Raw genomic sequence first — 72,089 nt, forward strand, 5'->3', positions numbered from 1 at the left:
GGTAGTTGCATGTACGACCTCATTGCATTGGTGACAGCATGAATGAGGTTTGTCCAAGCTCAAGACAGATAAACTCCTAATATAGAGCATGAGAGTGGACATGAAATGTCATCCCTGAATGAGGAACTATCAGCAGCTCATGACTGCTAGGGGAGACAGTCTGTTTTCTTCAAGGATAGGAAATAAGAGAGGCTACCTATGCTCCAATAGACAGTACTACAGCAATGTACATGGAGAAAATGATTCGTGGACTCCGAGGGTTTTGAAGCACATCCCATGAAGTTGGAGAGGAGAAACGGTGAGGACAGGAGGCAGACAAGAAAATTTAGAGAATATTATGGTGGTAAGTTTAATCAAAACATACTGTATGCATACCTGAGATTCTTGAATAATATTTTAAAAAGGAGTAGAACATTAAATAAAACCAGACTTAGCTTCTTTGCATTTTCAGAGATGATAGATTTTTTTATAATCCTTCAAAACAAAGAAAGAGATTCCTGAGCTCCTCAGATTTCTCAAGAGTCTACTCTTCTATCACCCACAGAAATTTTAGTATACGGCCATAGTGCTGTGATGAGAAATGGAGACGTTTTAATAACTTGACAATGAGTCAGGCTTCATAATTTTGTCTCTGACAAACCATTTCCTTAACTATCACACTGGCCTAGACTCTCACCTGTGAAACTGAAACTTAAAAGTAAAATCTTGCCTCTACTGTTAACCTGTTCAATAAGTTTCAGTGTTATAGCTCAGTGAGAGTATGTGCTGTATCTGACACTGGTTCAGTTCACATCATGTAAAGATAAAAAGGAGGAAAAAGAAAAGATAAAATGCAGACATTCAGTGGTTAATTTATGATGCTGTTATCTGATACCTTGGGAGGAGGAGAAATGATCTCTATAAAGATTTTTTTTTCAACCATTGAATATGACAATTAAGTTTTATGTTTTCTGGATGTTTTAAACTTTCCAGTTTTGTTATTTTATATAATAAGCATTTCTGAATAATAGACTTATTGATACTATTCATCAACTTGTCATCTAGGAGGTATGCCTCTTCACCTATATACAAAGGATTATCAAGTTAAGGGACATCTATGGGCATGTCTACACAGGACTATCTTAATTATCTTGATTAAGATGAAAAGACCAGCCAACTGGGGGTGGCATAATCCCAATATAAAAAATCTTGGACTTTATATGATTAAAAAATGCTAACTGAGAACTATCATGCATGTATTAATTGCTTTCCTCTGATTTTCTATGTAATGGGGCCAGTTCACTGAGGCTCCTGTGTCTGTGATTTCCCTACCACGATGTTACTTGAACTGTGAGCCAGAGTAAACCATTTCTCCTTCGAGGTTCTTATCTTGGTCAGTATTCTATTGCTACAAAGAGACACCACGGCCACGGTAATTCTTATAAGGAAAAGCATTTAACTGAGGCTTGCTTACAGTTACAGAGGTTTAGCTCACTATGAGCATGACAGGAAGCATGGTGGTACACAGGCAGACATAGTGTTGGAGAAAGAGTAGAGAGTTCTACAACCAGATTCACAGGCTAAAGGAAGAGAAAGAGCCACTGGGAAAGGCTTGGGCTTCTGAAACCTCAAAGCCCAGTGACACACTTCCTCCAGGACAGCCACACTTACTCCAACAAGGACACCCCTCTTAATCCTTTCAAGTAATGTCACTTCCAAATCATTTAAATATATGAACATATGGGATACATTCTTATTCAACCCACCACAGTTCTGTTGTCATAGTATTTTAATCATAGAAATAGGAAAAAAAATTAAGACAGATTCTTCTTTAATGTAATATTCCTATATTTGAGATATTGTTAATTGCCTTTTGTTTTTATTAACTTTTTCTTTTAAAAATGATAATGAATTGAATAGTATTTTCTTTCCTATAACACCCAAGATTATATCTTAATAGAAATCTACACTCAAAAATAAAAAGAGCCACACAGCAGTCAATATGTTTATATATTGCCACTCTCCTTATTTTATCTCTATATTATTTCACCCAAATAGAATCTCATTCTTTCATAGCACCAAAAGGCTAATTATGGCTGCAACCAAAGTTTCACTACCAGAGACTGGAGGAAAAAATATTTTCTTTCTTGTTGACATCCATGTAACTCTTACTTCTTTTTGGCTTTAAAATAGTGCAGATAAGTAAGTATTTCTTTCTGCCAACAATATTCTTTCTCCATGCAGGAATGATGTTTATAAGAATTAAAATGCTTGTCACTCGGCCTTACATGATACACAAGATGAAATAGAAGTGTCCTTGGAAGAACAAATCCAATACACTTCACCAGCTCAAAGCCTGCACACTATTTCTTTATCTAGCAAAGGCAAGTTTGATCTTATCCCAAAAATGTTCCCTCATCCCCAATAAAACCAGCTCTAGTGAGTCTATTTTGCCCAATAGCCCTATAAATATGTTTGTGATTGCTAGCCTTGAACAAGATCAATTATGGTGTCCTAGAAGAACTTGCTCTACAAATGCCAGTTTTTGTTTGTTGGTTTGTTTGTTTGTTTTGTTTTTGTTTTTTATGCTTATTAAAAATTTGTTTTTCTATCAAAACTGAAAAATATGAACATGGGTGACTTCTGAAAAACATATATATGTCAAAATCATAAATTTTAATTAGTTTTGCTGATTAGCAACACAAGTAAAACAACAAAATAGAGGCAAAAGGATAATGTTGTCTGTGTATAAATGCAGACCAAAATAATAAATATATTTAAAAATGTACAGATTTAGTGTTCAGAGTTTTCAGGTTTTAAAACATATATCTCAAAATTTAGAAGCAAATTTAAAAACTGATTTTCTATAAATATCTCTATAAATACTTGATTTACTTTCTTTATACATTCTTTTATGTTAGTATGTTTGATATTGATTCTCCCTCTCATGTGTGTGTGTGTGTGTGTGTGTGTGTGTGTGTGTGTGTGCGCGCGTGCGTGTGTGCATGCGTGCATGTGTGTGTGTATGTGTGTGGTGTGTGTGTGTGCATGCATGTGTGTATGTGTGTGGTGTGTGTGTGTGTGTGTGTGTGTGTGTGTGCATGCGTGTGTATCATTTGTATAGAGGTCAGAAGATGACTTGAGATAGTTGGTTATATACTTCCACTGTATGCTCTGGGATTGAACTCAGGTCATCAGGCTTGGGCGAGTCACTTTACCCACTGAGCCATTTCACAAGCTCACTTTATATTAACACAAAAGGCATGTGATGTGTCAAATAAACAGTCATTTAAAACACATTCAGAAGAGTTGATTTATAGGAATTTAAAATATGTAGCTTCCTTAATTTGCGTTTTCTCCTTCTTTTCATGTTGTGATATTAAGAATATATTGCCTCAAGGAAGGCACCAACAAGTCTTGGAAACCAAGGTAATATTAGAATTTCACTTGGCGGATCAACTTTACGTACTCTGCTGATTTATCATGCATCTGGAATGGTTGGTACATGCTATATCTTGTTTCACACACAGGCTGAAAAATTGCTTAGCTGAAATGGGTCTCCACTTGCTGAAAATACTGGTTTAATTTACACCGTAAAACATAGCCAATTTGGTGGAAGGTGCATCATTTAATTTTCTTGTAAGGAGAATCTTGTGAGAATCGGAATTTACTGGCACCATATATGCAAATTACTCCAGTGATATATGGATTGTTCTTTGGATAGCCGCCTGGCTGGCTGTCCTGAAATCAACACAGCCATCTCCACACTGCTTTCTCCGCTGGTCTTCAGGCTAGACCACTCAATATTAATAGCTGAACATTTCCACAAATCTCTATTTGATTTCCTGCCTCATGAGCCCAGCTGGTTGTTAAAAGTTGAAATAAATCATTTTGCCTAAATTAACAGTGTTCTTGACAATCTATTTTATGATATTTACCCTTGAATCCCACCATGCCTTATAAATTGGAGATGGTTGATTTACTCCGACAGGAGGAGGGAGGAAAGGAAGTAGTGAGCGGATAACTCATGTGCTCCCAGTGAAGTAGTGTTTCTTATCTAAGACACAAGCTGACACCACTGGTCAGATTTTAAGAACAGTTAACTAGTTTTTTTTCAATATTCTTCATGGTGTATCCTTTTCAATGTGCATTGAAGATGATATAAATAAATATTGGAATAACGATGTATCTGTGAGAGACAATAAATTGAAAGAATGGCATTTACAAAGGAACAAAGAGTTATTAGTCCTGAAAGTTCTGTCCTTGACAGATATCAAAGGATGCTGATTAAATAATGATATTAGAGAAAATATCAAATACATACCTGCCATAAAATTATGAGTTTAAAAGAAAGTTGAATGTGTCAAGAAAAATACAATTTTTAACACCCAGTTTTAATCACAAGTGGAGTATTGTGTCTGAGGATAGTCTCAAATCTTTCAGTTTGGGAAAGATTTTTCTCAAGAAGATTGGTGGGTGTCTTCTTTGTATAATGAAGGCAGCATCAGCATCGAACTTTAGAAAAATAGTACAAAAAAGTGAGGTGAGTATAGAAATATTTCTGAGTTGGGATGGAGTGTAACATTAGGGAACAGGGGGAGATTTTGGACACTCACAAGTCTATATGCAGGAGGCATGTCTGTCCCATCAACAATGTTACAGACATAGGAGGCAGATAATTTACCTTTACTAATTTTTTAGGTACAGATAAGCAGGCCATGTGCTTAGTTAGTTGTAATTCAGATGGTACAAGAGCGTCCACTTTACACCACTTTCACTGATACAGATGCAAGATTCCTAAATTTAAATTAACCTTGTGTGAGAAGACTTTGGAAGAAATTGAGCAGGAACTTATGTAGCTCTAATAACAAGACAGAGGACCATGACAATTGACATTCACCAGTTTTTGCAACTCCACCTACTTGAAAGTTTTCCGTGTTTCTAACAAACAGAATAAGGCAAATGTGGTGTTGCTATAAAGATTTCATTATCAAATACTGGCTTTTCTGTTTGTTACTGGTAATGTGGATATCTTGAAAAACACGAGAGACCAAATTTCATTCCACTTGCATCGCTATGAAGATTCTAATGTGAAGGACAGAGAATTATACCCCATGAGTGAGCATGAAGGCAGATGTCCTCCAAACACACAATCACATTAGCTCCTTAAGTGGGACAGCATGCCTCCATATTAACAGGTTGACAAAAGCCTTATGAGAGATCTTGTTTCACAAGCATCCAGCTAAGACAGTTCTGGTTGCCTAGCTATAAACTAAGTTTCAAACGGCCACATTTTCCTCCTCAAAGTTTAGAAAAGGGTGTCATCTATGGAGAAATAGTAAATGCATTCATTTGTTCATCCCTTTAATTTTAATATTCATATGCAGGGATAAGTCAATAACATTAGAAAACTCTTAGTTTCTGAGGTTTAGTTACTAATACATGCTGTGGGATGTCCTGTATGTTGTGAATATATGTTGATATGATTAATTGATAAATAAAACACTGATTGGTCAGTAGCCAGGCAGGAAGTATAGGTGGGACTAGCAGAGAGGAGAATTGGCGTAACAGGAAGGCGGAGGAGAAAAGATGCTGCCAGCCGCCAAGATGAGGAGCAGGATGTAAAGTACCAGTAAGCCACAAGCCTTGTGGCAAAGTATAGATTAATAGAAATAGGTTAATTTAAGATAGAAGAACTAGATCACAAGAAGCCTGCCACAGCCATATAGTTTGTAAACAATATGTCTCTGTGTGTTTACTCGGTTGAGTCTGAGAGGCTGCAGGACTGGCAGGTGAGAGAGATTTGTCCTGATTGTGGGCCAGGCAGGACTGGAGAAAAATTCAGCAACAAATACGTATCATTTATTGTGCTATCAGTTTCCGTAGATTAGTCCTAAGAGACACTGTTAGACTTGGTGCTGTCATCCACATAAACTCCTGAAATGGAAATACTCTATGCACAGTACACATTACACAAAGATAGAGAAGAAGGCAAAAATAACAACATAAAAGACTCTGTGTCATCAATGGAAGACTATTTTACATCTGAAATATAACTAATGACAATAGAGAAATGTTATAAGTGTACATCAAAATCTGAGGACTTGTCATGCAACTAAAGATGTGAACTTTCTCCTCAACTTTGAACACTGTTGATATGTGCACACCACCTTAAATTAGCTACAAAATTATAAAATAAACAAAGCTACTTCATACAGAATTATAAATAAGAGAATCATAAAAGTTACATGTAATCAGAATAAAATAAAAAGTCAAAGCTATCTTAATGAAAATTAACAATGCTGTAAGAATCAGTATCTTATTTACAAGTGTGACATAACAAAATTATAATCAAAAAAGCCTGGTGAAACAACACACCAACTAAAAAAAAAAAAAAAATTAGCCGGTTGTGGTGGCGCAAGCCAGTAGGATTTGCTGAAGGAGGCGGAGGCAGGAAGATCACGAGTTCGAGGCCAGCCTGGTCTACACATTTTTAGCTGGGCGGTGGTGGCACACGCCTTTAATCCCAGCACTTGGGAGGCAGAGCCAGGAGGATCTCTGTGAGTTCCAGGCCAGCCTGGGCTACCAAGTGAGTTCCACGAGAGGCGCAAAGCTACACAGAGAAACCTTGTCTCGAAAAACCATAAAAAAAAAAAAAAAAAAATTAAAATTTAAGAATCATCCACCACTAGAACAGTTTTAAAAATCCCCCAAAGAAATTCAAATTCACAACTCCTAAAATGACATTGTTCCTATTTTTTATAACTTTAAAACACGATACTTTCCTTTGTTATTTATTTAGACCAATATTATGTTTTATCGTGTAATGATTTTTCTCAGAAAACCTGTTAGAAGCTCAACTTTACAAATTAAACTTTTGTCTAACCTGTCATCAAGAGAGACCAGACTAATTTTTGAAGAATTCAGGCTTACTCTTGAATAAAAATAAAACAATAGTTAATTTTATTGTAATTTATGCAGAAATGCCACACACTCTGGCCTGTAAATTCAGGTGAAGTGTTAAAAGAGGGTTTACTGTAAATTCAAAAGAAACCTGTAAGGGCTTGTGAGGATTGATTAATCCAACTCAACAGACATGGATGAACTGAAAACACAGGGAGATGTGTGCAGTAGGGACTGGGGAATGCTATTTCAACATTCTAATACTTCTATCCATTTGGCTGCAATTATAGTATTTTTCTCTCAAAGACAAAATGACTCATAAACAAAGTCATTGCATGGATATCTAGCATTGTATCAATTTTCATGGAGCTAATTTTCATGTCCATAAAATCATCATAACTGAAACGACTTTTTTAGAAATACAAAGCTAAAGCCGGGCGGTGGTGGCGCACGCCTTTAATCTCAGCACTCCGGAGGCAGAGCCAGGTGGATCTCTGTGAGTTCGAGGCCAGCCTGGGCTACCAAGTGAGTTCCAGGAGAGGCACAAAGCTACACAGAGAAACCCTGTCTCGAAAAACCAAAAAAAAAAAAAAAAAAAAAAAAAAAAAGAAATACAAAGCTTCATTTATATAGCTGTAATCCTGATTTTTAGAAATATATAAAACTGATTATTTGGTTAAGATATTTGCTACTAAGTGATACCGATGTCATCTTCAATTCTGTCGTTGGAAATCATGAAGTACATACAGCGTAGCAATTATTATGTGACTCCTACTAAGGCACAACATTAAGAAGAATCAAAAGTCCACTAGGATTTTATAGGCAGCTTCCTCCATTGGTATTTTTATTTCATAAGTCATGGATTTAGAATGTTTGCAAACTTAATTTTACAAACAAAAATAATTTTATCCCCTTTACATCTGCTCTCTAATCACAAGTTTTAGAGTGATAAAGATGTGAGAGCTCATAGTAAACTATGCACCATAAATTTAGCATAAGATTTACCTGGAAAAAAATTGTAAAGAAGGCAATGAGAGTTATTTTTCTTTTGGTGCCCAGCTTCTGTTTTGTTTCTCATAGACATTTTTGGGATATTGCTGTCCACGTAGTTTCCTATGTGTCACTGGATAAATAAGATTATTGTGTTTCAGTGTTTCAGTTTTAGCTATGTTGGAAGATCTATTGATGGAGTATGAGGAAGCAACTAGCCTCCCAAAGTAAACATTCTTTTTTAAATGTTTTTGTTATGTTTTGATATTTCATTTGTATTTTATTCTACTAAAAGGAACGTCTCAATGCTACTCTTCTGTTAAGAAGTTTTCCTAATCATCCACTGAAAGAGGAAGCTTTTCTGATGAGGGTTGAGTGATGGACTGATCAAGGGGTGTAGCAATATGCTATTAAGAGTTGTTTTATCACTCAGTTCATTTAACAGTATAATATATTTTGTGCTAGAGCCCGTGACCTATCTAGTCATAGGCTCTTTGTCTCAATAGCACTATCAGGGATGGGTAGCAGCTCATGGAGTAGGCCGTAAATCAATTCTAACAATTAATTGATTGCTCACAGAACAATTGTGTCAGATCTTCACCAGTATATGTTCCAGGAGGTTAATATTGCAGAGTCCCTAGCTGGGTGAGATTTATGATTACTGTTTTTTTTTTCTCTGATAGCGTTGATAATGCATTACTGAATCATGAATGGTAGGCAGTAGAGTTGAAGTTTCTAGTTGGGTGTCCGCTATATTTCTCCATGTTTGATAGCATAAACATGGTAAATTCAGCTATAACCAAATTAAATTATCGTTTTTATTTACCCAGTAAGAGAGTATCTGACAAGTGACGATACATTGGGGCTTCAGAATGAATGGGGTTGTCATCTATTGCCAACCATTTACAGAAACATTTTCAGTGAAGTGTTATTAGGCTCTTAGGTTGAAATTAAGTTCACCTATGTGAAGAACAGTTGTCTTTGTCCAGGTAAGGACAGATGGTGTAGTTTATTTAGCTTGCTTTCCAGTTTTAAATCATGTTTTAAGTATTCAACAATAAATACTAGATTTCATGTTTCAACACCATTGAAGACCAGAGAAGTTATATGTACCCTAGATTTCCATGGTATTTGTTTCATGCTGTCTTGATAGCATATATGGAAAATGGTGTTAGGATAAAATAAAATTGATTATTAAATGCAGCATTAAACATGATTTAAATACTAGTTTTTTTATATTTTTCATTATTAGTCAAAAGACACATGGGTTTATAACTTCTAACATGAAAATAATTTCATGCCATTATCTTTCAGAAATGTGCTAAAATCCTTACCTAAAAGGTAAGTAAAAATATTTAACCTGGATGAGAGATTTCTTTACAGTGTGTATAAGATAGCTAATTAAATGCAGATTTTTCTCACTTTATTTAAATGTTGAAATTACCACATAGTAAAAAGAAAAGTTATTTTTTGGAGTAGAGTGGTGACAACCCTTTCCTTTTCTTCAGATGGTAATGAGTTATTAAACAGGGACTTTTTCTGTCCCTCCTGTGTAGAACTTCTCCCTCTTCTTGATTATACTTGAGTACTAACTGAATGAACAGTATGGCTGGCTGCCTGTGCTTCCTTCTTGTCAAACCGATTCCATAGCTTTGCTCCTGTTTATGTAGTCTGCTTTTACAGTGTTCACTCTGAGTAAGTTTGTAAACTAAAGTCAAGGTAAAGAATAAACAAGTAGCAGAGAAAACACTTTAATTCATAGTGATAAATGACCACAGAGTCTCCAACAATCTTAACAGAATCAATCTCTCTCCTCTGTGAGCTTGAATAATATTTGAAGAATATTAAATAACTGAATATTAGATCTGGATTTTGGACCCTTTTAAACAAGCCACTGTCTTGGATTTGAGATGATATATGGTTTCCATAACTAATGACTATTTTCTTTTTGGTAAATTTATACCCAGATGAATCTTTACGACCTTACTAATGCATGTAAGGGATGCCTAAGCATTTATCCTCCCCTACACAGAGAGAGAGAGAAAGAGAGAGACAGAGAGAGACAGACAGACAGAGACAGAGACGGACAAAGACAGACAGAGATAGGAATAGAGAGAGAAAGAGGAGGGAGATTTTTGGAAATTGGAATATTATTTTATCTATTTTTAGTTACTAATAAATCTATAGAATGAGAATATGAGAATATGTGCCATGCTCTTTGAAAAAAAAAATGAGAGAGCTAGTTAAATAACTGAAAATCTCCACTTCTTATGCCAACAAAAGCAGTTTTCTTTTAGATTTAAACATTTACACGAAACACAGGATTTTATAAGATTGTGACGTTTTATCGAGGCATTTTGTATTTCTCAGATTAGATTTCTTCCAGAAAATAAGTGCATGCTATATCGGATTCTGAATGTCATGACGCAGCTCAGATGAACACTGCAAGGTGTTACTATACTTTCCCTGAGACAGCCTCTCCTGAAATCTTGCAAGCTGTTCTGTTGGCCTCTACAGAACTTGGCAGGTGTTATGGCTAGCAGTCTGTAGTAGCAAAAGTCATTTCCCTTTGAACAGGTTCCATAAAGCCAAAGGCTGAAATAACTCATGTGATGGAATTTTAGTGGGGAAACTCTTTGTCTTGTTGCCATTATGTTTTGTACTCAGTGGGCCCTTCATCTGTGGGGAATGACCGTGACTCTCTGAGGTCCCTGTTCTACCTGTGACCTCTGATCAGCCAGAGTGGCATTTTTTTTCTCAAAATGAATTTGCTACTGGACAACACATGCAATCTGAACCAGTTTGCATTCTCTAAGGACCTCTCCTAGCTGCTTCAGTAGCCTCCCAAGGTAACAGGAGGCAAGCTGCTAAGTTACTGGATGCTCACTTTCTCCTCTCACTTTTCTCAGGGGCAACCAGAAGGCATTACCTATGGTGACCAAATGCAGTTGTGGAAAGACAACTAGAGGAGACACTAATAGAATACATTGATAATGAGTATTCTCCCTCATGCACAGACAAGGAACAATTTAGTAAAAAAATAAAGACATTTTATTGAATACTGCTCTCCTTTCATTTTATTTTATTTTATTTTTTTAACCACACTTTATGTTAGGTCAGTATGGAAGAAAGAGGTCAGATAGAATCTGATTGGCATAGTTATAATAACATTAGTGAATGTAATGATCATGATTTTTTTTATTTATTTTCTTATGACTGCCAACCACTCTCTCAAAAGTCACAGAAAATTATAATTCTACAAATGGCACACTACTTGGTTTTTATCTAGATTCTTCTGGAAGTACCAAATGAAAACTCCAATGGTGAATGAACTGTTTAATTAAGAAACTTTGAAATCACTTCTTGAAAAACACATGCAAGTTCCTTGAACTTACCAGCGAAGTTTTTTAAAGCATAAATTTGGACTATGTCCCATTTCAATAGCATATAGTCTCAAGTGCATGTGCATACTATTTTGAAACTTCAGAGAAACTATTCCTGAGTTATCAAGGTTGCCCTGAGGTTTATCATCATATCTAGCATGGCAGCAAAGCTCAATTCTAGTAATGAACACATGTGACCTTTATGATGATTCTCATGTGACTGGGAGAAAAGAGAGGATTGGTTTTTGAGGAGTATACAGTGAACTTTTTGCATAATTTGAATGCATGTAAATGCATACACATTGATTTATGTATATGTAGGTAAAATGGAAATATTTATATAGTATTATATATATGTATACAAACACACACACACACACACACACATATATATATATATATATACATATATACATAAAATATTTACTTCTAGTGACTGAAACAAGAAATTTAAATTTGGAGCTGTTCTATCAGGAAGTCATATATAATGAAAAAATTTAAAACTTGAAAATATTCTGCCTTGCTAAACTATAAGTATTGTTTTAATTATAATTTATATGCCACGTGCATAAAAGGTACTTCCACCTTACTTTTGACATTTGAAATACAATCACAGCTAAAAATGTAACTATGTATAATTGAAGAATTTTGTTGGTGGCTGATAGACTATGCAAGGAGTAGATAAAGCTTTTAAAACTCAGTGAAGCTGATCGATATAACTCTCCATCAGATCAGTACTCTGTTTATTAAGATAAATGAACAGAGCTTTGATGATATCATGGACCTGCAGGGAAATTTATAATACATGACACAATTACTGAAGGTAAACAAAGCTGAAACTTGTTGTTGTTTTGCAGACATTGGAGTTGTGTTAACCGACCCAGTGAAAGATGCCTTTGATAACAGAATCTCAGAAATATCAGTGTTTTCAGCTGTGACTTCTACTCTATGTTGGTAACCCGAAACAAGAGATCAGTTTTATAATTTATACAGAATAAAGAACCAATTTGTTTTTATTTTAGATCTGATATTCTTCAAATATTGACAGATTTTAGGAAGTAAATATGAAATATAAATAATGACATTATTGAAGTTAAATCTGCTCTGGGGTAAAATTATTTCTGAGAACAGCATTATAGACTTGAAATGATTCTTGATCCACAACTTAGGAACAAATTCAGAATTAGGCTTGTTATAATCTCATAAAATAATAAGCACTACTAGAGGAACAATTTGGCAAAAGATAGGTAAAGTCCTGTTATTGAAGACTGCTCTCCATCTTTTCATCACACTTTATGATAGGTCAGTGTGGAAGAGAGAGGTCAGATAGAATCTGATTGATGTAGTTATAATAACACTAGTGAATATAACAATCATGATTTATTATGACCTCCAACTACTCTTTCAAAAATCACAGAAAGTTACAATTCTACACATGGAACATTACTTCTTTAGAATAATAAAGTAAAAATCTTATTCTGACCCTCTCCTCTGTAATATCGAAGTCATATTGTGTACATTCATATGTATTTATCACATATATTTATACTAAAGTCCCACCTGGGTTATTTTGGAGTCTAGATCTGACCTATACTTGTAGATGTAATGGTCTTATTAAATAAGAAACACAGAGCCAAATGCAGAGTTAAAAGCCCAAGAGGTCAGAGCAGTAGCTAAGAGCTGAGATTAAAACCCTTTCTTACCCCTCGCTGCTGCTGCCGTCCTTCCCCTCCAAAAGAGACCTACATCCTGTGTATCTGTCTTTTTATTGACTTTCTGTTCTGCCTTCTCATTGGTTGTAAACCCAACCACATGACCTCCTTGTCACTACCTGCCTATACAGACTTCCAGGTCTTCTATGGTTGGTATTGAGATTAAAGACGTGTGTCTCCATGCTTGCTGTATCCTGGAACACACAAAGATCTGTCTGTCACATGATCAGGATTAAAAGTGTGTGCCACCACTGCCCAGTTTCTGCTATGGCTTGCTATTAGCTCTGACCCCCAGGCAACTTCATTAACATACAAATAAAATCACATTTTAGCACAATTAAAATATCACCTTATTTATTCACATTGAAAGAATGTCTGATCTGCTCCTTCTTTGAAATCTTACACTCAGAGAACTGGAAATTATAAATCTATCCTTTCATAGGTCAGATTTTCCCATTCAGCTTAGGCTGCTGCTATGGAGAAAACTCCTGAACTACTGGCTTGAAGAAGATGTGGATAGCAATAAACAAACAAACAAACAAAACAAGCCCATAAATAATGTACCAGTCTATACTTTACTTTGGTTATTTTCAAGATTGTCTGTTTATTTCTAATGTTCATCCATCATTCTCATATATTTACACATATTTACCTTTTAATTTAGTATTTTGAAGGTTTCCTCAGTTTCTTAAATTTATATACTTAAGTTGTTGTCACAAATTGGAAAAAATCAGTTATATTTAGTGAAATATTTTCTCTTTCTACTCCTTTCTGTTATCATAATTGGTTGCATGTTAGATGTTTAGATGTTTTCTTAATCATTCTAAAAATTCAGAGAGTTGTTTATCTTCAAGCTTATTTCTCCTGTTCTTTCATGGTTGATATCTTCAGTTGATTTATCAGAAAATATACTTCCTTAATAGTAGCCTTATTTTATTTTTAGTTACCAGATGTTTAATTTTTCAGATATACAATAATGATTTATTTAATTTTTGTCAGTGTGTGAATTCATTTATTCTACCTTTTGTCATTTGATATGAGTTTCTTCCAGCACCTTCTAGAATGTAGCTACCTTAAAATTCATTGCGTTTTCACTGGAGAATTGTTCATATTTTTGTGGTTCTTCAGTTTGAGTAACTTTAGCTTTGAACCTAGACACTGTGATTTGTAGGTTTTGTTCTGTACCATTATTTAAAACCGCACACATCATATTTGTTTGTTTTAGCATCTGCTTAGTTTAGTTAGACAACTTGTAGCCTGGTGTATCCCATGCATGCTGGACCACTGCTCCTCGGACTAACTCCTGATGCTTCCGTTTTCTTAATAAATACTGATTGGGAACAAATGAGATGGATAAGTCATGAAGTCATTTTGGTCACATTTTTTTTTTTTTATTTTCTCACCACTTATTACATACCTGTGTTCTGAAGGTCTCATTTCCATAATTCCCTCCTGTTCACCTAAACAGAAGGAAGTCCTTTCATCTTATAGTGTCAAATATTATATATCTATCAACGTTATAGATAATTTTGGAATTATTTCCTGTGTGTGCGTTTTTTTTCCTCCTTCCCCTATGTGTGTTTCTTTCAAGAAAAGATCCACCCATGGTGTGTCCCTTAGTCCATCCCAGATGCAACCAATTTGAAAACCAACGTTCACTATCACAGTATCTACTGTCCTCAGTCAGTTAGTGAATCCTGGCTTTGTTCCTCCTTGTCCTCCTCCTTCATACTGACTTTTGTCTATTTTTCTCACGGTTCTCTGAATTACCTTTAAGTTTCTGGGCATCAGTTTCCCAGTGGCCTCTTACCACTTCTTGCAACCACTTATTATTTTTAAGAGACATATATGTATACGTAGATGTGTATATGTGTGTGTAGATATGTATGTAGATGCGCGCGCGTCTGTGTGTGTGTGTGTGTGTGTGTGTGTGTGTGTGTGTATTCAGAAGGAAAAGGAAGGGAGAAATTTTGTAATAAATTTACAATCTTTTTATCTTTATCATCTTTGAAATTTTTAAAAATATAAAGGAAACAAGATAAAATTGAAAATTAAATAAAAATGAAAATTTAGAAAGCAATAGATAATGCTTAATATGCTACTACTAAAAAGCAGTAATTTTATTTGTTCTTTTGAAGCTAATCCATACTGCCAATATTCTAATCAGAAGAAATGTTTATTAGCTTGATTAATGTTGTAATATACTGGTTGAACTTACTCCTTTGGAAAAATTTGGCTGTCATAGGTATTATATCATATCATATCATATCATATCATATCATATCCCATCCAACCATGTTATGTTTCATATCTTTCCTTTTTTGTTTTCTAAACCTTTCTCACTATACATAAAGGTGTGATGTGAGTTTGAAAGATGAAATGGGTAAAGCATGTCATTGTTTTATTTTTTTTCCTTAAGATTTCATGTTGACATCTGTTCTCTTTGCAGTGACTCAAGTGCTTGTGAAACATAATGTTTCCCTAGTTTGTTTGCATAGTTATTAGGTAATGTGTGGGGAGATGCCTATTTATACATCTGACATTTTAGTTACTTTTACCTTTATTCAAGAATAATTATTATGATGGACTTTTATTATTACACACACACACACCACACACATGTATATATATATACTACATTACATATATACATTTCATTATATATATTATATTACATATATGTATTTATGTAATAATAAAAGTGATATATATATATATATGTATGTTACTTTTATCATCTAAAAGCCAATTATAGTTTTAAAAGGCAAATACTTACTATCTACTGAACTGGGAGAATCATCAGAATAAAGGAAAAGGAGCAAAAATAAATCAATAAATCTACAAGTATACTGTTATCAACTGTTATTTCTTTCAATAACACAGGTTTTAATTGGCATAAAGTTTGCTATATATGCAGGGTCATTTATTTGGAGAAAATTAATGATGTATCCTGACATTTTTCTAGTAAAGTGAACAACTGATATTCACAGAGGCTAATTCTGTAACTACAATCTGTTATGACATATTGCATGGAGGGTATGTGAGTCTTTACAATGATGGTAATTTTAGCTTCATGCCTGTATTCACATCTGATATTCATTGCTGACAAACTGCCTTTACTCAAGCTTCAAAACATAAGTGATATTTGTTACTATCTCAGAGCTCTTTCATATTTTACAAATGTTTTTGAGAAATATGCTTAAGAAATAATCACCTATTTCTGAAGGAAAAATACAGGAGCTCTGTAGGCCATAAAACACTTAAAACAGAGATCACACTAAGCTGTGTGTGGTACTACTTAACTTTTGTACTTTATGGAACAAATTTTTTTTCTAACCTCTCAGAGAATACAATTGGATCTACTGATCTTTAAACACTCTCCTTGCTCGATTTCACACTTTGTTCCTGGAGCTTGTCTTAACAACACATACAGCAGTTCATGAATGCTAAGTAAATACATGTTTGCTGTTTGGTTTATGACAGATTACAGTGCTATAGAAAATAACTTTCCTTATGAAGAATGTGTTCTGAATATTTTCTCCATTTCAGAAGGTGTTCACAGTAATAGTTGAGAAGCATAATGAAATCAAAGTCCATTTCCGTGTTCATTCAACACTTAATAATCACAGTTATGATGTGATTTATTATGCAAAGTATTCAACACATACATTTATTTATGCATACATGTTTATTTTATAGAAAAATTTCTATCCTATTTTAATGTATTTGTTTAAAAATTTTAAAAGTATGTGTATGTCTTAGTTAGGGTTTCTGTTGCTGTGAAGAGACACCAGGACCATGGAAACTCTCATAAAGGAAAACATTTAATTGGGGTGGCAAACAGTTTCAGAGGTTTAGTTCATTATCATCATGGCAAGACACGGCAGCATACAGCAGACATGGTGCTGGAGAAGGAGCTGAAAGTTCTACCTCTTGATCTGCTAGCAACAGTAAGTGATGTGTGTTGCTGTGTGTAGCTTAATCATAGGAGACCTCAAAACCCACCCCCACAGTGACACACTTCCTCCAACAAAACCACATCTCCTAATAGTGCCACTCCAATTGGGGGGCATTTTCTTTCAAACCACTACAGTGTATATAACAATTAAATTTGGTAATATATACAATGAAATGCTTTTTTATAACCGCTAAGCAAATAGGTAATTAGAACTCAGATGTTGCTGAGTAATGAAGGCCTTATCCAGCAAAGTCAAGATCCTGGGAAATCTGCTGCTCTGGTGAATCTGCCTTTTATGTCTTTAGACTTCTATAAACTGCTTCTGTAAACTTTCTGCATTCATTATGGTAAGACATTGGAAAGTTCTTTTCTGTTCATGTCGACTTGGAGTCTTGAAGTCCTCCTGTATCTATCTGTCCATATAACTTCAAATATTGGGTCAATATTGTACTATTATTATATGGACTTTTTTTTTATCATCTTGTGCATTTCATCCTTATTCAACACTCATACCTCATAAGCCTGTTATAGCAAGAAATCCATGGAGTCTTTTTAAAAGGGCAAAGAAATTTGTTAAGGGGAAAAATTCACTGTGCAAAACAGAATAGTCACAGGTTCTGGAATGCTGTTCTGGCCAACTGCGTCAGTTCTGTGTCCACAAACACAAGGGAGGGATGACAGTGGGTACATGCATCTCAGGTCTAAAGGTTTACTGAGAGGCCACACCCTAGGGACATGTACTTTGAGGTCATAGGCAGGTAAAGCAGGTACCTGCTGCATCTCTATGGGTGGTGCTTCAAGGGTGAAGGCAGAACAGCTATCTACTATATCTCCCCTTTTTGTCTAAATAAGAAATTTCTAACTTAATATAAAACTATCTATAATAGGAACAATTATCAGATATTTTCCAGGAAAGGAGGAAGGTAATAACTTAAGCAAAAATAGAATTACAACCATTACAAACATCAAACAAGAGACATATACTAAAATCATCAAAAAATCATACAAACATCAAACAAGAGACATATACTAAAATCAGAGATGTTCAGAACATAGGCAAACGGCAAATGACAGAGATTATTCCAAAAGCTGTCCTATCCTCAAGAGTCTGAATCCAGTACTTAATATATTCTAGTTAAGATACAAGAAGATTGTAACTATCTAGTATTCAACTCCATCAAAGACCTGAGAAGAAACATAGTAATACCTGAGAAAATGGAAAATTCAAGCAAGCAATTTCCAAAATTCTTGTAAGGATAGAAAGAGATGTCTGGCAGCCTGGACAATCACCTAAAGTTTCTCAGCACCATTGGGACATCCAATTTGGCTACAAGCCTAGAATATCTGACAGACCATTTTCAGAAGCAGGAAGTTTGAAAGACCATATTATCCTATCTTGGCAGGGTTCAGTAGTCATTTTTCTGTGTGTCCTTCTCATCCAGAAAGGACAGTGTGCATATTGTCAGCAGTCGAGGCAAGGGCAGGTCTTTGCCTAGCAGGCCATTTTGTGCCAAGAAGAAGACAAACTTCTAATCAGAGAGTCTTAGAAGCTCAACATTCTCTCAGAATCAGATCAGTGCTGCCAGGAGCAATTGTGTCTTATGTCAAAAGAATTCTAAGTTATCAAAACATTTAAATGCCATATTATCTAGGTCTATGAAGTGTTTGAAGATTACCCATCCATCTGATATATGTTTCTGTAAATCTAGAAAACCTAACTAACACACTATATAAATAACAAGCATGGATGACTATAAATCTATAAGCCTTATCTACCTATATAACCTAAGGACTAAGGTTTCACATTAACAAGGTAAACAGTCTGTGAATAGATGTACAGTATAAGGACAATGACTTCAAAATTGTGAGAATACATAAAATATCTTAAGTGGAGGTAGAAATGTATAGTACAATATTATAACAATATTCCTAATATGTATCAATATATAAAATATCCTAAATAGAGGCAGAACATACATACAGTAAGACAAACATAATTTTGTGTTTGTATCAGTACACAAAATATTTCAAATAGGAGTAGAATATGTGTACAATATGATGACTGTAGCTTTGAATTTGTATCAATATACAAATTATCTTAAATATTAATATAAAATGGTTTACATTTGCATCAATATAAAAGAATCCATATCAATTCAAATTATCTAAGGCTTATGTTTTACTAAAGTAGTTTACTAGTGTATTCAATAATCTACCTTAATATACTATACCTATCTATTCCCTGCTGTGGGATGTATGGCAAATGTGTTGCTGATTAATCAATAAAACACTGATTGGCCGTTGGCTAGGCAGGAAGTATAGGCGGGGCAAGGAGGAGAATAAAGCTGGGAAGTGGAAGGCTGAGTCGGAGAGACACTGCCAGCCGCCACGATGACAACCAGCATGTGAAGATGCCGGTAAGCCACGAGCCATGTGGCAAGGTATAGATTAATTTATGAAATGGATTAATTTAAGCTGTAAGAACAGTTAGCAAGAAGCCTGCCACGGCCATACAGTTTGTAAGCAATATAAGTCTCTGTGTTTACTTGGTCGGGTCTGAGTGGCTGTGGGACTGGCGGGTGATAGAGATTTGTCCTGACTGTGGGCCAGGCAGGAAAACTCAAGCTACAATTCCCAGTTTTTTTTTTTTCTTGAAGAGAATACCCAGTCTAAATTTTGTTGTTCTACCCTCAGCCCTATAACCATTATCCATAACCCTGAGAAAAATGAAACCTTTGGGAGAGGGAGCATCATTTTTTAGAATTGCTTCCTGCTGTTTAGGGGGTGACAGTATCTCTGTGGGGTCCTGTAAGAAAGCTTAGATAGTTAAATCTCAATAGTACTAGCTGTAGAGTCTGCAGCCAGTCTCAGAATAATGGGTAAGGTTGTCTGAGGTTCTGGCTAGAAGTGTAGTATGATGGACTGCTGTGGATGTTCTGTATGCTGTGAAAGTATTGCTCTGACTGGTTGATAAATAAAATGCTGATTGGCCAGTAGCCAGGCAAGAAGTATAGGCAGGACAAGCAGAGAGGAGAATTCTAAGAAATGGAAGGCTGCAAGAGGAGACGCTGACAGCTGCTGCCCCGTGAGAAGCGAGACATAAAAGTACTGGTAAGCCACAAGCCATGTGGCAACTTATAGATGAATAGAAATGGGTTAATTTAAGATATAAGAACAGATAATAAGAAGCCTGCCATGGCCATGCAGTTTATAAGCAGTATAAGCTTCTGAGTGATTATTTTATAAATGGGCTGCAGGACTGTGGGGACTTGATGGGACCTGAAGAGAAACTCTCCAGCTACAATGGACCATCTCATCTTGGAATTGTCCTGGAGAGTTTTCAATCCAAAGCTGATCATTGAGTAATGCTCTTAGGTACAATGGCATCATTCTGAAATGGGTAGAGTCGTTGTTGTGTGGCCATATCTTCATTTTGGAGATTTCAGAGATCACTATTGGAAAGACTTATTTTCAGTAGAGCATGAGTCTCTTAATCTCAGGGTCATGGTTTTGAGCCCCACACTGGGTGCCAGATGTAGCAAGAAATCCATGGAGGAGTCTTTTTAAAAGGCATAGGAATTTATTAAAGGGAAAAACTTACTGTACAGAACAGAATAATCACAGGTTCTGAGATGTTGTTCTGTCTGTCTGAGTCAGTTCCATATCCAAAACCACGAGGGAGAGAAGAGAGCATATACGTGCATCTCAGGTCTTAAGGGTTCCTGAGAGGTCATGCCCCAGGGGCATGTACTTCAAGGTTATAGACAGGTAGAGCAATTACTTGCTGCATCTCTAGGGACAGTGCTTCAAGGTCAGAGACAGAACAGCCATCCACTACAGCCTGACATTATATTTTTCATTTATGTAAAATATTTCATACATGTGTATGATGTTTCTTGGTCATATTCAACTGGCACTGCCTTCCTCAAGCTACACACAAACTCCCAAACATATCTCCCAGCTTCCTCTGAACTTCATGCCATTTTTAACAATCCATTAAATTCAATTAGTGCTTCTCTTGGACTTATGGGTGTGGTGTCCATTGGGGCATGAGCAACCTTCAAGTGGCCACCCCTCCAAGAAAGAAAAATGACTTTCTATACCTCAGTAGCTATTAGTTACTAAGCTGGAGGTAGTTTATAGGGAGTTTCCCTTGATACCATCTAGCATATTTTACTGATTTAGATTCTGATTTGGATTTCCTTTTAAATTATCCTGTGACTCATATTTTCTTATACACATTATTTTATAATAAAATTTATTCAGAGTTGCTTTTTTCTAGTCCCAATTTCTAATAAAGTTCAAGTCTACAGATAAAGAAAACTGTTTTGGACTAGTTACTTTTTTACTGTTTATTTGCCTGTCCTCAAAAATTAAATACTAATAAAGAATTACTCTGATTTTATGCTTTTAAAATAGTAGTAGTAATTGTTAATTATAATACAATAAATTTTGATGTAGGAGAAGTTAGAGTTTATATAAAAGAATATGAAAATTAGATTGGAGAAACAGGTATATTTTATATTTTGTTTAAACTTCACATAAGGTGTTATGAATAATTGAATAAATTATATTAACAAATGATAATATCATGTTCTGTATAATGAACTCCCAACAGATGGAGACATTCTCTAAAACAACTTCAGATATTATGAATATTTAATGAGACTTTAAAAATCAACAGGTTCCTTATTTACTTACTATGTTATGCTAAGTGTTGTTTTTATTAAATGAATGAGAAATTTCCTGTTGTAAAGATTATGGATAAAACAAAATAAAATATTTTCTTAATATGTAGAGATAAAACAGAACATAATTTTATATTTATATTTGTTATTTTTAAAAATACATTTACTTTGATTTGCTTGAAAATAGATTCAGTATGTGACTAAAATAGGATTCATTAGCATAATATTAATATTTACCAACACACAAAAATATTCTTCCTAAGGGATCATGTTTTATCATGTTGAGAAATCTAACTATGATCATGTTTCAATGTCTATGAATGGATATTGAATTTGTATTGCTGCTGTTTGCTTATTGCTTTGAATTTTGCTGTGTACATTAAGCCACCTACACAAAGCACTCTTCCCTTACCTAAATAGTGAAGAAATTTAAAATACCTCATATTCTGACATCTCAAATCAATCTTAAAATAATTTTATCAGATTTGCAAGTTCTTTGTTTCCTTGTCTCCCTAGACACAGTATTCAGAAGTTTCGAGTAGTTTGCCTTCAATAGAAAGGTCATAAGGTCGTATTTGAAATAACTGAACATAGCATATTTTCTCATAGAACTGTATTACACCTCTTGAGCTATTTTTTCTTAGTTATAAACTTAACATGTAATACTTACAGATTATTTTATTTTTTAATAATTTATTTATTTAATAATTTTATTGCTAAGCGTTTTCTTCCTATAGAAATATTTCTGACTAAATATCTTCCTGCAATTAGGAAGGCTATATAATTTTATTTAGTGAAATCAATTTCACTTGTTTTGTGGTACCATTTTTAAATAATGTAATGGTGTCTGTCAGCAGAGGCATAGGATTCACTTGAGGGTATTCAAATTTTAATTGCTGTTATATATCTGGTATTAATTACTGTTAAATATATTAAATGTGTTAGTTAGCCTTTTGGTATGGTAACAGTTATAGTGGCTATACATGGTGTCTTCCTGAGGAGGAGTTCCATCCTAAAATGGGTTCAAAGTGTGCTCTAAATAAATATGACTTCCATGCATCTGTATCTAAAATGAAAACCATGAGTGTATTTGATCAAATGTACATATTTGCTATATTAAGCCTCCAAATCACCTAAAACAAAAAGAGAAAAAAATTATATTACTCAGAAAGAATCTGATGGTGATTAGGAACTGTGGAGTGTTTCTGTGTATTCTAAGACTTCAAACTATTGATGTGGTCCAACAGTTGTGGAAGAAAGTTAAAGAAAAAAAAGATGATGATAAACTATCTTCATAATAAAAAAGATTGAAATAAAGCGTTCTTTTGGCCATGTAAGAAAAGTAGCAGGTGGTAGCTGAGCTTCAGGAGATTGGGTCACCAGAGTACAAGGCACTGATGGGTGAAGCTCAGACAGGCAAGACCCTGAGGGCTTTAGTTCCAGAATGTCTCTAGCTATTGCTCTGACTTTCTTTACATGTTTACTCCCTCTATTTTTCTCTGGTAACTGGCATGGTATGAATGGGTGTGTGGGGATCCCCAATGCCTTTTATATAATGTGATTATCTCACGGAAATATCCCATTCTACTGGGCATTTTTACCTATGGATTATTATGAAGATGACTTCCCATTAAGCTGTACTGTTTAGCTAAAGTAATGATTTTATACAATAATAGTGTTAATTTAAATAGAATTTTAACAATATAGTAAGTATAATAAGTATGATACAAGTTAGTTTAATTGGAAAATTAATATAGAAAAAGGCAGGGTATAGTGTTGTCTCTGTCCTTGATAAAGCAGGAGCTGCAGAGTATAAAAAAAAAAAATAAGAATAAGAAGTGTCATGCACTTAGGACCTAGGAGTTTCCCTTTAGGAGCCAAATAGACCTTGGCTTAGCTCAATGATTTTTTTCTTTTCTTTTCTTTTTTTTTAAAATTCATTTTGCATACCAATCACAGATTCACCTCTCATTCCTCCTCCTGCTCCTCCCCACACTTCCCCCCACCCTTCATCTCCTCCTCCAACAGGGTAAGTTCTCCCATGGAGGGACAACTAAGCCTAGTACATTCATTTTAGACAGAACCAAGTCCCTCCCCAATTTATCAGGGGTGAGCAAGGTGTGGGAACACAGGTAATGGAATTCAGAAACCTGGTTCATGTACCAGGGATAGATCATGATCACATTGCCAGGGGCCTTTCAAGTAGACCCAACAACACAACTGTCTCCTATATGCAGAGGGTCTAGTCCAGTCCCATGCAGGTTCCACAGCTGTCAATCTAAAGTTTGTGAGTTCCTATGAGCTTCATTCAGTTGTCTCTGTAGATTTCCCCATCATGATCTTGAGTCCTCTTCATCTTATAGTCCTTCTTCCCTCTCATCGACTGAACTCTCAGAGCTCAGCCTGGCACATGGTTGTGGATCTCTGCACCTGCTTCCTTCAGTGCGAGGTGAAGGATCTATGATGCCAGTTAGGGTATTCACCAATTTGATTACCAGGGTAGGTCAATTCAGGCACCTTCAGCACTGTTGCTAGTAGTCTAATCGGGGGTCATCCTAGTAGATTCTAGGTAATTTCCCTAGCACCAGGTTCCTTCCTTATCCCATAATGTCTGTCTCTATCAAGATATCTCTTTCATTGCTCTCCCACTCCATCCCTCCCCCAATTCAACCATCCCATTCCCTCATGTTTTCATCCCCCATCCCCTACTTTCTATTGCCCCCTTTCATTCCCAGTTTACTCATCAGGATTTCCTCTGTTTTCCCTTTCTAAGGTGATCTGTACATTCCTCTTAGAGTCCTCCTTGTTTCCCAGCTTTTGGAAATCAGTATGGTGGTTTCTCAGATAATTGGAAATCAATCTACCTCAAAATCCAATGATACCACTCTTGGACATATACCCAAGGGATGCTCAAGTATACCACAAGGACACTTGCTCAACTATGTTCATAACAGCATTATCCATAATAGCCAGAACCTGGAAACAACCTAGATGCCCCTCAACCAAAGAATGGATAAAAAAAAATATGGAACATATATACAATTGCGTATTACCCAGCTGTAAAAAACAATGATATCATGAAATTTACAGGCAAATGGACGGAACTAGAAAAAATCATCCTGAGTGAGGTAACCCAGACTCAGAAAGACAAACATGGTATGTACTCACTCATAGGTGGATACTATATGTAAAGCAAAAGATAATCAGACTACAACCCTTAGCTCAATGATTAAGGAAAACAATTGAGTCCCAGAAGCTAGCTAGTTCAAGTTCTTTTAATCTTAATGTTAGGAGATGTGTTCATGGTTTTCATTGTGAGCCAGCTATAACAAAAGCTTTAAATTATGACTTGAGGTTAGGTTAAGATGTTTTTGTTAATGGCTTTGAGGTAGAAAATGTTGGGGAACAATTTAAAGTTTTGAAAGGCACACTTTTAATAGTTGAGTGAGAAACTCATTGAGATCAGGGAACAAAAACAATGGCAGCCTGGCTGTTGTTGGCTGATGTACCTTTCTTGGTAGGAACGGTTGATGATCAGAGGTGATGATTAATTCCTTGTACCTATTTCTGCTTTCAGCTTCTTGATATAAACCTTGTTGATGGATGGGTATGCACCCTGAGAACTTATAAGGTATAACTCACTGAATATTTTTCATATATAAATGTTTATATTTGTGATTGTTTTAAGATTTTTTTATAAGATTACCTTTTAAGATAAATAAAAAGTGATTTATCCTTTCTTTGAAACTGCAAAATGCAGCCTGTCAGTTAAAGAACTGGCTGAAAAAAAATCCCTTACTCTGGTGATCTATAACAAGTTGCTTGGGTATGAATGTATATAGATTTTTAAGGTTAACTTGTTTTTTCCCTGTAATTCATAAAATGTTTAATCACATAAGGAAATGAGAAACATGTTTTTTAACAAGTATTCATTGTAATCGATTACTTAAAAAATAGAATGTAACCACATTTTAATTTTTATATTGCTTGAAGAATTTTACTGGAATACATAGGCTATAAAGGAAAAATAAAGATAGAGAGATGATAGAGAGACCTTGAAAGCATGTGTGTCTGTGTTCATCCTTTTTCACCAGCCTCAGAGAATTAAATTTTACTCCATCTGCTAGAAAAGTCACTTGACTGATTAGTCTGTGTAATCTGTTGCTCACCTTCAACTCCTGAGCTGCTGGAGGCTGGTCCTCACAGCAGCAAGACATGGTCTTGGTAACAGTAGTCAGGTAGCATTGCTTCATCCTTGGCAACCTACATGGGAGCCTGCAAGTTACTTTGCTGGAAATCATGACAAAAACCTTTTCCCAGCCTATACAAGAAAGTGAAAATGCATTTGAATACATTACCCACTCCAATTTAATTGTGTCTCTGGTAATTGGCCAAGAGCTAGATCATCGATCACTGTGGAATTCTTCTGTTCCATTAACCAAATATCCAAAGTCTTATATATGTAATGAAGAAATATAAATAATTTATGTTGTTATAATTTCAAATATAAATCATTATCTAATGAGAAGAATCTGGAGGAAATAATAGAGAATAATTTTAAAGATTCAGTGTCCTTGTTCAGGGAATAAGTTCTTCAAAAGAAGCGAAGTTATTTGCTACATTAATTAATTATTTCTCATTAATTCTGTACAGCAGAAGTATAGATAGATTAATTTACAGGAAAAGTTGATACTATGTTCATTTAGCAAAATACTAGAATATTTTCAGGCCTGGGGCCTATGAGAGCTCAGCCACTGGTTCCTGGCTGAATTTTCAATAACAAGTGTGAGTTACATCATGTGGGATGGGTCTTAAACCCCATCAGAATATGGTTATTCTGTAACAACCATGCCAGTATTACACCAAGGACATTTGCTGATAGATTGATTGTCACAGTAGCTGATAGGTTTATAGCTTGGTAAAAGAACATTTTCCTCCAGAGACATCTGCACAGCACCCTCTTTCAATAGCAATATTTTCAAGTATGTCTAGAGCTTTCCATGTGGAAGCCTTGTGCCTTTTCATTAGTTTTGCTTCCATGTGTTTAATTTTTTATGGTATTGTCATTTTAATCATTTAATTTGTTTTTATCATTGTTGATGACATAAAATAATTTCCATTTGAAATGGAAACTTATTTTATTTTTATTCCTCTGGGTGAACCCATGTGTGTGTATGTTCCTAAGAGTGGTGACTGCAGAAGTTAGAAAAAGGTATTGGGTCTCTGAAGACAGAAATACAAGTAGCTCTGAGACACCTTATGTGGGCACTGGAAACTGAACGCAGGCGCTTTGCAATATCAGCAAGCACTTTTTATACCAAGCAACCTCTCTACCCTATAAAGTAGATGTTCTGGTATATTGAAACATAATCAAGTGATCTTGCTGACAAGACTTATAATTGATGTGATTTTCTGTCTACAAAATAATGTTGAATCTCCAAAGCGAGTTCTAGGAAAGGTACAAAGCTACACAGAGAAACCCTGTCTCAAAAAACCAAAAAAATAAAATAAATAAATAAAAAATAACGTTGAATTCAAATGATAGAAGCTTTATTTCTTATTTTTAATTTTTATAGCTTATATTTCATTATACCACTGAAGTATTTAGAGCTGCAGGGAAATTATAAACATCTGGTAATAATTATTAATACTACATTTTCTTTTTCTATTTTGTAATAGCAGTAATGATGATTCTCATTTTTAATATCTTGCCAAAGGGCCTACTTGTATCTATATGATTTTTAATTTGTGTTTAATTTTCATTTCAGTAATGTCTATTATGAAATTTTGTTATATTTATGTTGCGAAGGGTTTGATTTTTGATGTTTTATTTTAACTTTAAGTTACTAATCTAACCCTTATTTACTTCCCTTCTTTATCCTCTGTTTGGACTTTCCTCTTTTCATTATTTTCTTTTATCTGAGAAGAAGCTGTGATGACAAATTCTTTGATGGCATCTAAGATATATATGCGTATATATATATATGTTCCTTGAGTAATAAATAAAATATTAATACATGGTTGCTAAATGGTTTCTGCCACAGCTACTTCCTGATACAGTAAGAAGCTTCTCTGATGAGAGATGAACATACTACTCATCTGATTCAGCTCTTTATCATTTAACAACCTGTGGCTTTTGGGTGGGATTTTTCTACTACACAGGGTACATTTTGTATTTTACATTTTTTTTACCTAATTATAATTTTAAGAATTATGTTTGTTCTTTCAAAAATTTTCCATCTCTAAAGGACACTCTAGAGTTTACATTGTATAACACTTATGGTGAAACTTTTCTAGAGTATAGGAAAATTCTCTGAGCAAGTATCATTTGAGCTTGGGGTTTATGAATAGAAGAAGAATAATCAAAACAAAATAAAACAAGAAAAACAAGCAAAGTCCAGCAGAGTATGAAAAGATCACAGTACCTATACATATTGCTCTTGTGGATCCTTTCAGGTTACAGTGACTTGGATGAGAAGCACTGCCATATTTGTTTTTATGATATGTAGTAATTCTTCACAAACCATATTTGTTTTTATGATATGCAGTAATTCTTCACAAACCCTTTCACCACCTCATCATGAGATGCTGCTATGGGGTCGGCATACTCTCCCCATCCCTATGAACCTGATGAAGTGGATTTGCACCGTTAGAATTAGACCATGAGCAATTTGGGAAGGGCACGCTATTATCTTACCTTTATGTCTACCCTTCATGTTAGCTCAATATGTCTGTCAGGCTCTGGGCTATCGCTCCATCCACTGTCTGCATACCTACCTGTGAAAATTTTCAAGTTTGGGTGAACATTCTCCACCTAGAGTACCCCTCTTCTTTTTCTAACTAGGTCTACTGTCATTTACTTCTTGCACTTCTTTGTTGAATTTTTACTCTGCCCTTGAAATCTACCAAGAAGTTTAGCATAACATTTGATTTTCTATCAAATTGTTTCTGGAAACTACAGGTGAATACAAATCCTGCCACAATTGCCTTGAATGACATTGATAATCTTTTATTTGCTTTCCCTTTTCACACAAAAATGTTTTATATGTAAATATAAATCATTCAAATCTGTCAGACGATCTTTGAGCAAAAAAAAAAAAGGGGGGGTGTCAAAATCCACAATAGGATTCTGCAAGAGCACAATAGGTGTTGCAATCTTTAGGTCCATGCTGAATTAACTTTTTCTTAAGACTTAGCAAATGCAGTCAACAGAGCACCAAACATGCTCTTGTATTTCCATTTCCCTCGGTAGCGACTGTCCTTCCTCCATGGTCTTCCAAACACACACACACACACACACACACACACACACACACACACACACACACACACAAAATAACCCCCCCCCCAAAAAAAGCCAAAAACAATCATTAAAGAATTCCCCTTGTATTGTGTCAGGTATGATTGGTAGTCATAATATGCAGTTCTTCTACTTCCATATCACCCTTACTGATTGAGGATCCGAGAGACTCTTTGCTTCATGATTTAAAAGTCTTTTTCCTATTTAAGCAGTCCTGGGTGGGACTATTTCCTGATCATGATTGTATCCTGTAATGGCTGAGCCTTGGTTACATAGATATCATCCCACAACGAAGGACACACAACTGCTGTCACAGTTTGCTTACAGTCCTTTTCTTAAGTGCCACTTTCAAAAAACTGCAGTATATTCTCTAGTTTATTATACTATTGGGCATATTCTTAAGCTTGCATTAGAGACAGATCAAGGAGGCATGCTACCACATACACTGTATAGAAAACAGCCATCCTATGATTCCCCACAAGAATACTACCTTCAAAAATGGCTTCATGTTTGTGGCATGTCTTATCATGCACCTTGGATACCATGCACACATATCTCTCCAACTCCCACTGTATTCTGTCAATTCCTGTTAGAATGCCCATTCTGTTCTATGACTTTATTGAGACTATATGTAAAAATTTCTGTTCTTCCCAAATCTAGCACTAATGACAGGTCTTATAAGAGTTTGGGTGGCACAAAGACAGGTATATCAGCACAAAGGCTACCTCAGTATTAGTGATGACTTGTGCAGTCCGCACCACTGAGGTGCTACCCAATATGTAAGTAGCTCTTTCAAAGTCTGCTTCTTCCTAACAATACTGTACTGTACTTATAATTTGGAGTAGAGGCCATATGAATCTTCTAAATTTTGTGAGTATCCCTAAACTTATGAGTTTCATGAGCTTGGTGGGGCTTGTAATTTACATTATTATATACCCCAGTCTTATGAGTCTCCATCCTTCCTATCATAAAGAATTTTAACTTTGAAGAAAAAAAAAAAACAGGTTCTTCATTTTCAAAATATTTCCAGCGTGTTAAATGTAAACTATAAATGTAAAGTACAGCAACACACACACACACACACACACACACACACACACACACACACACACACACACACAGAATCCTCATTCATGGTCATGAAAATACAATAGGTAATGCCATTCTGTTATCAGCTCTTCCATGGATATTGTCACCAATTTTGGTTAGTATATTCCTTGCCTCTCTTTTAATGGTGGATCTGTGAAAAATTGCTTTTAAAAACAAACGAAGGTATAGTGTTGAATAAATATTTATGAAATACCAACCTCCACATTTTTCTTCTCAGTTAGTATACAACACAGGGAAATCATTTAGAAACTAAAGACAGAGATCAGGTAGACATTGGCTGTATGTGAGCCTAAGAAGATATGTAAAATATTCATTTTTGTTGCCAAAAGAGAGCAAAAGTTTGGGGAAATTGTGTGGCATCTCACAAGGTAAGAAACATCTTTGAATAGTGGCATGTGTCTGAAAATAAAAGGGTAAAATATGGTAGACATTCTCTACCTACATTTACTGTTTCAGATAAAATGGTATATTTATAACCCAAATATTTTAAAAGTATTTTTATATGTGATATTTTTGTTCAAATAGAGTTGAATAATTTTAGTGACAGTTCGATTTATAGATACATGATCAATAAGCTGATTTATTAATGAAGCCATCACCATTATTATTAATTGAACCTAGATATTAACTTATCATTTATAATTTATCCAGAAAATTTCATAATTTACAATAAATTGACCTTTTTCTTAATAGAAAGGTATTAAATTGTATTTTCATGTGATAATATTATACATATTTCAAATCTTCTTTCATCTAATATTTACACCTTTTTCTTAGATTTCTTTAATTTAGTTAACCCCCTCTAGTAAATTTTCTTTCTTTTCATTAAGCCTTACACATTCTATATATCAGATCTGTAGATCTGATATATAGATCTTATATATCAGATCTGTAGATCTGATATATAAGAGAAAGTAATTTCTGATCTTCGTTATACTGTGGACACTATCCAATACTGCATATATCTAATCAGTATATTTTTAGGAACATAAATTTCAAATTCTTTCATGTTAACTTTTTTATTAAGAAACTTTTTATTAATTTTACATACCAATCACAAGCCCCCTCTTCCTCCTACATTCCTTCCTCCTGCCCCTCCAGCCTCCCCCATAACCTGCACCCCATTCCCTCCTACAAGAAATTAAGGCTTCCCGTGGGGAGTCAGCAGAGCCTGGTACATTCAGTAGAGGCAGGTCCAAGCTTCTCCCTCTGACTCAAGGCTGTATGTGATGTCCCGCCATAGGCAGTGTGCTTCAAAAATCCTGCTCATGCACCTGGAATATATTCTGATCTTACTGCCAGGGGGCCCCTTAGGCAGATCAAGCTACACAACTGTCTCACTTATGCAGAGGGCCTAGTCCAGTTCTGTGGAGGCTCCACAGATGTTGGTCTAAATTTCATGAGTTCCCACTAGTTTGATTTGGTTGTCTCTGTAGGTTTTCCCATCATGATCTTGATGTCCTTGCTCATAGAATCCCTCTTCTCTGTCATTGACTGGACTCCTGGAGCTCGGCTTGGTGTTTGGCTGTGGATCTCTGCATCTGCTTCTATCAGTTACTGGATGAAGGCTCTAGGATGACAGTTAGGGTATCCACTGATCTGATTACTGGGGTAAGCCAGTTCAGGTACCCTCTCCACTATTACTAATAGTCTAAGCTGGGGTCACCCATGGGCATTCCTGGGAACTTCCCTAGCACCCTGTTTCTCTCTATCTCCATGATGTCTCTCTCTACCATGGTATCACATAAGTTTAGGTATGTAGTACATTCATTTTCATTGAATTCCAGGAATCTTTAATTTCTTTTTTTATTTTTATTTATTATTATTTTTTGTTTGTTTCTTTGTTTTCTTTCAAGACAGGGTTTCTCTGTATAGCTTTTGCAACCTGTTCTGGACTCACTTTGTGGACTAGGCTGGCTTCGAACTCACAGAGATCTGCCTGCTTCTGCCTCCCGAGTGCTGGGATTAAAGGCATGTGCCACCACAGCCCAGACTCTTTATTTATTTCTTCCTAAACCCATTGGTGATTCAGTTGATCACCATTATTCAGTTTCCATGCAATTGTAGGCTTTCTGTAATTTTTGTTGTTGAAATCTAACATTAAGCCATGGTGGTCAGATAAAATACAGGAGGTTATTCCATTTTTTTTTTTTTTGTATCTGTTGAGATTTGCTTTGTGACCCAGTATATGGTCGATTTTAGAGAAGATTCCATGGGGTGATGAGATGAAGGTATATTCTTTTTTTTTTTTTTTTGGTTAGGTTAGAATATAGAATGTTCTGTAGATATCTAGTAAGGCCATTTGAGTCATAGCACTTGTTAGATCCCTTATTTCTCTGTTAAGTTTTGATCTGGTAAATCTGTCCATTTGGTGAGAGTGGGGTGTTGAAGTCTCCCACTATTAATGTGTGGGGTTTGATGTGTGATTTAAGTTTTAGTAATGTTTCTTTTATATCTGTGGGTGCCTTTGTATTTGGGGCATAAATGTTCAGAACTGAGACTTCATCTTGTTGGATTTTTTTCTGTGATGAATATGTAGTGTCCTTTCCAAACTCTTTTGATTGATTTTAATTTGAAGTCTATTTTGTTAGCTATTAGGACAGCTAAAACAGCTTGCTTCTTAAGTCCATTTGGTTGGAAAGTCTTTTCCCAGCCTTTTACTCTGAGGTAGTGTCTGTATTTGGAGTTGATGTGTGTTTCTTGTATGTAGCAAAAGGATAGATCCTGATTTTGTATCCATTCTGTTAGCCTGTGTCTTTTTATTGGCGACTTGAGTCCACTGATATAAAGGGATATTAGTGACCAGTGATTGTTAATTCCTATTATCTTTTGATAGTTGTGTGTGTGTATATTTCCATCTTTGGGATTTGCTTCTGTGGAGTTATTTATTGGCTGTGTTTTTATGGGTGCATCTGACTTCCTTAAGTTGGAATTGTCCTTCTAGTGCTTTCTATAGGGCTGAATTTATGGATAGGTATTGTTTAAAGCTGGTTTTGTCTCAGAATGTCTTGTTCACTCCTTCTATTGTGATTGAAAATTTTGCCAGGTATAGTAGTCTGGGTTGGCATCCATGGTCTCTTAGTGTCTGCACTACATCTGTACAGAACCTTCTGCCTTTCAGAGTCTCCATTGAGAAGTTGGTTGTTATTCTGATGGGTGGGCCTTTATAAGTCACTTGGCCTTTTTCCTTATCTGTTCTTAATATTCTTTCTTTATTCTGTATGTTTAATTATTATGTGGTGAGAGGACTTTTTTGGTGTTCTATAAGCTTCTTGTATCTTCATAGGTATTTCATTCTTTAAGTTAGCAAAGTTTTCTTCCATGATTTTGTTGAATATATTTTCTGTGCCTTTGAGTTTGTAATCTTCTCCTTCTTCTTTCCCTATTATTCTTAGGTTTGGCCTTTTCATGGTGTACCAGATTTCCTGGACATTTTGTGTTATGACTTTTTTGGCTTTTTTTTTTTTTTGACTGATGAATCTATTTCTTCTATCATACCCTTTACACCAGAGATTCTTTCTTCCATCTCTTGTATTCTGTTGGTTCTGTAGTTCCTGTTCATTTACTCAGATTATCTGTTTCCAGCATTCCCTTGGTTTCTGTCTTCTTCATTGTTTCTATTTCAATTTTCAGGTCTTAAACTGTTTCCTTCACATGTTTAATTGCTTTTTCATCATTTTCTTGGCTTTCTTTCAGGGATTTATTGATTTCTTCCAATTTTTTTTGTTTGTCTTTTTCTCAACTTCTTTAAGGGATTTTTTTTATTTTTATCTTTAAAGACCTATTATCTTCATAAAGTTATTTTGAAGATCATTTTCTTCTGCTTGTTCTACGTTGTGATATTCAGGTCTCCCTGTTGTATAACCACTAGGTTCTGGTGATGCCACATTTTTCTTTATGTTGTTGCATGTATTTTTGCACTGGCACATACCCATCTCTTCCTTCAATAGGTACAGGATGTCCCTGTGTCTAAGCAAGCTGCTCTTGGTGCAATATGTGCTTGCTGGGTCTGTGTCTCAGGGAGAACACTCTGGGTCTAATCTTAGCTCTTGGTCTAATTGGAGCTGGCAGATTCTGTGTCTCAGAAAGTCACTAGGGTCACAGGGGAATGAGAGAGTTTTGGGTAGGGCATGTGTGGTGGCATTGTGTTCACCAAATTATTATGCACCCTAATTAACTTATCTGGGGTCAGAGACAGAACAGCCACTAGTTACAAAGGCTAGAATATGGTGGCACTCACACCTTTAATCCTAGCACTCCAGAGGTAGAAATCCCTCTGGATCTCTGTGAGTTCAAGGCCACATTGGAAACGGCCAAGCATGGTGACATGCCTTTAATCCCAGAAAGTGAGCCTTTAATCCCAGGGAGTGGTAGTAGAAAGCAGAAAGGAATATAAGGCACGAGGACCAGAAACTTAGAAGCATTTTGGCTGGTTAAGCTTTCAGGCTTCTAGCAGCACAGTTCAACTGAGAGCCATTGGGATGAGGACACAGAAGCTTCCAGTCTGAGGAAAAAAGACCAATTGAGAAGTTGGCCAGGTGAGGTTAGCTGTGGCTTGTTCTGTCTCTCTGACCATCCAGCATTTCACCCCAATACCTGGCCCGGATTTGTTTTTATTAATAAGAACTTTTAAGATTCTTGTTACAGGCATGGGTCTTGTAGATTGCAGAGTCTGATGGGGAGCTTGGATGGGGGAGCCTGCCCACAGGAATCTTCCATGCTGGCCAAAAACTGGTGCAGTCATGGGTAGAGGTTCCCAGATATGCATTATGCCCCAGGGAATAGGTCCTAGAGGCAGGACTCTCTGGGTGGGAGAAGAATCACTCACCTCTTGGTCCAATCAGAGCTGGCAGATTCTATGTTTCAGGAAGGCACTGGGGTAATAGAGGATGGGTAGACTGGGGGTAGGGCATGGGTCTTATATATTGCAGGATCCGATGGGGGTTTTGGTGGGGGAGCTGCCAGCAAGAGTCTTCCCTGCCTGCCAGCAATTGGGGCAATGATGGGTGGGGGCTCACATGTTAATTTTTAAATTATTTGCAACATTTCTTAGAAATGTTGTCATATGAAAGCCAAAGAGCTAGAATATTGCAGATATATGTTTTCACTGAAAACCATGCAAACACTCCCATATAGTGAATGTGATGTCATCTAATTCCCTAAGCAAGGAATGTGGTACAATCTATGGTTCAATATGTTTTCCCAGGAGAAATGTCTAATTTTGTTACTATTTCAGCTATAGTTGTGTGTGGGTTCTACTTATGTTTTGCGAGAACTGATACCATTGAAAAACATCTAAGAGCTGGGCTGTTGTTCTGCTTTGTTTTCCATGGATTTTAGGTCATAAGGTTCTTCTTTGATATTCTATTGAAATCTTTCTAACTGGTTGAGGTTTATAAATATACTACATCTGTGTAAAGCTTCAAAGACATACACAGTGACACAGCCTTGCTAGGTTTAAAAGAAATATAGTGTTAAAGGATACAGAGGGAAAGACAGAGTCCAGGGACTGGCTGAAATGGCTTGAATCACCATGACAAAAAGCTGAAGTGATCTTGCACCATTAAAAATGATCCATACCAGTTGAGTCACCAGGGGCAGAAAGCGATACACTTTTAGTAGTTTGACACATATTTACAAAGGCCTATCCTCATGTCATTTAATTCATTCTTGAAGAACACCATTAGTATGAGGTATGTATGATGTTTACAGTTTACAGTAGCACATGTGCAGATTACTTGGACAGGATAAGCTTTATTTCCACTGGTCTATGTGTTGGAAGCTTGGTCAGTAGTGCACTGTTGTAGAAGTGATAGAAATAGCAGGGTAATTATAAGATGAGGTTCTATTCTTATGGATAGATTAAAGCTGCCTTGCAGGAATGAGTCTAGCCTCCTAGGATTGCACTGGTACTCATGAAAGTGGCTTATAATAAATTCAAGCCACCCACATGCCATTTCTTTCTGAACATGTTTGGCTCCTGGTTTTGATGACTAGTGTGACAAATCAAAGTTGCTTTTACTAGGATGCCAGTGCTATGCTATTCAGACCTTCTTGTCACCATAACCATGATAAGAATAAACCTCTTTCATTATATAGTAGTTCACCCCAGATGTTTTTTTATATCAGCATTAATTGGAATGAGAATTTACATAAAAGCCTGAAAATATAATTCATGTTTTCTTTATCTCATTAATTACAACTGATTTGGTAGTCTCTAGATAAAGACTTTGCAATTGTTCATTAAATACACATCAATGACTTTCTACAAAGGCTAATATATTTAATACTTTATGAATTTATTAAGATTTTCTGCAACAAGTTATCCCAAAGTAAAAACATTGCAAGTGTGCATCAATTTGTTTAGATTAATGATTGATAAGTGCTTACAGATGATGTACTAAAAGTAAGAGCAAATACAAAAGCTGAGTATCAGAATAAAAGGCAAATATCTATATAACATTACAATACAAAAATGAGTGCATGTATATCCATATACTTTCAGAAAAATAGCTAAAGATTGTAGCTAGAGTTTTCCTGCCTGGCCCACAGTCAGGACAAATCTCTCTCACCTGCCAGTCCCACAGCCACTCAGACCCGACCAAGTAAACACAGAGACTTATATTGGTTATCAACTTTATGGCTGTGGCAGGCTTCTTGCTAACTGTTCTTAGAGCTTAAATTAACCCATATCCATTAATCTATACCTTGCCACATGGCTTGTGGCTTACCAGCATCTTCACATGCTGTTTGTCAACGTGGTGGCTGGCAGTGTCTCTCTGACTCAGCCTTCCACTTCCCAGCTTTATTCTCCTCCTTGTCCTGCCTATACTTCCTGCCTGGCCACTGGCCAATCAGTGATTTATTTATTGACCAATCAGCAACACATTTGCCATACAGAACATCCCACAGCAAAAGATCTATTTTTGAATGTACAAATATGTATTATAGGAAATATTTATAACATATATAATTGTGTAATTATAAATTTATTCTTGAAAATTTGAATATGGGTGCTATTAAAAAGCTGCATATTATAAATACAACTAGTACCTGATCTCACTTGTTCCAAGCTCCCTCTAGTTCTTGAGCATATCACTATGAAAGCATCAAACACTCACTTTATTCAATAGTTTTGGTGATTTGAGCAAATGCTGTTTTTAAGAAGAGCAATTATAACAAAAATAATAAGATTACCACAAGCCATGCTTTCCAGAAAATTAAGTAGGCTGCCTGTGAACCTTCTCCACTCTCACTGTTCCCACATGCCCAGTCCTTGAGATAGTTCATAATGCTGCAACAGAACACCAACCGCAGCCTCCCTTCCCTTGTCCCTGTCCATGTCTCCTGTGGATTCCACTGACTTTCCCTCCCAGCTCCCCTCCCCTTATTTATAGCTATGTCCTAGGCCCCAACTCAGGTGGACATTCCCTGCATAGTCACAGGACACACCTGCACATACACACATACACACACACACACACACACACACACTACCAAGACCAACAACAAAATAATATGAATTAACAAACATTGTTCATTAATATCTCTCAATATTAATCAACTGAATTCATCACCAAAAATATTCAGACTAATAGAATGGATGTGAAAGCAGGATCCGTCCTTCTGCTGCATACAAGGAACACACCTCAACATCAAAGTTAGATATTACCTCAGAGTAAAATGTGAGCAGATCCTCCACATGTGAAAGAAAAAAAAAAGACTTCCTAGAAGTTCATGAAAATAAATGCACTACATTCAAAACTCATGGAACACAATGAAAGTGGTGTTAAGAGAAAAATTCATAGCACAAAGTCCCTTCAAAAAGAAATTAGAGAGATCTCACACTAACAACCTAACAGCACACCTGAGATCTCTACAACTAAAAGAGGCAAACACACCCAAGAGGAGTAGATGGCTGGAAATAATCAAACTCAGTGCTGAAATCAATAAAATAGAAACAAAGAGAACAATACAAAGAATTAATGAAATAGGGAGTTGGCTCTTAGGGAAAATCAACAAGATGGACCAAGCTTTATCCAAACTAACTAAAATGCAAGAGTAGAATATCCAAACTAACAAATCAGAAAAGAAAAGGGAGACATAACAATAGACACCAAGAAAATCCAATGAATCAGTAGTTCATACTTTAAAAACGTGTACTCCACAGAATTAGAATAGAAGCAGTCATTAAAACCTCACAAGTTAAAAGAAAAAAAGCTCAGATCCAGAAGAATTTATTGTAGAATTCTCCCAAATTTTCAAAGAAGAGCTTATATCAATACTACTCAAATTAGTCAAAATAGAAACAATGAACATTGCCAAATTCATTTTATGAGGTTAGAGTCACCCTGGTATCCAAACCACAAAAAGTTTCAACAACAACAGAAAAAGAATTACAGACTAATTTCCCTGATGAACATCGATGCAAAAATATTAGCAAACCAAATCCAAAAATGCATCAAAAAGATCATCCAATATGATCAAGTAGGCTTCATTCCAGAGATGCAAGGATGGTTCAACATATAAAAACTGTCACTATAATCTACCATATAAACAAACTGAAATAAAAAACACACATGATCATTTCATTAGATGCTGAAAAAGTCTTTGGTAAAATTCAACAACCCTTCAGGATAACAGTCTTAGAGAGATCAGGGACACAAGTGACATATGTAAACATAAAAGCAATTTACAGCAAGCCAATAGACAAAATCAAATTAAATGGAGAGAAAATAAAAGCAATTCCACTAAAACCAGGAAGAAGTCAAGGTTGTCTACTCTCTCCATACCTATTCAGTATAGTACTTGAAATTCTAACTGGAACAATAAGACAACTAAAAGTAATCGAGGGGATATGAATTGTAAAGGAAGAAGCCAAAGCATTTCTCTTTGCAGATGATATAATAGTATGCATAAGGAACCCCAAAAATTTTTACAAGGGAACTCTTACAGCTGATAAACACCTTCAGCAAAGTGGTTGGATACAAGATTAACTTAAAAAAAATCAATAGCCTTCCTTCATATAAAAGACAAATGGGCCAGGCAGTGGTGGCGCACACCTTTAATCCCAGCACTCAGGAGGCAGAGCCAGGTGGATCTCTCTGAGATCGAGGACAGCCTGGGCTACCAAGTGAGTTCCAGGAAAGGCACAAAGCTACACAGAGAAACCCTGTCTTGGGAAAAAAAAAAAGACAAATGGGCTGAGAAAGAAATCAGGGCAGAGAAACAATACCTTTCACAATACCCACAATTAACATAAAATATCTTGGCCTAACTCTAGCCATGAAAGCGAAAGACCTTTATGACAAAAACTTTAAGACTTTGAAGAAAGAAATGGAAGAAGATATCAGAAGATGGAAATATTTTTCCATACTCATGGATTGGTAAAATTAGTATAGTAAAAATGGTCATCCTTCCAAAAGTAACCTACAGACTCAATGAAATCCCCATAAAAAATTCTAACACATTTCTTTATAGAACTCATCTGACTTTTGACAAAAAAAAGCCAAAATTTTACAGTGGAAAAAAAGAAAACATCTTCACCAAATGATTCTAGCATAACTGGATGTCAGCACATAGAAGATTCAAATAGATCCATATCTATCTACCTGCATAGAACTCAAGTCCAAGTGGATCAAAGACCTAAAAATAAATCTAGATACATTGAACCTCATAGAAGACAAACTGGGGAATAGCTGTGAACACACTGGGACAGAGATAACTTCCTAAACTGAACACCAATAGTTCAAGCACTATGATTGACAATTAATAAATAGGACCCCACACAACTGAAAAGCTTCTGCAAGGCAAAAGACACCATCAATAGAACAAAACGACAGCCTACAGACTGGGAAAAGATTTTCATCAAATCCACATCTGACAGAGGGCTAATGTCCAAAAAATATGTAATGAACTCAAGAAACTAGATATCAGCAAACCTAATAATCCAATTGAAAAATGGGGTGCAGATCTAAACAGAGAATTCTCAACAGAGGAATCTCAAATGGCCAAGAAACAAAGATACATTTAATGTCTTTATTCATAAGGGAAATACAAGTCAACATGACATTGGGATTCCATCTTACATCTGACAGAATGACAAAGATCCAAACAAAGTAACAACTCATTCTGGCGAGGGTGTGGAGCAAAGGGAACCCTCCTCCATTGCTGGTGGGAGCTCAAACTTGTACAGCCACATTTGGAAATCAACATGGCAGTTTCTCAGAAAACTGGGAATCAATCTACCTCAAACCCAGGTATATTACTCCTGGATATACTCAAAGGATACTCCATTCTACCACAAGAATACTTCTCAACTATGTTCATAGAAGCTTTATTCATAATAGCCAGAAATTGGAAATAACCTAGATTTCCCTCAGCCAAAAATGGATAAAGAAAATATGGTACATTTACACTATGTATTATTACTCAGCTGTTAAAATAATAACTTGAAATTCTTAGGCAAATGGATGGAACTAGAAAAAAATTATCCTGAGTAAGGTAACCCATTCCTGAAAGACAAAAATGGTATGTTCTTACTTGTACATGGATATTAGATATAACATAAAGGATAATCATACTATAATTAAACAGACTCAGAGAGGCTTAGTAACAAGGAGGGCTCAAGGAAGGAAGAATGAATCTCCCTGGGAAAGGGAAATAGTATATATTTTTCAGATGGACTGGGGACAGGTAGAAATAGAACAGGAGGTATTACACTGGTGGAAGAAGAGTGGGTACTTGAAGAGACAACTGGAATTGGGAGTATATTTTGGGGGTGACACAGAACCATAGTGCAGTTGAAACTCCCTGGAATCTAATAAGGTGACCCTACCTAACACTGCTACTATGAATCAGCTAGCCATATCCTATAACCAGGTAAGACTTCCAGTGGAGGGATTGGGACTCCAACCTAGCCTCAAAATCTTTGACCTACAAATTTGTCTTGCCTACATGATGTGCTGTGGTAAAAGTGGTGCAGAAATTGGGAGAGTGGCCAACCAGTGACAGCCATGCCCTTGTTAGGATTAGCATAATAAAAATGGCCATCCTGCCAAATCAATCTTCATATTCAATGCAATTAGCATCAAAATTCCAATACAATTCTTTTTATTTATTCTCCTATCATAAAATATATCCCAACCATATTCTACCCTCTTTCCACTCTTCCAAGCCAGCCCCATCTACCCTTTCCCCCAGGTCCACTGCTCCTCTGTTTCTCTTCAGAAAAGAGCAAGCGTCCCAGTGATATCAACTGACCATGACATAATAAGATGCAATAAGACTAGATAAAAAAACTCTCATATCATAGCTGAACAACGCAACCCAGGAGGAGGAAAAGGGTCCTACAACTAGGCAGAAGAGTCAGAGATATCCATTCTCAGTGTTAGGAGTTTCTCAAAATCCCCAAGCTAAACAACCACATCACGTAGCCCAAACCCATGCAGTTTCCGTTATTGCTGCTTCAGTCTCTGAGAGAGCTTATGAGACCCACTTAAATTGATCCTGTTGGCCATGTTGTTCTCATGTTCTCAAACCTTCTGCCTCCTTCAATCCTTCCTCCTCATCTTCCGTGAGGTTCCCTGAGGTCTGCCTAACATTTGGGCATGGTCTCTGCATCTCCTCCCATCAGCTACCAGAGGAAGCCTCAATTCTTTACATATCTTACAAGGCAAATTCTCAACTTCATATATTAAATTTTAAACAAAACAGGATAGTGAAAACAATCATGAATAACCAAAAACTTCTGAAGGTATCACCATCCCTGCTTTCAAGTTATAATATAGAACTTAATAAGAAAAACCACATGGTGTTGACATAAGTAGAGTGATATTAGAGATATTGATCAATGTAATTAAACTGAAGACCCAGATAAGTCCTCACACCTATGGATACTTGATTTTTTTTTTATAAAGACGGAATAAATATACCTTGAAAAAGAAAGACAAAGCTTCAACAAATGTTGCTGGACAAATTGGATGTCTGAGTGTACAAGTATAAAGATTTACTCATATTCATCACCCTGCACAAATCTCAAGTCCAAGTGGATCAAAGACCTCAACATAAAACCAGATACACTGAACCTGATAGAAGAGAAAGTGGGGAAGAGCCTTGAACACATTAGCACAGCAGACAACTTCCTGAACACAAGACCAATAGTTCAGGCATCAAGACCAACAATTAATAAAAGGGACCTTATGAAACAGAAAAGATATAATGCAAAGGACACTGTCAATAGGACAAAAAGGTAACCTACAGAATGGGAAAAGATCTTCACCAACCCCATATCTGACAGAGGCCTAATATCCAAAATATATACACAAGAAACTAGATATCAAAATCCTCCTTCTCCTCCTTCTCCTCCACCTCCTCATCATCATAATCCAAATAAAACATAGAGTACATATCTAAAAAGAGAATTCTCTATAGAGGAATTTCAAATGGCCAAGAAACACTTAAGGAAATGTTTAACATCCTTAGTTATTAGGGAAATGCAAATCAAAACTTCCTTGAGATTCCATCTTACACCTGTCAGAATGGCTAAGATCAAAAGCACAGGTGACAGCTCATGCTGGTGAGGATGTGGAACAAGGGGAACACTCCTCCATTGCTGGTGGGATTGCACACTTGTATATCCAATTTGGAAACCAATATGGCGGTTTCTCAGAAAATGGGGAATTGGTCAAGACCCAGCTATACCATTCTTGGTATATGAACACTCTATCCTACCACAAGGACACTTCCTCAACTATGTTTAATGTGGGTTTATCATAATAACCAGAAACTGCAAAGAACCTATATGTCCATTTATAGAATGAATGGATAAAGAATCTGTTGTACATTTACACAATGGAATATTACTCAGATATTAAAATTAACAAAATTTGCAAGCAAATGGATGGAACTAGAAAAAGAAATCATCCCGAGTGATATAACTCAGACCCAGAAAGATAAATATAGTATATATTTCACATATAAGTGGATATTAGCCATTAAATAAATGATAACAAAGCTACAAACCATAGACTCATGCTGTGAATATCACTCTGTATGCTGTGAATGTGTTGCTCTGACTGTTTAATAAATAAAGTGCTGATTGGCCAGTAGACAGGCAGAACGTATAGGTGGGACAAGCAGAGAGGAGAATTCTGGGAACAGAAAGGCTGAGTCAGGAGTCGTCAGCCAGACACAAAGGAAGCAAGATATGAAGGCAGAACTGAGAAAAGGTACCAAGCCACATGGCTAAACATAAATAATAAATATGGGTTAATTTAAATGTAAGAGCTAGTCAGTGGTAGGCCTGAACTAATGGCTGAGCAGTTTTAATTAATATAAACCTCAGTGTGTTTACTTGGGTCCAAGTGGCTGCAGGACTGGTGGGTGAGAGAGATTTGCCCTGACCATGGGACAGGTGCGACACAGCAAAAACATTAAAGGTGGGGGGAGTCTAGAGACACACATGGCTCTTCTTGGGAAGGGGAAATAGAATAGATTTTGCTGGTGGATTTGAGGTGGGTGGGGATAGGAGCAGGAGGAATCATGTGCAGGGGGAGATGGGATGGAGGGAGAGACTGTGGGAAAAGATGGCTGGGATTGTGGGGATTTGGGGGGGTGTGTGGCAACCAAGTTTGGTGGAAAGTTCCTGTAATTTATGATGATGATCTTAGTGAGGATTCTTTAAAATGGGGCATATGGAGTCTCAACTAGCCATCTCTTGCAGCCAGGCAAGAATTTCAGAAATGAGACGAGGTTTCATTCAATTGAATTGTTTGTTGGCCAAGGGAATCCTCTGGAAATGGCAAAGAACCCAGGCTGAGGCTAGGAGAGAGAGTTGATCTCTAAATACTGACAACAGACTTCATTGCCAAGGACAACTTTCACACAGCTCCTTGAATGTGGATTGATCAACCCATCTACAAAATCTGACCAACAATCAGTCCTGTCTGCAAGATGATGGTATAGAAGTTGTGGGAGAGGCCAACAAATATCTGATTTAGCTTGAGGCCTTTTCTGAAGAAGGAGTCTATGCCTGACACTGCTTGAATGTCTGGGAATCAGAGACTGGCTTGCCCAAAGACCTAGGGTAAAACCAAATAAACATGACCCAGAAAACAACAAACACACAAACAAACAAACCAGACCAAAAATCAGTGAAATGATTCCTAATGATATTCTGCTCTACTCATAAATGGGTGCCTTGTCCAGTGATCATCAGAGAGGCTTCTTCTGGCAGCAGATAGAAGCTGGTACAGAGAGCCACAGCCATGCATTATGTGGAGACAGAGTCTAAATTGGAGGTCTCTAACAGGTCCTTGCCTGGGGAACTCAAGGAATCTTGTGGAAGAGGAGGTGGAAAGATTGTGGGAAGTCAAAGGGATTTTAGTATACCAGGAGAACACACCCCACTGCATCAATTCAACAGGGCACATGTGGGCTCACAGAGACTGAGGTGGTGATCATGGGGCCTGCATGGGTGAGTGCCAGGTCATCTGCTTATGTGTTGCAGCTGTTAGCTTGGTGTTTTGTGGGACGTCTAACTGGATATTGTCTCTGACTCTTTTGTCTGCTCTTGGGACTCTTTTTCCTTTTGTTAGATTGCCTTGTCCAGCTTTGGTGTGAGGGTTTTTGCCTTGTCTTACTATATTTTGTTTTGTCATGTTGACTGTTGTCTGTTGGAGGCCTGCACTTTTCTGATGGAAGACAGAGAGGGAGTGGATCTAGGGGAGAGTTGAGGTTGGGAGGAGCTGGGAGGAGTGGCAGGAGGGGAAATTGTGGTTGGGATGTATTGTATGAGAGAAGAATCTACTTTAAATAAAAAAGGAAAATACAAACAAAAACAAGAAGAATCTCACAAAACTTTGTATATCCTTTATTTTATATTTTGTTTTTGTCAAGGTGCCTATACTAATCACACACAGCAGCATCTCAGAGGCAATACAATCACATACAAAACTCACTTACTGTGACCCATATGATTACTTTACCCCCTGCATGCATAATTGTCTTCCCCACTTTGCAAACCTAATCATTAATCAGCATGAATCTTTTCAAAATTACCTGTTTACACCAGTGGCTATTGAGCTACAGAGTGCACATTCCATTAAGGTTACCTGAAGTTCTCACAGCAAAAGAAGAAAAACCAGTGTGAGATTACATGAGGGGAATTGATGAATGCTTGTCCAGACACCCTGGGAACATCAGCATCAGGACAATACTTATTAGATAGATCCCACAGCATCAATAATAGCTCTAATAATAGCCATGACCTATATAGAGCTTTGTCTCTTCAAAGGTGATATGAATACATTATACAAAGAATAGCTAGCTTCCTGTGGGTTTTAACTGCAACTATGTTAGGAAGAATTAATCTGTAATTTTCTTCTTTCCCCTTTCCTCTCTAGCTCTCTATTTCCACTGCTTTTCTCCCACTGGTGAATCTTCCTGTCTCAACCCAGGATCAAATTCCAGTCTAAGACTCAGACAAAGAGACTGTTAAACAAACATTTGATATTTAAAGGTTTTTATACTTGTAATAAGTTATGATTTTCTGTGAATGCAGTGTTTCCTTAAAGTAGGAAAGAAGAGTTTTAACAACAAAAAACAACAACAAAACCCCCAAGATTTTAATTAATGCTATCCTCATAAACATGAAATAAGTAAATAAAAATAATGAGGGTATCTGAATATCAAAGGAAAGAATGACATAAATATGTTAGATGTATGGATTGTATGACTGTAAGTATTATGTGTGTAGGCATTATTCCCCTTGCAAGGTGAAGAATCAGAATAGAATATGTATTATGATTCAGAATAGAATATATATATTATGATTACCACAAGATATGTATTTTAAAAAGATTTTTATTACTCTTTGAAAATTTCATACATTTGTACAACTTACTTTTATTATATCTGTCTATTATTACCTATGTTGAACTTCTCTACCAGTTTCACATCTTTTTAAATTTTCATTAATAACCCCCTGAGTCCAATTAATGCTGATCATATTTTCAGGAGTGTATGGCCATCTACTGTGGCATAGGCCAAATCCCCAAAGGAAAACAGCTCTCTATTCTTCAGTACCTATCAACTGCTACAAACTACCACCAAGTATAAAATACATTTTCCTCAATGATTGTAATTGTATCACAATCCATGAATTGAGAAGCAAACAAGTATTGGTGGAAATATTAAGGCAACTCCACGTAGTTAAAAGGGAGGTTTATTTTGGGGGGTAACTTACAAATAAAGGATAGGTTACAGGGTCTGGGAGATGTGAATTGCAGTCCAGCGATGTTCTCTTGAGAACTCTGCTCAGTCTACCTCTAGCATCTAGGATCCAGGAACCAAGAAAGCCGGCACATCCAGATATCAGGTCTTAAGGGCTCCCATCTTGGCCCTGCCTCATAGGCATGACAGTTACAGGAAGCCTCAATGAGGGTAGTACTTCCAGGTAAAAGCTGGAACAGCTACCCACTACAAATAAGCTTCTATCCAAAATTTTCAAAATTAAAAAATGTAATTAGTATTTTGAGACAAGGTCTCTCGTGCCCAGACTGCCCTCATCTGTAGCTGAGATAGCCTTAAAAATCTAGATTTTGCCCTTTACCTCCTAGGCACAGGGTTTGCAGGTATATGCCTCTAAGCACAGTTTCAAATCTTGATTCTAAACATGTACTGTGTTCCAAAGAAAGAATAACATTCTAGGAAGGAATGGCAGTTGAAATACTAACTTCAGGACCTTTGAGGTAAAGACATAAGATGAGGATAGAACTCCAGATGCTTTCCCATATGTAGCTGTATCAATGAAAATAAATAAGAAAGCCATTTGGCTGAGACATGAAACCTCTTTATTAGGTTAAAAAAAAAAAACATTTCACCATTGAAAGCAAGGCAAACAACAGTTAATGTATGTAAATACAGAAATCAATGAGCTGGGAAACAGAAAATTTGAAAGGAAAATACTTTGGATTCCTTCTTTAAAAATCTGGATATAACAATAAGTTCTGTGATCAATACACAGACTATATACTTAGTGTACAGTGTCAGTCAGGTGACAAAAATGAATGGCATTAAAAATTTTTCAAAATTGAATAAAACTGAAATAACAATTACTTTTCAACTTTTGTGTCAAAATAATACTACGTCCAATAATAACATGAGGAAGAAAGGGTAAATTTTGGCTTAGGTTCCCCAGATGGTGTCCACGGTGGCAGGGCCATCACAGCATGGTAGCAACAATTAGAAGCTGCCTAACCACATGCTTCACTTTACGGAGAGAGCACGGAGAGCACAGGAAGTTGAGTAAAGCTATAAACCCTCAGAACACCTTCCAGTGCCGTACTTCCTCCAGCAAGTCTCCATCTGCTAAAGGACTTACAACCATTCCAAAGAGTGCCCCAGACTGGGGACCAAGTGTTCTAATATATGAGCCTTTGTGGGATATTGCTCCTTCAAACCACCACGACATGACATCCTACCCTGCTCTTCACATTTGTTTGCCAGCAAACTCCAACAGTGCGGAAATTTTTATGGAACTACGTAAAATAGGTTTCAAAATTATATTATAATTATAAAAATACCCACATACAATTGTTTCTGCAGTCCTGTCCGTTGTGGTGCATCAACTATCGAGTGTGCTTCCGATATTGATTTATGTGGAGCCATTTTAGGGTTAGTTGCAGTAAAACTTCAAGTTAATTTCCAGAATTTTGTCACAGTCAGAACAGAACTATTAGCAACGGGTAGAGGAGCAATTTACAAGACAAGAGATGAAAATGGAAAACGCCCATCGATAGTTACACTTCCCCCATGCTCAGTAATTAGAATGCCTGGGGGCTCAATTAACATATACACCCTCAATCATTCGATCAAGTAATTGAGTGCAAGTTCCTCAAAACACGCTTACTCCGATGAAGTGAAGCATCAGTAAAACATTTACAAAGCTCAAAATATGAAATAATAGAGTGTGAGATAAAAACGATCCAATCCACATTTCTCTAATTCACATTCACCTCTCAGCCTTGGAAGAGTTACTTTTTCTTTAATATTCTGGAATTATATTTCAATAAACTATTAAAAATAAAGCTTCACCTTATGGATCACTACGTTTGGTGGCTGTAATGCTTAGTGTCTTCAGCAATAAGGACTCCCTTCTATGGCTGGAGAACAAGCAAGGGCAATATGGATAGTCTGTAAAGTTTTGAGAGTCCAGGAGAATCCAGACCAACAACTCACAAGAGAGCTTTTTGTGCCTAGTGTTGGGATTTATTTTAGATTGTCTTCAGATCTTGGAGGGATCACTGTCAGCCCAGTGAAGAAAAATTCATTTGAGACATCTGAACCATAACAGACAGCATGGTATAAACCACGTTATTGCTCCAGATATTATCAAAATCAAAAAACCCATGAAGTTTCACTAACATGATTGTGCGAACATGAGCTGAAGAAGGATGACAATCAACATGCTGAAATGCACAGGCGACTTCAACCCTTCACAAATAACTACAGGCAACTAATGAAGGCAGAGAGTGGGAAAAACTGTCTTCTCTGCAAAATGAACAGCAACTTGTTATCCAGTGCCCAGTGATCAGTTCTGAAGTCATATATACAGCTAACATTTTATAGACTGAGCAAGTTGTATTTAGGGTAAAAATAAGTATACACATACATATATTCCTTGTACCACCATTAGTGAAAAAATCATATGAACTTGAAATAGATCAAGGAGTTATATGGGAGAGTTTTGGGGGAGGAAAGGGAAGTGGGAGATAAAAAAAAATAATACTGTAATCACAAAAAAAAATTTTTAAATTGAAACTTGAAATTTTTTTCTCTTCTCCTAACTTTTCTTATATAAGGTATATTCAAAATAACTACTGAGTTCTTCATTCTTAATCTATTAATTATTCTAATAAACAGGTATGGTTTTGCATATCTTTAAAAGATTTCTAGTGGAATAGGAGTGGAAATATGTAAGAGTGAATATTTACCATATGGGAGATCTGATTCCTTCCTGAAGTACTTGCACACACATACACACACACACACACACACACACACGTTATATACACACACATGAACATGCATACACACACATACTTGCACATGCAGTCTCTCACACACAGAGTTTGCCAATTGTATTTTGATTCTGTTAGTATAATGAATGCTGCTATAAACAATGACATACAAACATTTTTATATACATGTGAGTACAAGCAAAAGATTACTTAAAGAAGAAAATGTGCAGAATCAAAATGAAAATTCGCAGACACCAGCACATACACTCATTGATTTTTTTTTGAGCATTTTACATTGCCAAAAGCAATGTTTCATAGTGCTGCTTTCCTCACAACTTCAAAACAGAGAGTGCTGTCAGATTGTGGAAGTCAGCTAATCAAATTCATGAGAAAATGTGTCCCTCTGTTTTAACACAAGGGAGGATAAGTAGCCACTTATGTATTTACTTCTGTTTACATATTAATAATGCATATATATGCATATATGTTACATTTGTACAGATTCTACTAATATTATACTGTTTTGTTAAGAGCCACAAAGCAGGAACAAGTGTTTATGTTTAAAAATATTTGATTTTACACAGTTATATCTTTCTTGGAAAATTATCCTATATCACAACTTTAGAAAGTCAAATACATTAACATTTTATTTCTACTTTTAGAAGCTACCAGAAATAGCTATTTTGTAAAATACGAATACAATTTAGATAGAATATGATTTAAATATTTCATATAAAGCTGGGTGGTGGTGGCACATGCCTTTAATCCCAGGACTAGGGAGGCAGAAGCAGGCAGATCTCTGTGAGTTTGAGGCCAGCCTTGGCTACAGAGTGGGCTCTGGGAAAGTCGCCAAAGCTACCCAGAGAAACCCTGTCTCAAAAAACCAAAAAAAAAAAAAAAAGAAAAAAAAAGAAAAAAGAAAAAGAAAAAATATTTCACATAAAATTTTGCATAGAAATTTGATAGTCTGAGTATATACCTCTATGGTAGAAGATTTGCCTTACATGGAAAAGTACCTGAGATCATTCTCAACACCACATATACGCGCGCGCACGCGCGCGCACACACACACACACACACACACACACACACACAAACTATACATACATATCCATACATATACACATACATACATACATACATACATATACACACACATACATACCCAAACACACACTATATACGCATACACATATACAAACACACCAAATATATTTTTAAATGTTTATTTTTTAAATATATTTGATTTCTCCTAAGTATTAATTATGTGTATATGTATCATCTATATCTTGAGATTTAATATTCAATGTATATCAATTGGTGTAAGCATGTGGTCAACATTTTAGAATTCTGTCTCAGCTCTAACAGGCTGTCTGTCTAGTCATTCTTAGTGTGTTTATCATTTATTAAAATTTTAATACATATCATATATCCAGATTGTTTCCAGCTATATAATTGTTACCAATTTTTTAAATATAATTAACAAATATTTTAAAAATTACTATTAAGAAGAACCATTTCTATGGCCTGTCTTCCTCTGGAAATTGCTTGTTTCCTGTGGTTACTCACAGCTCATGCCCATGGTTAATGAATTTTCTGCCTCATCTTTGATGCTCTTTCTGTAGTTGGACTATGCCCGGTTGTCTGGAGTGTATTTGGTAATGTGATTTTTTTCAAATTATTTTATTTTAATTTACTCTGTTATTTATTTTCCCCTTGATGTTCACAGGATTAATTTGTCAATGTGTGCAAATTTTCTTTAAGTGGTTGGATTTTGACACATTTTTCTGAGTTTTTTTTGTTTTTGTTTTTCCCTCTATTTCCTGGTAGGATAGATTGTAAACATTATCAGAATCTTCCCCATATTCTCAGCAAAGTGAAACCTCATTTCTTAATCTTTTGATCTCGCTTAACTAAAAAAAAAAAATCTATGGTGAAAACATGTGACAACTGTGTGCCCTGGGCAACAGAAGCTGCCTTCTTTCTGCTTTGTGAGCCCATGCAAGGTAGGGGTCACTGGCTAGTTGACATATGTGTCCCCTCGCTTGTGTCAAACTCCAGACATTAGTAAGCCCTTCTGAAAACATGCAGGCCTCACCAGCCTGCTCTTTTCTAGCATTTGGTCAAGCCTGTCTGAGATCACTTCTTCCCTGCCCCACAAAATTATTGCTACCTTAGTAAGACGAATTTAGGAGTTGTGATACACAGCAATGACAAACTATTTTCTCCAATTGTAGAGGAAATAGTTCATAATTTGTTTTCAGTTATTTTTTCATTTAAATTATATTCATTTAAAATCTACCCTGGCATAATCATGGATATAGTTGTTATTTAAATTTTATGGCTGACTAATAACCTCAAGGTCAATTATTAACCTTATTTGTGTGTTTTTAGCATAGAAACCCCAAATTTGCAACTTTTCTGAAATTTTTCTTGTATTTTCTTGGGTAACATTCTTATGCCTGAGCAGAGCTTATGCATTTAGGTAATATCAAAATATGGTTTAATATCTAGAAGGACTTACTTTCTCAGTACTGACTGTTTTCAGCATGTTTCTGTGTTTGTTTTGTGTTTGATCAGCTAAATAAGCTGAATATGTTATCTAGATCCAGACAAAGAGCTGTTGCTGTTGGAAATAGGTAGCATTAAAGTACATAGAGATGAGTAATTGTCATTATGTCTTCCTATTGAAGAAAATGAACTTCATACTTACAAGTTTCTTTTGATGGATAAACAGCTAAGATAATTATTATTTTCGTTGGTGTTTGATCTTCATTCTGTTTCTGTTTATCACCCCACTCGTATCTTTCTTCATTCTAGAGACTGAATATACACAAAAGAGACAAAATACTTTTAAGAGCTTTGAAAGAAGGTGTGAATATAATAAAAGTATCAAAAATTAAAAACAAACCAAAAGCAATACTGAGGCAACAATTTATTTCTAAGTCATTTCTTTCTTAACCTTTGGCCATTGTGTTAGTGAATACCGCACACTTTATTGGGCATCTCAGTGAATTCAGGGATGTCATTAGATATAAGCTTTATATTTTTACTTTCTTTCATTGAGGAAGTTCAATATGTTACAGAATATAATGTTTAATAATAAAAATATCAAAAATTAAAAACAAAACATAAGTAATATTGAGGCAACAATTTATTTTTAAGCCATCTTCTCTTACTTAACATTTGGCCATTGTGTTAGTGAATACCACACATGTTATTGGGCATCTTAGTGAATTCAGTGACGTCATTGGATATAAAGTTTGTATTTTTACTTTCTTTCAATGAGGGAGACAATGTGTTACAGAATGTAATGTTTTCTCTAAGGTTTTCCAGTCTCAACTGGTTCTGCTCATTACTCTGTGACCATACAGTGTTCAGGTTATTAGACAGAATGAATGACTTTGTAATAGTGGTTCAGAATATATATTCTGCTCTAGTAAGCCTGGATATAAACATTTTTATTCCACACCAGATGGTATAGACTCAGCCCCACGACAGTAATTATAGATGCATTTTGTACCATTATGGGAAAGCAAACAAGTATTAAACAGCTTCTATAATCCATTTGTGACTAAACAGAAGCATTTCCCTGCTAATGTGTCAGAGATTACACATGGATCTCATTGCCACTAACAATAAAGTTTTGGATTGATAGGACTCTGTAATGTGACAATGCACACAAGAATTCCTTCATCCATCAATCATGTTTAATGATGGGAATGAGCAATTTGCTTTAGTCAGTTCTGAATAACACGTTTCTGAAGACCTTTACTTCTGCTTTATTGATATGCCTAATATCTGCCGTGTTAACTAGGGATTTCAAATGAAATATCAATAACAAACCACATAAAAAATATCTTGACAGAATTCAGTGCCATAATCATATGAAATCTCAAGGTTTCAGGAATATAAAACAATCACAGGAAAATAATTTATACCTCACTAAAATTTTAAAATATGTTTTTTACTGAAATAGAATTATACCCTACTTGTTTTTTCTTTTGAGACAGGGTTTCTCTGTGTAGCTTTGCTCCTTTCCTGGAACTCACTCTGTAGACCAGGCTGGACTCGAACTCAAAGAGCCTGGCTCTGCCTCCCGAGTGCTGGGATTAAAGGCCACCCAGCCTATACCCCACTTCTACATCCAATACTTACTTCACAACCTCATTTGCCTGGTATTGTCAAGTTGATAGCCTCTTTTTCTTTGGATCTCATTGTGACACAAATATGCATGCGTACATGCCTGTGCAAATATATATTTATACTTGCTAAGTCTGTTTTTGTTAGTGATTTTTTTTTTTGATGGTGTATAAGGTTTCATGGCCGATCACTCAGTATTGGACAACCAATAACAGGGTTCATTCCTGGCAAAGGCTAATTCTCCATCTCTCAGAAGTCATCAGTTGCCTGTAGTTTGTTGTCTGGGTGTGACACCCTGATAATTTTCTGCCATTTCCTGTTACTATGGACATTGCCATTGTCCTTGTTTTAATCTTGTTTATAAGGCTATTTGTAGGAGAGGCAGATTCTTGAATGACTTCCTGGTATTTGGGTTCTTGCAATGTTTTTTTCTTATTCTCAGCAATGTTTCCCGAGTAATAGATGCAAACATTGTGTTGGACATAAATCTGTTAGTGCTGAGATCCCCACCCAGGATCAGTTGATCTCTGCATTGTTTCCAGTTGTGGTCTTCTGTGGTGCTGTCAATATTCTAATGTTCTGTAAAGAGACATGTCTCTGATGAAGGTCATTATCTCCAATTATATGCCAGTATTAGAATAAGAATGAGATGGTAGGAAAGAATTATGCTGGTCTAACAAAGAGGCAGTAGTAGATTATTTTCTAAGGCCCAGGGCATCACTATTATGGGGAACCTTGATAGCTTTCTGGTATTAAAAATGATTTCCGTCTAGTTGAGTGGACCTTAAGTCTAATTAGAATGCTAGTAGTTGCAACTGGCATGTAAGAGCCACTTCTTGCACATTTATGCATATATTGTCATGATGGTTATCATAATGGTTGATAAATATTGCAGCTTGGTAATACTGTTTAATTGCATTCCTCCATTGGCAGCTTTCAAAGCATTTTCTGGACTCATAGAAACCAGACTGAAAAAAAAATGAGGCTTTTGGGTCTAATTCAGCTCAAATCATCCAAGTCCTGTGCTCTAAGTTTATTGTGTCTTCAGAAATATGGGCCCACTCTCAACCTCTGAGAAGCAATTAAAGCCTACATCAATAATCTATATTATTTTGGTATACCCAAATAGTACCTTAGAATACCCTGACCAACCATGCAAAAAGAGGTTTCTTATACTTGGTACTGGGATTTTGTTAATCTGGTTCCACTAGGAAACATTGTCAGCCCAAGTAGCTTAACTTCCTTTAAGATGTGTGTGTGTGTGTGTGTGTGTGTGTGTGTGTGTGTGTGTGTGTGTGTCTACGCATATCTGTCTGTCTGCCTGTGTGTGTGTTGTACACATATACAGATGTCTTTTTTATAATTTTAGATAAATATAAGACAATATGATTACTTGAGGTTTGTCAAAAAACTTTGGTGTTATTTGTCCCTCACAAAGAAGTAAGTTAAATTATAAATAAGCAGTGGCTTATATTTTTGGAAAAGTACATTTAAAATCTAAGTGTAATAGTATTAAGTATTTTACTAGTATTGGAATATGTTCTCTAAGATAGATAAGTGATGTCTTTCCCTATAGGAATTTTAATATAGTAAGCTGTACCTTAGAACAGTGGTTCTCACCCTTCCTAATGCTTTAATATGCTCCCTCATGTTGTGGTGACTCCCAACTATAAAATTATTTTGTTGCTACTTAATAACTGCAATTTTGCTACTGTTATTAATTGTAATGTAAATACTGCTACTCATGATATCTAATATGTGACCCCAGTGAGGGTCATGACCCATAGGTTGAGAAACACTGTCTTAGAACACAGTAAGTAATTATAAGGTAATAATTTATTATATCATAATGCAATATAATGTATTTTCTTCCATTTTTATTTGTTGTTGATTTAAAAATTTAATGTTTAAAACTGTGATCATAATGAAAATAAAATATATTCTGTCCCATGGGATCAATAGGTACAAGACTTAGTAAGAAAACACAAGCATATACCAAAAAAAATGTAGATGGTATAAAATGTTGTGACACAAACTATTCATTAAAATTTAAGACAGTAATGATTTTAAAACTAAAAAAAAAATTTATTTCCTTTGATGAGTGTAGTGCGTTGCACAATGAAATACATGAAGACTTTTTTTTAGATTAGAGATGTGAGCCAGCTCTAAACTAGTACATGCTACAAATACTCAGAGAATAGTCTTCCTTCTCCTCCTCTCTCTGTTCCTCCATCCCTCTGTCTTCCTCCTTCTGTATTTCATATACATATGCATGAGTGCACATATCAAACACACACATATAAACACACATGTACTTACACATCATCATCATTACTTTCTTCTCATGAAATTATTCTGGTACTAGAACTAGTCATGTGATAGTGCATGCTAATCTAACACAAACATAAAATTAAACCTTAAAACATTACAAATACTAATTAATACTATTAGATATTAACCCATATTATATTATTAAGCATCAACATATTTAGATGAGGTGGTTAAAAGTTACCCATCCCTATTCTTATCTGTGATTTTTTTTTGTCATGATATAGGAAGTGGTATCAGAAGTGCAGTGAGATAGAGTTGACTTTAGATTAAAAGTTGAGGAAGAATGGAAAAGTCATGAAATGGGCCTTAGAGAAGGAGCAAGAGTAAAAAATGAGAAAAATATTTTCTGAGGTACCTGTAAGCCCATATTGATAGATCAGATGGTGTACTTTTATTTTTGTGGTTATAGATAGTAATTAACAATGATCATAATTAGATGTTTCTGTCAACCAAGTTCTCTTCACAAGATTTGGATACTTACTAAAACTCAATTTAAGTGAACAGAGAAAGTGGGAGTAGGGTATCTTTAAACTAATGACTAAATTTACTGACCACAGGGATTCAGTAAACCAAAATAATCATGTGTGGTAATTTCTGTGGAGAGGGAATCTGGAGTCAGGAGATGAACAAAGTTCCTAGCTATAATACAGCTATTATGAATCAACAGAATTTTGGTGTGTGATATCCGAAAAGAATGTGCTTAAAATATCAGGAACAATGGCCAGCAAATACGTATATTCATCTATGACAATTGAAAATGAGCTGCCGTTGATAGAAACAAGGGTTACAGCTATATAAAGACCACTGACACTAAAGGAAATATAAAGAAAATAAAACAATTCATGGCTATTAGAGTGAATTCAAATCACTAGGAATGAGAATGTACTACTTTCCACATATAAAGACTAATATTCAATATTCAAGGGAAGTTTTTTGTTTGTTTTGTTTTTTATAATTTTTTTTAAATTATTTTATTCATTTTACATACCAACCACAGATTCCCCCCTCATCCCCGCTGCTTCCTCTCAGCCTCCTCACCACCACTTCTCATCCCCTCCTCTGAAAGGGTAAGGCCTCCCATGAGGAGTCAGCAAAGCCTGGTACATTCAGTAGAAGCAGGACCAAGCCCTTACCCCTGTATTGAGGTTGTACAAGGTCTCTTACCACAGGTAATTGGCTCAAAAAAGCCAGCTCATACACCAAGGCTAGTTCCTGATCCCACGGCTGGTGACCCCTCAGACAGACCAAGCTACATAACAGTCCCGATATACAGAGGGCCTAGTTCAGTCCCATGCAGGCTTCACAGCTGTTGGGATAAAGTTCATGAGTTCCCACTAGCTTGATTCGGTTGTTACTGTAGGTTTCCCCATTATCTTGACTCCTGGTTCATGAGCTAGAGTTTTCCTGCCTTGCCCACAGTCAGGACAAATTTCTGTCACCCGCCAGTCCCACAGCCGCTCAGACAAAACCAAGTAAACACAGAGACTTATATTGCTTACAAACTGTATGGCTGTGGCAGGCTTCTTTTTTTTTTTTTTTTTTTTTTTTTTTTTTTTTTTTTTTTTTTTTTTGGTTTTTCGAGACAGGGTTTCTCTGTGTAGCTTTGCGCCTTTCCTGTGACTCACTTGGTAGCCCAGGCTGGCCTCGAACTCACAGAGATCCGCCTGGCTCTGCCTCCCGAGTGCTGGCATTAAAGGCGTGCGCCACCACCGCCTGGCGGCAGGCTTCTTGCTAACTGTTCTTATAGCTTAAATTAATCCATTTCTATAAATCTATACCTTGCCACGTGGCTCATGGTTTACCGGCATCTTCACATGCTGTTTGTCATTACGGAGGCTGGCAGTGTCTCCTTCTGCCTTCCTGTTCTTTCTTTTCTCCTCTCTGTTAGTCCCACCTATACTTCCTGCCTAGCCACTGGCCAATCAGTGTTTTATTTATTGACCAATCAGAGCAACACATTTGCAATACAGAACATCCCACAGCATGAGCTGGCTTCTTGGAGCCCATTACTTATGGCCCCTTGTGTTCCTTGTCTCTCCAAGACATTTATAATGAAGGGATATTGGATTTTGTTGAAATCTTTTCCAGCATCTAATAAGATGATCATGTGTTTTTTTTTTCTTTCAGTTTGTTTATATAATGGATTACATTGACAGAATATTGTATGTTGAACCATCTATCTCTGGGATGAAGCCTTCTAAATCATGGTGGATGATTTTTTTTTTTTTCATGTGTTCTTGGATTTGGCTTGCCAGTATTTTATTGAGTATTTTTGCATCGATGTTCGTGAGGGAGATTGGTCTGTAATTCTCTTTCTTTATTGCATCTTTGTGTGGTTTTGGTATCAGAGTAACTGTAACCTCACAGAAAGAGTTTGGCAATATTCCTTCTGTTGCTATTGTGTGGAACGGTTTGATGAATACTGGTATTAGCTTTTCTTTGAAATTCTGATAGAATTCTACACTGAAACCATCTGGCCCTGGACTTTTTTTAGTCTGGAGACTTTTACTGACTGCTTCTATTTCCATAGGGGTTATAGATCTATGTGAATTGTTTATCTGGTCTTGATTTAATTTGAGTATGTAGAACTCTGCTTATGGGAGACAGTTGTATAGCTTGGTCTGTTTGAGGGGACCCTGGCAATGGGAACAGAATCAATGCCTGGTGCGTGGTTTTGCTTTTTAAAGACAAGGTTTCTGTGTATAGCCTTGGCTGTCCTGGAACTAGCTCTGTATACCAGGCTGGCCTTGAACTCACAAGGATTCACCAGTTTCTGCCTCCTGAGTGCTAGGACTAAAGGTATGTGACACTTCTACCTGGCAAGGCAAAGGTCTAAGGAAGCTCAAAACTGATGTTGTGGGTATTGGTCTTGGAAGAACAGCATCTTCCTACATTGTCTTTAAAGTATAGTGAGAGAGTATGCTGCACTGTGTTAGGCAGACAGGAATTTAAACTTACAGTCATGGTCAGGACCTATTGTAGTTTAAACATTTTTCTCTAAAATTACATAAAATACTAACCCTAGGAGTTATGATGGTAAAATTGCTTTCAGGTGAGGCCATTGAAATGCAGTCATATTCAGACAGAGTGACTGGAGTGAGCCCTAATCCCATGTGATTGGTTCTTATATCAGAAGACACACGAAGAGCAGAGTGATGGCACATAATCCAAAATATTCCATGATGTGGCCAAACACCCAGAGCTGGAGAAGGTGGGTGTTCTTAAGGGCAGCCTGCAGAGGGAGGATGCCCTCGAGGACAGTTCAGGATTCTTTCTCCAGTGTTCTGAGGGAATGTGTTTCCATTGTTTTAAGCCCATTAATTTGGGGTCAATGGATTACTAAATTTATACAAAAGAAGTAGGTTGGCCAAGAAACTTGGTGAGCAATAAAAATTGAGATTAAAACAAGATTTTGATAGAGCAGATAGGAAAAGCCAAAAGATCAATTGTAGTTTTTAGGTTTATTGTATTAATTTCCATGAGGTAGAATGGACTACTTCATGAAACTTCATGATTCTTTCACTACACACATTAACTATACTGTTTACATAGGTTTTAAAGTTCACAAACATGTATATAATCTCAGTAAAATAGGGCAATAAAAATTTTAAATTAACCATAATTATTATTTGTATTTCTTAACATTGTGATTGAATTACTCTATCAAAATCATAAGCATGTTGTCTCATATTTCATAGGTTTATAACACCAGTATTTATTACTTTAGTCATGAATTTCTAACTTCAAAGGAAACCTTAATCATGTGAAAAACAAAATTCACATAAATTGAAAAGTAATAAGTACTCATTTTATGTTGTCATGGATAATTCCTGACATAAGTTTTGAAAGCAATGAGTTAAAACTCCATGAATTGCGTACTTTTTTCTGTATGCTAAGAAGCATCTTGTTGTTAAAATAAATCCAAAGGTTTCAGTTACTGATTGAAAAAGCAAATGTCATGTATCAGTCTCTTCCATTATATACAAAGCAAGATATGCCTAGAAATGACTTTTATTATTGATATAACTGACATTTAACTTAAAGTTTGTGGATAATAAGATTGTAAGAATATTCTTCTATAAATTTCAAATATATTAATATTTTCATTTTTGTCCACTTAAACATATGTATGTAACACACACACGCACACATATATAATACATATATATATATATATGAATAATATGCTAATAGAAAGATAGCTCATAGAAATGTAAAGAGACATAGTTATTTAATAGGTGGACATAAACCTTTTGAATAAATAACACTAAAGAAACACGTTCTTTGAGTATTCAATTTTATTCCTAACTTGCTCTGCATGACAGTTCCATGGGACTCAGTTTGCCCATGTTTGCTGAAGTGTTCCTGCTCTCAACACCTATCACTTCATGAAAATTTTATCCCTAGGACCATACTGACCTTCAGCATGGGCCAAGTTGAAATTCCTTGGTGTGAATGGCATCAGAATGGTCCTCATGTAATGACTAAAGGGATTCATGCATAAATTTGTACACCTTTATTACTTCCTGAGAGAGAAAATATCCCATTACTTGTCATCTACAGGTATCCCAGGGGACTCAGGAATAGAGAGTGTGTGCCTTAGTGGGAGTCTTACACACATCTGTAGCTCAGCTCCCTAACTTCTGTCCCTCAGCTCCCCTGATCATTCAGGTAAATTGCTTGAAATTAGGCTTGGTTTAGGTCCCATGCAAGAAGGTACCAAATCACAATACCTACTTTGCAGATATTCTTATCAAATACATTAATTTCATCTGCCATCTTCATTATCTTCACCATATTTCTGTCATATCCAGAAATTAAATGAAATATACCACTACCTGAGAGATTATCTCAAGGCCATGTCTGATTATTGCATTTCTTATTAAAACTGGTTGTAGGTGTTGATTGTTTTGTTACTTAATCTCGTTTTCTCTTTCTAAGTTTTTATTAAGGAGTTTGGTATAGGTTCTTTGATGATGTAGTTAAGTTGACAAACAAGAATGCCCATTACAGTAGGTCAGTTGACCCTCTCAATTTAGCTAAGAAAGAGTAGTGAGTATAACCCCAAGGCCCATTGCATCTCTAAGGATGGGATTGTGATTGGGTTTATAGTATTTTGAGTAGCTCCAGGGTCTCCCTGATTAACAGCTCCTCTATAGGTATCCCATACCTAGCTCTGAGATTTGACTTTGTAAATTCCTGATAGTATGGTCAGCATTATCCTGTCATGGTAACTACCCTACTTCAAACTCTGTTTTATATTTTTAATAGATTTGCAGCTTAGTAGTTTTCCATGTAACCTTTCCAGCACCCTTCATTTGTTCTACCCTACTCTAAGTTTCCATGACTTCTTGTAGCATGGATTCTAATTGGTCTTAATAATAAAAACCTAGAGTCAGATATTGGGGTAAATTCTGAAAGATCAGAGAAGTAATGGAGCCTGTCATTAGATAGACTTCTTACCTCTACCGAATCCTCAGACAGAAAGGGCGGAGCTTGTGTCTCCTCCCACCTTGTGTTATTGTCTTCACCTCCCTCCTGAAGGGATTGAAGTGTGCCACCACTGCCTGGCCTCTATGGTTAATTAGTGGCTGGCTCTGCACTCTGATCTTCAGATAAACTTCATTTTTTAGAGCAAAAACAACATACTACATTTTTCCTTTTTTGTCTAAAATAAAAATAAGGTTATAACTATTATAAGAAAAACTATATACAATAAGTACAATAACTATATACAATATATACAGGCAGTAAATACATTAATAATGTCTAGACTATAAACATATGAAAAATTCAGAGAAAATACTCCATATCTATCTTATCTTGGTGAGTCCAAAAGTTGTACCCAATTCACTTTCTATTCTAATTTGCATTACCAAATCTATCTTTTAATGTCTCTCAACCCTATATACTTTATATTTCTTTAGTGAGTTTACTTTTCTGAATCAGTAACAAGAAATTCTATAACTACAAGTGTAAAGTCTTCAACTCCATCAGAGACCTGAGAAAGAAATAATATTACCTGAGTAAGCAGGAAATGCAAGCAAGTAACTTCCAAAATATTTGAGAAATGACGGAAACAGTTGGGTCAACCAAATTTCCTCTGTAACATTGGAGCATCCATCTTTGGCCTACAGGCCTAAAATATCTGACAGACTTTTTTGTGAAGGAAGATATTCTAAAGGGCTGTCCAACTTTGTCTTGGTGAAGTTCAGGAGTTACTTTCTTTTGTGTGCTGATTGTCCAATTAGGACAGCATACTGTCAGCAATGGAGAAAAGAGCACTTTCTTGCCCAGTGGCTTACTTTTGCCACAAAGAAAGTAAGCTCCATTTGGAATTTCTTTGATGCCCATCATCTTCTCCAAAGTAGATTGGTGCTGCCAGAAGCAGACATGATTCATTTTCTTAAAAAAAGAACCCATGTTATTAAAACATCTTAAATACTGTATTCTGTAGATCACTGAAGTGTTTGAAGATGACCTGTCTATCTAAAATTTATCTCTGACCATGAAAACATACCTAACATGACTATAAGTTCAATTGTAATAGATGACTAACTACTATCCTGCATTTCCTTATTATCTTTTTTTTTTTTTTTTTTTTTTTTGGTTTTTCGAGACAGGGTTTCTCTGTGTAGCTTTGCGCCTTTCCTGGGACTCACTTGGTAGCCCAGGCTGGCCTCGAACTCACAGAGATCCGCCTGGCTCTGCCTCCCGAGTGCTGGGATTAAAGGCGTGCGCCACCACCGCCCGGCTCCTTATTATCTTAAATAGTTGGTAATAATAACTTTCAAGGACTAGACATTTGCATTACATTGTTAAATAAACTATATAGGTACAATACCTTGAACAAAATTAGAAATGTATATACAGTATGTTCTAACAAAAATAATCTCAAATTTATATCAATATACAAAGATCCATATCAATGTAAAATATTTAAAACAAGTAGTTGCTTTTTAAAAGTGGATTCACTAATCCACCCTTTTATCCTATCATTTCTTATGTCCCCTTTTTTCTTTTTTCTTCTAAACAAGAACTCTGAATCTAATCTTTTTCTCAACTTTTTTACTAGTCATTATCCATTACAACCTGTAGCCAACCCCTCTAAATGATGACAAAAATTCATAATTTATTTTTGGGAATACAGATGGAGTTCTCTAGACTACTTCCTGATGATTATGGGTGCTGGTAATCTCTGGGGGACCCAGACAAAAATTTAGAATTATGGTCAAGTCCTGACTAGAGTGTCCTGTGAGGCTGGATCATCTCAGCCAGCAACCATCAGAGATTTTCAGCGGGGTCTTCTTTGATCAAACCAGATTTTTCTTAACCCAGAACGAATCCCGGAACCTCTCATTTCTGTCTCCTCCAGCCTTATATTACTGTCTCTACCTCCCTAGTGCTGGGATTAAAGGTGTAAGCTTCTACTGCCTGGTTCTATTTCTCTTTTAGACTGCATCAATGTTGTATAGCCCAGGGTGGCCTTCAACTCCTGGTATTCCTGCTTCCTCCTCCCAAGTGCTGTGATTAAAAGTATGTGACATCATTGCCTGGTCTCTATGGCTAACTAGTGGCTAGCTCTGCACTCTGATCTCCAGGTAAACTATATTTATTAGAGCACAAACAAAATATTACAACTTCCTATCTCCCAACACTCTCTGCTTTAATCTTCAAAATTGGGCATTCAGATTTGGATGAAATTAACATAAGGTAGAGACATCTGAGAGGAGGGAACGTAAATTGAGAAAAATTCTCCTATCAGATTTTTTTTTTTTTTTTTTTTTGGTTTTTTGAGACAGGGTTTCTCTATGTAGCTTTGCGCCTTTCCTGGAACTAACTTGGTAGTCCAGGCTGGCCTCGAACTCACGGTGGTGCACGCCTTTAATCCCAGCACTCGGGAGGCAGAGCCAGGCAGATTGTGTTTTTGACAAACCTGTGGGGCATTTTCTTGATTGATGGTTGAAAGAGCAAAGCTCATGGTAGGTGGTGCCAACCATGGGTAGATGGTCATGAATTTCATGAAAAAAGAAAACTCAGCAAGCCATTAAGGTACATGCCTGAATGGCTTCAACTCCAGTTTTTCCAGACATAACATATGAAACAGAATGACCAGCATGCATAAGACCTGCACAAGCTCAAGCCAGAGAAAAACTCACAGCTCGGGGAGGGAAGATGGAAATAAAGTCCCCACTCTAGCGGAAAATTTTCCTAGAGGAAAAAATCAGTTTTCCTCTGTAGCTAAAGTTTTCCTGCCTGGCCCACAGTCAGGACAAATCTCTATCACCTGCCAGTCCCACAGCCTCAGACCTGACCAAGTAAACACAGAGACTTATATTGGTTGCAAACTGTATGACCATGGCAGGCTTCTTGCTAACTGTTCTTACAGCTTCAATTAATCCATTTCCATTAATCTATACCTTGCCACATGGCTCATGGCTTACCGGCATCTTCACAAGCTGTTTCTCATCGTGGCGGCTGGCAGTGTCTCTCTGACTCAGCCTTCAACTTCTCAGCTTTATTCTCCTCCTTGCCCCGCCTATACTTCCTGCCTAGCCAACGGCCAATCAGTGTTTTATTGATTAATCAGCAACACATTTGCCATACATCCCACAGCATTCCCCCCCCTTTTTTTTTTCAAAAAGGAAGGTTTTAACCTTAACAAAGTAAAATTACATATAATTTGGGAATTTGGGCGTAGCTTCTCTTGCTATTTCCTGCTGGAGGGGGGCACTGTATCTTATGGGGACACAAAGAAAATTTTAGAATTATGGAATAGTCCATGAGGCTGTATCGTCTGAGCCAGATGCCTTCAAACCATTCTGGATGTTGGATCATCTGGGCCATGGTGTCATCGGAGATCTTTCAGGGGGTCTTGGCTGGTCAAACCTGATGTATCTTAATCTTGAACAAATCCATAGCCTCTGGCTTTCTGTGGAAACAAAAGCAGAGTCTCCTTTCCAAAGTAACATATCCTTACATCGAAATTTTGAAGTCAAGATATCTTTAAAATATGCATATTGGTTTAACTCAGCTTCCTTTACAATCAAATATCTCTCTGCAATTAAAAATCCCAAAGACAACACAATCCAGATTCTCTGTGTAATATTCATCTTTACGTGGCTTATTTTTTATATTACCTTTACTGTCTCTTTAATGACTTTATTTTTTAAAACTATGTATTTGTTTCTATAACTCTATATATCACCTTTTTTGTCTCTTTCAAGCCTACGTATCTTTTACACACATTGTAAACTACTACATCTGAATCTGTCTTATTGTGAACCTCTTGCCTTAAACTGCAGCAGCTGTGGCTGCTGGCTCTGCCCACCTCAGCTTCCCAACATGGCTACGTTTACCACCAGCTCTGGGAGCTATCGTGGGTCTATGCATTTATCCAAGCAGCATGTAGCCCAGAAACCTCTTTTTTTGTTTTGTACTAGCAAAGTCTAAATCCATCACACAGCTTAATGTGCCACTTGCAGAGGCCTCATTCCCGCCATACTGCAGGTGGAGCACGCAAGCTAGGAACCCACAAGTAGCTCAAACCAGCAGCTGCCGCTCATTTGAGAGAGACAATTAGGAACTGTTTTTAGCTCCGTTTTACAATCTTTTTTCTCAGTTTTTAGGTGGAAACTTTTGCCACCACGTTGGACGCCATTTGTAGATGCAACCAACCTTCTTATTAAATAAGAAACACAGAACCAATGCAAAGAAGAAAGCCAAGAGGTCAGAGCTAAGAGCTAAAACCTTACCCTTCCTCCTGCAGTGGTCCTACCTCTCCGATCTCACTACCCCTGTGTTAATGTCTTTATATAGTGTTCCTGTTCTGCCTTCTCATTGGTTGTAAACCCAACCACATGACCACCTCATCATGGCCTGTCTGTATAGGCCTCCAGGTTTTCCTTGCTTGGTATTGAGATTAAAGGCATGTGTGTCCAATAATGGCTGTATCCCTGAACACACAGAGACTTACCCAGCTCTGCATACCAAGTGCTGGGATTACAAGTATACACCACCACTGCCCTGCTTTCCTATGGCTTGCTAATAGCTCTGACCCCCGGGCAACTTTATTTATTAACATACAAATAACATTTTAATACAAATAAAATATCACCATATTCCTCAATGGCATGATACCTGTATTTTGACAACACTCCAGGGCAGGACTCAGTGAAGGCCTCAGGCCAGGCTCTGTTCCCAGAAATTGTCAGTCAACAAAAACTGTATTCAATACAGAAGAGAGAGGGGGGCGGGCAGAGTGGGAGACAGAGAAAGAAATGGAGTGGGAGGAGGAAGAAGTGAAGTTAGATGTGTAGGGAGGGGCAAGAATCTGGGAGAATTTGGGTAGGGTGATGAATATTATCAGAATGCATTGTATGGAACTCAAAAAATTAATACAGCATTATTTTAAAAAGAAAATAGAATAGTTAATATGTTACCACTACTATCAAAAGTAGTGATGGTTCATGACTTTTATAGATTACCCGTTGAATAGTGTTCCTAAAAAATGTCATCTGTAGCTTTGTTAATGAAGAGAATCTACACATGTATAGTGCTATTCTCCATAGAAGACTTGAGGCACAGTAAATTCCTTCTACTCTGTGTCTAGATCATAAATCACCTGAGATGATTACAACTTCCACTACATGAAAGGTCACAATATATCACTGTGATTGATCATTCTCTTCACTAATGATCTTATTAGATCTAACATATTATTAAACAAATATATTGTGGATTGCATCCCATTAAATATAATGTAGAATAATATTGGCACATCCTAACAAATAAACAAGAGTGCCAGCTGCTTTGAGAATCTGTCTTTCCTGCTTACAGAGAACAAGACACATTCGGTATTGGCAAGTTTTCCCTGGGATGTTAGATCACTATCAACAGATGGCCAATTACTTTGTTCATTTCTTCCCAACTCACAGTTCTTTTCCCAGTAAGTATAAACCAGGCTTTTTATTGAGCACTAGCAAGGTAAAGGAAAATACATGTCTCTTATGTCTTAGTCTCGAGAAAAATTAGAGATTGATTTTTCACAAAAGGAAGCAAAATAAAACACCAAATTAAATAAAACTATCTACTTAAAAAAAACCATGAAAAATGAAAAAGTGACTGCAGAGTTAGGACTATGAAAACAACAAATTTTATCTGAAGATTTTGTATAGCAATAATAAAGACATTGAAAAAGAAAGATTTAGAAACAAGTAGAACCAAATGTACTCATGCCTGTGACAGAAGAGATACTGGAAATTTCATTAAGGAAGATATATTTTGAAAATATTGTGATGGAAGAAGATATAATTGCAGGAGATTAAAGATAAATATTTGAACATATTTCTAGGAAAGTACTCAACCACTGAATATTTTTCACCTGAGCCAAATTTAATTAAGAAGGTAAACTGATACATTAAAAAAGGAAGAAACTAAGTAAATACATGTGACAGAAAATAATTTAATTAGATATTCCCCACTTTTCTGAATATTAGACTGCCCTCATGTCTCTCTATCACAATGAGCTGTACAGGGCTGACTTGATCTATGGTTCCCTGGATTAAACAATGATGCCACAAGGATGGTTGTGGTCTTTAAGAAGGAAGAGACTCCAGCTAAGAATTCAATGTTTCTATGGAATCTGCTCATTGCCTTGGGATCTGAAGTGCTGTTAGAATCCTCCTCATGGATCTAGGTATCAAGGCGATTTATTAAGCATACCACTAACTTCGTTTTACACATTATGTTAAGCAGTTTGTCAAAAGGAATACAAAGCTAAGATCTGTAACGTGTTCCCAATATTCTTTTTTCCTTTTATTTAAAATGGATATTTTTCCTCACACAATAGATTCTGATTAAGGTTCCCCTTCAGTTACTCAATTAAAAAAAAACTAAGACAAAATTTTTAAAGAAGGGAAGAGTCCTGATGCCCTGATACATCCTGAGAATAGGACTCCACAAAGATGACCTGGAGTTCATCTTCTGCTGGCCATGGTGCCCAACCTAAGAGTAGTTTGTTTCCCCAGTGACACCCCTGAGACTAAGCTAAATTTTCATAAGCAAGTGCTTATCAATTGGAGATTTTCTCTAGATTAGGGATGGGGGAATTCATCTCAAAGGAGACAAAAGTGTCTCCTTTTAGCTTTAGAGATCCACTGATGCAGATCATATTAGGCACTGTGCACACTGCCTTAGTCTCTAGAAGAGTTCTTATGCACATCATTTATGTTAATTTAGAGGGCTTTGTTTACTTGGGACACTCCTCTCTGGCTCTTACACTCTTTTCACCTCACCTTCCAAGGGGTGCCCTGATCCCAAGAGGAGGGATTTTGTCAAGACACCTCCTTCAGGGCTGAATTTTCTAAGGTTTTTCACTTTCTGAATAATGTCAGGCTGTGTGTTTCCATATTTCTTCCAATCTTTTGCAGGAGGAAGCTTCTCTAATGATGGCTGAGCAAGGTACTGATATATGGGTATGACAGGCTATAATTAGAAATCATTTGATTGTTCTGCTTTTTCAAAACAATATTTATTTATTTATTTGCTTGCTTATTTATTTTAGAATAGTAGTATTTGGTGTTGTCTTTGTTCCATGGGCTATTTCAGTCTCATGTTCTTGGTCAACTGAACAGTGTTGGCTTTGGGTTCTACATCATGTAGTGGGACTACAGCCAAATCAGATATTGGTTGGTTACTCTGGTAAACTGTGTGCCATCATTGCGCTAATGTATCTCTCAGATTAGACAGCACTGTAGATGAAAATTTTGTGGCTGAATTGTTGTTTACTTTTCTCCTTTGATAGCATGCAGAGTACCCTTCAAAGGTGCTAGCAAGTAGATGTGAAGAATCTAGGTAGACACCAGCTTAACTTCTCCATTTTCAATGAGTTATGTAGGTAATGTCTTAAGCAACGGAAACTAGCCCTCAATTTGTGGAGAGCAACCTACATTCTAGCAAGCCTGGGCTCTTTGGTGGTCTCACAGCACCTCTTTGGCCAAATGCTCAATAATATATAATCCAACTCTTGTAGTGGAAACTTCATATGGTGACAAGAGACTGGCAGTTGGAGCTTTGTCTCTCCCATTATTTGGAGATTTTATTTAGATCTCCTTGATATCTGTATACATTTTTAGGAAGATTCCAGTGTATTAGGTTTCAATTCTACCATTCTATGACCCTTAATTTTAGCTGTCTCTCCCTCTCTCATCTCTCTCATCCCTCTCCACTTGATCCTCCCATTCTGTCCCACTCCCATTCATCAATAACTGACTATTTCCTTTCATAGGGAGAACTACCTTTCTCTCTGGATAGTTCCTTACTTTATACCCAAAATCTTCGTTCTATGAATTGTATGTTTGATTATCACTAATTTAACAGCTAGTATCCACATATAAACAAACACATACCACATTTGTCTTTCTAGGTCTGTGTTATCTCTATCATAATATTTTTTCTAATTCCAGTTATTTACTTGTGAATTACACTAAAAATTGCTCAATAATGCTCCGTTGTGTAAATGTACCACATTTTCTTTATTCATTCTTCTGTTGAGGGACATTTAGGTTGTTTCCAATTTCTTGATATTATAAATAGAGCAACAATGAACATGGTTGAACAAGTGAATTTGTATTAGGATGAAAATCCTTTGGGTACACACACACACACACACACACACACACACACACACACACACACACACGGATCTTGAGGTAGATTGATGCCCATCTTTCTGAGGACCCTCCATACTGATTTCCATAGTTGCTACACAAGTTGGCATTCAAATCAACATGGAGGAGGGTTCTGTTCCCCCCTACTCCACATCTTTTTCAATATCAAATGTTACTTGTTTTGTTGATCTTAGCCATTCTGATATCTGTATCTCAAAGTAGTTTTGATTTTCATTTACCTGAATACTAACAGTGTTCAACATTTCTTAAAGTGTTTCCAAACCATTTGAGTTTCTACTTTTGTGGATTCCCTGTTTAGATCTGTAATTGCATTGTTTTCCTGAAACAAGTTTTTTGAGTTCTTTTTATATTTTGGATGTTAGCCCTCTATTGGATGAGTAGGTGATAAAAATAATTTCCCATTATGTAGGCTGATGCTTTGTCTGAATGACAGTGTTCTTTGCTGTTAAGAAGCCTTTCAGTTTCATGAGATGCTATTTATTTTTTGTTGAACTTAGTGCCTACACTATCAGTGTTCTGTTCCAAAAGTTTTTCCAGTGCCAATATGTTAAAGGTTATTCCTCCCCTTCTCTTCTATCATATCCAGTGTATCTACTTTTATTTTTTGTTTGTTTTTCAGTGTATCTGTTTCTATATTGAGATGTTTTATCCATTTGGAGTTGAGTCTTTGGCAGGGCGATAGGTATGGATCTAATTCAATATACAGTATTCAGTTTGACCAGTACCATTTGTTGAAGTTGCTGTCTTTTTTTCTTCTAATGTACGTTTCTGGTTTCTTTATAAAAAAAAAAATCAGGTGTGCATTGGTCTGTGGATTTATATCTTGGACTTCAGTTGTTTTCTATTGATCACCATTCCTGTTTTTGTGCCAGTATCATTTGGTTTTTACAACCGTAGCTCTTTGTACAACTTGAAATGGGGTATGGTGATACCACCAGCAGTTATTTTATTTTATAGGATTGTTTCAGCTCTTCTGGGTGCTTTTTTCCACATGAAGCTGAAGATTATCTTTTCAAGATCTGTGAAGAATTGTGTTAGAATTTTGATGGGGTTTCGTTGAATCTGTAGCTTGTTTTTGGTATGATGACCAGTTTTATTGTATTAATTTTACTTATCCATGAGCATGTGAGATGTTTACATCTCCTGATATCTTCTTTGATTTCTTTCTTCAGAGACTTGAAGTTTTTAATCATATGGTTTGTTCACTTGTTTTGTTAAAGTTACCTCAATATATTTTATATTATTTTGAGGCTAATGTGAAAAGTGTTGCTTCCATGATTTCTTTCTCAGTTCATTTTCCATTTGTATATAGGAGGGTATTTTTTTTAGTTAATTTTGTATCCAGCTACCTTGCTGAAATTGCTTACGAGTTGTAGGAGTTTTACAGTAGAATTTGTTGGATCACTTACATATATCAACTGCAAATAGAGATGCATTGACATCTTTCTTTCTAATTTGTATCTCATTCAGTTGTCTTATTGCTCTAGCTAACACTTAAGTAATATATTGAATAGGTATGAAAAGGTTGGACAACTTTGTTCTGTTCCTGAATTAAGTGGTACTTTTTAATTTCTCTCCATTTTGTGGTGGTATTTTACTTGTACTGAAATGTGATTTTAATTGTATGTTAATAAATAAAGTTGCCCAGGGGTCAGAGCTATTAGAGCCATGACAAGTGCGTGGCAGCAGTGGCGCACGCCTTTAATCTCAATACCATAGAGGACCTGGAGGGCTGTACATACAGGCAGTGATGAGGCAGACACGTGTCTGGGTTTACAACCAATGAGAAGGCAGAACAGCTAGACTATATAAAGACATACACACAGGAAGTAGGTCCCTTTCGGAGAGCTCTCTTGAGTGAAGAGGATCGCTGAAGCAGGAAGGGTGAGGCTCTTAGCTCTGACCTCTTGGCTTTCTTCTCTGAATCGGCTCTGTGTTTCTTATTTAATAAGACGGTTGGTTACATCTACACCATTTCTGTTGATATTGGCTTTGGACATGATGTTATCTGCTTTTATTATGTTGAGGTATGTTCTTTGTATCCCTAATACCTTTGGGATTTTTACCATGAAGGGTATTGGATTTTGTCAAAGGCCTTTTCTGTATCTAATGAGATGACAATATGGTTTTTGTTTTTCAGTTTTTATGATGGATTGCATATACTAATTTATGTATTTTGAACCATCCCTAGGTATCTTGGATGAAGCCTACTTGGTCATAGTGGGTTATCTTTTTGATGAGTTCTTGGATTTTATTTGCAAGTACTTTATTGAAAACTTTTGTATTTGTTTTCATGAGTGAAATTAGTCTGTAATTCCATTCCTTTGTTTTCTCTTTATGTGGTTTGGATATTAGGCTAATTGTGGCTCATAAAAAGAACCGGTTAATGTTCCTTCTGTCTTGATTTTGTGGAATAACTTGAAGAGTATTGATGCCTGCTGTTTGAAGGACTGGTGGAATTCTGTGCTAAACCATCTGTCCCTGGGCTTATTTTGGTTGGAAATTGTTAATTTCTGCTCCTATTTCACTAGGGCTTACAGGTATGCTTAAGTCTATTATTGTATATTGATTTACCTTTGGTAAATGCTTTGTTTTGAGAAAATTATCCATTTCTTTTAGCTTGTCTAATTTGGTGGAGTCAAGGTTTTTAAAGTTTATCTTTATGGTTCTCTGGATTTCCTAGGTATCTCTTTTTATGGCCTCCTTACCACTTTTAAATTTGGTAATTCAGATCTTCTCTTTCTATCTTTATCTAATTTGGATAAGGGTCTAACAAATCTTATTGATTATTCTCAAACACCCGTCTCTTCGTTTCATTGATTCTTTGTACTGTTTTTTTTTTTTCAGTTTTATTTATTTCAGCCTTGAGCTTGATTATT

This window comes from Peromyscus eremicus, chromosome 9 (assembly GCF_949786415.1).
Source record: "Peromyscus eremicus chromosome 9, PerEre_H2_v1, whole genome shotgun sequence".
In the NCBI taxonomy this organism is placed as follows: Eukaryota; Metazoa; Chordata; class Mammalia; order Rodentia; family Cricetidae; genus Peromyscus; species Peromyscus eremicus.